This window comes from Lycium barbarum, chromosome 11 (assembly GCF_019175385.1).
Source record: "Lycium barbarum isolate Lr01 chromosome 11, ASM1917538v2, whole genome shotgun sequence".
Taxonomy (NCBI): domain Eukaryota; kingdom Viridiplantae; phylum Streptophyta; class Magnoliopsida; order Solanales; family Solanaceae; genus Lycium; species Lycium barbarum.
This window is the reverse complement of record NC_083347.1, coordinates 21,478,199-21,550,287: the sequence shown is the minus strand read 5'-3', so window position 1 is coordinate 21,550,287 and position 72,089 is coordinate 21,478,199. Positions and strand designations below refer to the sequence as shown.

Genomic DNA, 72,089 nt, shown 5'->3' with positions numbered 1-72,089 from the left:
CATGTTCACATCCCAACAGAGAAAAAATGAGAGTATGTGATGTGCGTAGAGAATGAAATGTCAGAGACAAACATGAACTTGAGAAGAAAGAAAGAGAGATGACCATGAGAATAAAATGGAGTGGATGACCGTGAGATAGAGCAAGAAAAACAAGAGAGTTTGAGAGAGGTCATTTCTTATTCAAACTCTAACATTCCTATTTTTCCTCTAGTTGTTTTAACACTCTTATAAGTACTCACAGGAAAGTCTACGTGCATTGAAGAGCCATCATTGGATGAACTTAATCTTAAGGCGGAAGTTCATTCTGATCATGATATTTGGAAATCAAATTCTATTATGATTTTGAAATAACAATTGAAACCCTCCCCGCCACCCTTACGTAGGGACCCAAAAGAAGGACTACCTAAAATTTACATATCTTTAACATAACAGGAAAGTTTAACTAATATTCACTGGACATGGACTAATGGAAAATTCAAACACGACACTCGAGAGACACTGCACAAACACACATGCATCATGAGCCCTGTAACACTTCGTGCATTCAGGCTAAGATTTGACTCATAAGACGGGGTATAATGAACCCAATTTGAGTAGTGTATAAATGGTGTTTGAAACCCAATCAAGACATGAGAAGAGTCCTTGAGCAAAGGAAATTCGGAAGCTACCCTACGGAGCGTGTTTTCAAGTGAGTTTGCACCATGTCTCAATTAAAATGAGTATACGGAAAAATCTGTAAGGAATTTGGGAAAATTTCCTTCTTGAAAGTTGTAGATATTTGAAATACCTTTCCAATTGTATATTACGGAGGTCAAACAGACATCTATACAAAAAGTTATGTCCATTTTACTAAAACAGTGTTCTGTCAATTTACGATGGAATATACGGGCCGTGAAAATTATACGGGCCGTATATTTAGGCCGTAAAATTGGTCCAGAAAGCCCAAATCACTGTAATTGATTTACGGTGGGATATACGGTCAGTAAAACTTTTATGGGCCGTAAAATAGGGAGTAAAATGGGTCTAACAACAATTTTAAAACTTCGTTTTAAGGCTTTTTCACTTCATTCTTCACACCCCCAAGCCCTAGAACGACCTTCTATTCTCTCCCATCATCAAGAACACTAAGGTAAGCCTATTCTAATCATTCCAAGTCAATTCTATTATATATCCTTGTAATCTAAACAAGAATCATCATTCCTAACCTAGGGTTTTCAAGAAAACCCATCTCAAGGTTCAAGATTCAAGATTTTGGAAATCTTTTTCAAAGTTAAAGTCTTTAATTCAATTTTGGAGCATTACCAGGTATGTAGAGTTACTATCTACGTGTGGGAACATCATTGTTCTTCCCCACGCCTACTAATCCTTAAAGTATGAAACTTTACAAAAAAACTAGGGTTTCTATTCTATACTATGCTCATGATAACCCCAGGTCCATGTCTATGACTATATTATGTTTGAATTGCTATTATCCTGTCATTGTGTTCTTGATGCTCATTATGATTATTGAGAATCTGTCTGTAATCCATGAAAACCCATATTTTGTATTCCATGGGTTCTTGCATGCATGTTTTTGATTAAGAATGATTATTTCATGAATATCCTATATGTCTACAAGTTTTCATGCAATTAAATCATATAATTACTTTCATGCCATGATACAAGAAATATACATGCTAAATATAAGTTATTTCATGAAACCATGCTACAAGTTATCTCATGAAACCATGATACAAGCTATGTTATAAGTTACTTCGTGAAATCATGATTACAAGTTATTTCACGAAAATCATGGGCTTCTTAGCCAACTATATTATGTTCATGTTTTTGGGAGTTGCACGAATTACCGAGAAGGCTCAGATTGCCTGAAACTACGTAGCCACCGTAGGACAAGGATCGCTCCGCCCAGTTAGGACGATACTTTAATTTTACACTGAATGGATCCATCAGGCACGTTACCACCTTATACCCTGGCAAGGTATGAGGGCTCTGCTGGTCCGGCAAGGTACCAGACTCCACGTACCCACGTGGTGATATCACATGTCGGTTTATGAAATGCTCTCCCTACTTATCATGTTTTGCTTATGTACCCATGCTCATGTTCATGTCCAGGTTTTCAGTTTCAGTTCTTATCATGTTATTTCATGTCCCATGTTATTTCTTTCAGTTGCTTTACATACCAGTACATTCAATGTGCTGACATCCCCTTTTATTGCCCGGGGGCCTGCATTTCACGATGCAGGTACAGATTTACAGGATGACGTCTCTGCTCATTAGGATCTGCACGTACCAGCTTATTGGTGAGCCCCATCTCATTCGGGGTTTAGGCATTATCTTTCTTTATCTAGTTTTGCATCTAAAGGTATGCTGGGGGCCTTGTCCTAGCAAGTATGTTATGTGTTTTTCAGACCCATGTTAGAGGTTTCATAGACAAGACAAGTGTCATGTTAGACTTCCAGAGTTGGTTAGCCGGTTTGGCTCACTTATGATATTGTCCGCATTCATGACTTAATCAAGTATTTATGTTTAATATTATGACTTACTATATTTTATAAAAGCTCATCATGCACTTCACGTTATATTTCCGCTCATGTATGCCTCATGATGGTTCAGCAAGCCATGTGGTTCGCTCGGTCACATGCAGTCAGGCACCGAGTGCCGTGTTACGCCCAGGCCATGGTTCAGGGTGTGACAAGCCCGTTTGGATTAGTTAAAAAAAACGGCTTTTAAGCATAAGTCCTGAAAGTTATTTTATAAATAAGCAGTTACATGTTGAATAAAAGTGCTTAAAGGGTTTTTAGAAGTAAGGATAGTATTGAAATAAACAGAAAATATAAGGGATAAAAGGGTAAAGTTATTAGTCAAACCATAATGGCTTTTAAGCAACAAAAAAAAAAAAAAATAGGGTTGAACAGCTTCTTGATTTTGGCTTATTTTAAGCACTTTTTAACTTAATTTAAGCTATTTTCTATTTTTGTCAAATGCCCAAATAAGTTAAAAATGACTTGTAAGCTGATTTGACCAACTTATAAGTCAATCCAAACGGCTCCATGTCTTCGAAGTTTTGACTCATGATTTTCATGTATGTCCTTACTCTTTGAAGTAAAATAGAGATAACTGCCTCATGAATCAAATACTTTAATTTCATCCAGACCTTACCCTAAATAAAGAAAGAAAAAGTTAGGAACTTTTGGTTATTTTCGTATCAAAGTTCCTTTTGGTTTTCTGTGATATTCTATTAAGATGAATTATAACCATCAGTTTAGCTTATTTTCCACTAATATATGTATATTTCATGACTAATAGATCTACAGACGCTTATCGCCCTAAATTCATTTAATTGGGTAGAATCATGAAGGCACATGCAAAATAAATAAGTATTTTAAGAGACCGTATAGCATGAATCTGGCACAACAAAAAGACAAACTTTAATATCTACAAAATCACTAATATTAGCTGGATAAGCGAATCTTAGAAATTTTAGTCGTTTTCATGTTAAATCTTCTTTTGTGTTCTTTATCACTTATTGAGATTCATCTATTTAATTCTCAAGACTTCTAGTGCCTATTTATGTTTTTAAATGGTAAGCTATTGGAAAACTTTAAAGTGGTCGTGATATGCAACTATTCTTTTTCCCATTTTTCACCATGCATCAATTCTTGCTATTTGGGTTGTAATGGGGAAAAAGTCATGTACATGTCCAGTGGCGGAGCCACACTATGCCGAGGGTGTTCATCCGAACCCCTTCGACGGAAAAAATAACTATTTTTACAAGGTTAAAATTATTTTTTATGTATATATAATAGATGTTGAACCCCCTTAGGCTTCTTCGTATGTTTATCTTTTTATATTTTGAACCACCTCGGCGAAAATCCTGGCTCCGCCACTGTACATGTCAATCTAGTGAACCTTTTATAACCTTTTGAGAAAATACATAAAATTCCCTTAAACTTGTCCCCAAAACTCATTTTAGCAATTTAATTTTATGAGCTTTTAAATACTCCCTTATTCTAGTATAAAGTGAAATTAATCCCCCTAACAGGTGACGTGGCAAAAATAATATTACTCATTTTTGGGAAGCGAGTGAGAAGGAGGAAAACACCAAACATGATCCAAAGTCCAAACTATACACATGTCATCTTATAATTGGATAATTAGCTATAATTAACTATGTTTTCTTATTTTTTTTATTTTCATTTTAGGTTTGCTTTTCCTTTTTCCTTTTTCCCCTTTCTCTTTCTTATTCTTTTCTATCCTCTCTCTTTCTTCATTTCTAGATCTGTCAATATGTTATTTAGATGGCGCGTTGCCATTCTCTTTTTTTTTTTCTCCTTGAAAAATAAATTTGCTTGATGAGTTTAATATTACACCTAATAAAGTTGACCAAGTATATGTTCCCTCAGATCTTTCCCCTTTCTAAATCGAACTCCTCGATCCTTTGTAAAAGCCAAGGAGAGAAAGATTAACTTTGATTATTTTTTTTCTCAAATTTGTTCTGCTTCAACAAACATTGGCCGGAAAAAAACTTCGGAGCAAAATCTCCATTTTTCCAATAGACAATTTTATTCTTTTTTTATGGTGAGGAAGTAATTTTAACGTTCTTCTTTCCGATCTAAGTTTGTTCATTCCTCCATTTTTTCCGATCGGCAATTTTTTTAAGAGTTAATTAGTGAAAACAAGGTGTGAAGAAAAAAAACGAGTGGAAATTTAAATTTTTAATGAGCTGTTGACATGGAGTTGACGTGGCGCGGCAGTATAATACACCTCAACCTCATGAATCTGGTTTTATACTCTCAGGAAGGTACTAACTTCACTTCATACTAGAATAGGTTGGATTTAACCGCCCCGTAAAGTTAAATTGCTAAAGTGAATTTTGAAGACAAATTTAGGAGGGATTTTATGTATTTTTTCTAACCTTTTAAGCAAAAGTTGAAAGTAAGTAAACACAAACCATAATTAATTAGGAAAAAAGATCAAATATACCCCTAAACTTTTCTAAAATGTCTAAATATACCCTCTGTTACAAGTTTGGCACATCTGTGCTACTACCTTTCAACTTTTGACACATATATACCCCTAAGGACGTTAGTTGCATTGCTAGAATTTTAGGGGCCATTTAATTATTATTTTTTAACATCAGAAATTGCCACGTGGCATTTAAATTGCCACATGTACTCCTCCCATCTAATCCGCTCCTCCAATAGCCCGACGCGGGAAATAATCTGAATCACCCACCCTTTTAAACCATCTAATCATTTACCTTCCCTCTTCCAACACCCACCTCCATGGATCTATCTCCATCTGCAATGGTCAAAAACCATCTTCATTCAAAGAAGCACCATTAGTTACAAACAGGGGCGGAGCTACAGGGGTGCGAGGGGTGGCAACCGAACCCCCTTCGTCGGAAAATTGCACTATATATATACTGTGAATTTTTTTATTCATGTACAAATATTAATTTTGCATCCCCTTAACAAATGGAGATTGTGGATCAGTGGACAAGGCGCCTGTGATTGAGCCCGCGGTCGTGGGTTCGATTCTCGGCAATGACACATTTTTTTACTTTTTTCATTCAGTTGGCCAGTCCCTTAAAAAAAAAAACGACGTCACTTTATTTATTATTATTATTATTATTAAAAAAAACGTGGGCCATTTGGCTGGGATATAGAATCCCTAATTTCAAAAGTGTTAACGTTGTTCATTTGTTCTACTGACTACTGCGCCTCGTACTCTGTCATTTCTTCTTGCCCATAGCTTCCAATTCCAAGGTATTTCTTTTTTTTTTTCCCTCTTTTTTTTTTTAATCATACTCAAAATCACAATAAATCCATTATTGTTTCTTGTTAGTTGTTAATCAACCAATTTTGTGAAATGGGTAGCTGACCCATTTTCCATCCATGAACCCCAAGCCTTGATTGTTTAAATTTTTAAATATTGTTTGTTTGCAAAATTGGTCTTCTAGATATTTATTTTTAGCTAATAAAAGAATCAAAGTGTAGATTTTTATTTAGTAATCAATTCCCTTTTATGTGTGTTGGATTGTGGTTAAGTTGTTCTCTTGCTTATTGAGACATTTGGTAGAGTTTTTGAAATGGGATATGCTTAAGGAGTTAAGGTTACTAATTGTTTTTTGCTGTATTGCTATATACAAGATTGAGTTTTTATTCTCACAGTTAGATGTTCTTAAATAGGCTTTATTTTATTGGCTTTTAAGATTGACACTGTGTCTTTAATTCTAACTAATTTTTTTATTATAATTCAGTCTCAAAAGTCTGTGAAGAATTATTTTACCAAAGTTCCAAAATCAAGTTTGGACTCTCATGATCAACCTAATCTAGAAGAAAATGTCAACCACTCAGAAGTACCATTGCTTTCTTCTCAGGAATTTGATTTGAATTCTTTAAAGCATGATCCGGGTGAAAGAACTCAAATCTTGGACTTTCATCCAAATCATCGTGATGTCATTCGAAGAGAATACCTTAGGAGAGGTCCTTGTCAACCTCGGCTTAAAGAGTATCCTAAAACAAAAGTTTCTAGAGACATGCGTCGTTTTAATCCTCAATGGTTTAGTGAGTATTCTAATTGGTTAGAGTATAGTGAAAGTAAAGATGCAGTCTTTTGTTTGAATTGTTATCTATTTGCAAACGATAATATTCATCAAGGAGGGGGTGATGTATTTTCGGCCATAGGGTTTAGGAGTTGGCAAAAAAAAGAAGAGTCTTAAAAAACATGTTGGTGGCGGAAATAGCATTCATAATCAGGCAAGAAAGAATTGTGAAGATCTAGTGCGACAAGAACAATCTATTCAATCTGCACTTGTGAGGCAAGATTCTCAATTTAAGCATGAGTATTGGCTCCGCTTAACTGCTTCAGTTGATGTTGTAAGGCTTCTTTTGAATCAAGGATTGGCATTTCAGTACCGCGTGTTTATTTTTTAATTTTCTTGAACCCCCTTATCAAATATTCTGGTTCCGCCCCTGGTTACAAAATAAGAATACTATACCAATTACGATAATCAATTAAAAATTAGAAGATGAACGGACTTTGGTGGAATTTATGGCCACCCCATTATCAATAGCAGTTTCATGGAAGTGGCCAAAATCCATATTTAACAGCATCGATTAACACTCCAAGAAGACCATACACCTCTTTTTCCTTTCACTAATAATTTTCATATATCCATTCTTGACTTTCTTTTATTAATTTACTGAACATATTGATAACACCCTAGAAAAGAAAACAGAAAATAAGAAGAAAACAAACACACCAAGATTTTTTTTTCCCCCTTCATGTACCAAAGAGCAAAGAATTACAGAGAAAGGCCAAGAAAGTGCAAGTATCGAAGCCCTAGATTTTTTACACTTTTATAGGTTTGAGACCCGGATTCATCTTCTTCTTTTTTATGTAAATTGATATAAAATATTGAAAAGTTTCAATTTTTCAGCTAAAACTATAAGTAAGAAATCTTCTATTAGTAGTGGCAGTCCAAAGGTTCAAATTGATACTTCAATGAATACCCATTTTTTAAAAGAAAATTTAGTGTTGTTGATGATGAGAGAATATGATGTATTAATGGTCTCTTTTGCTAGATGGAGGTGGTCTTGCAATTTTTTTTTGGGTTGGGGGGTGGGGATGGAAGGTGGGCGGGGGGGGGGGGGGTGTTGGCAGTGGTGGCTCTGTTGGGTGTGGAATTGGCCAAACAAGTCAATTCTTTTGTTCACATAGTTGTGATGTAAGCGCTTACCTCATAATAGTCGTGATGTAAGCGCTTACCTCATCATAGACACCAAGATCATTTGCTATACACATCCCAAAGAGAGAAAAATCTAAGAGAAATACTCTTAGTGAAAGGCATAAGTAAGAGAAGGTCTTTGAGAGAATTTTCTGTGGTAAAATTCTTGAGTGTAATTGGGATTGGGGTTGTGAGGTTGAGTGTTGTAAACACTTGTAATATTTCTTCTTTAATAAGATCTGCAGCAGCAATGTGGACGTAGCTCTCACATTGAGGGTGAACCACTATAAATCTGTGTGTGCTATTTATTCTTCGCTTACATCACGACGTAAGTAGGTTCTGTCTAAGGAGGTTGGTATTTAAGTGGTCCAGCTGTGACCCTCCAATCTTTCCTGGGAACTTGCTTACAAAGGTCGGATTTGGGATTCAAATCCTAACAACTGGTATCAGAGCAACAGGTTGTGTTGTGATTTAGAAACGATGGGAGGCGAAGATGGTACGACGCATGGCATCGATAAATTCGATGGTACAGACTTTGCGTTCTGGAGAATGCAAATTGAAGATTATTTATATGGCAGAAAGCTTCATGAACCTCTGAGTCCGAAACCAGAGGAGATGAAGCAAGCAGATTGGGATCTCCTCGACAGACAAGTTCTGGGAGTCATTCGGCTAACGTTGTCGAAGAACGTTGCTCACAACGTGGCAAAGGAGAAGACCACCGCAGATATGATGAAGGTATTGTCTGATATGTATGAGAAACCTTCGGCAAATAATAAGGTATTTCTCATGAAGAAACTATTTCATCTAAAGATGATAGAAAATGCTCATGTTGCTGCACACATAAATGAAATCAATACCATTGTAAATCAATTGTCATCGGTAAAAATTGATTTCGATGATGAAGTACAAGCTCTAATTTTGTTGGCATCCCTACCAAATAGCTGGGAGCCAATGAGAGCAGGGGTTAGTAATTCTGTCGGCAGTAACAAACTAAAGTTCAACGATGTTAGGGATCGTATCCTTGCTGAGGAGGTGCGCAGGACAGATTCTGGAGAGGCATCGACGAGTTCTGCTTTTAATGTTGAAAACAGAAGCAGAAATTTTGACAGAAACTACAACCGAAATAGGGGCAGATCGAAGTCAAGGAATGGCAGGGGTCAATCCAGACCAGGACGAACACATGAGTGTTGAACTGTGGAAAACCAGGTCACTTCAAGAAGAACTGCAGGGCGCCAAAGAAGGAGGAAAACAAGGGGGATGGAATCAACGCTGCTACGGAAGACATTGGCGATGCGTTGTTGCTATCGGTTGACAGCCCGATAGACTCTTGGGTGCTTGACTCAGGAGCGCCCTTTCATACCACCCCACATCATGATATAATGACAAACTACGTGGCTGGGAATCTCTGCAAAGTTTATTTAGCCGATGGAGAGCCGCTAGACGTTGTTGGCACGGGAGACATTAATTTGAAGATGTCAAATGGATCCTCGTGGAAGATTACAAAAGTTAGACATGTTCCAAAGCTGATGCGAAACCTGATCTCAGTCGGTCAGCTTGATGATGAGGGATATGATCTCAATTTTGGTAATGGGTCTTGGAAGGTGGCGAAAGGTGCTATGGTAGTTGGCCAAGGAAAGAAGATTGGCACTCTCTACATGACGACTAGCTGTCGTGATACTGTTGATGTGGTTGACAACACAAAGAAGACAAATTTGTGGCATTGTCGGCTGGGACATATCAGCCAGAAGGGGATGAAGCTGTTGGTGACAAATGGCTTAATTCCGGAGCTGAAGACGGTGGACCTTCATACGTGTGAGAGCTGCATTCTCGGAAAACAAAAGCGAGTAAGCTTCTCAAATGCAGGCAGGGAGTTGAAGGTCGAGAAGCTGGAATTGGTGCACACAGACGTGTGGGGACCTACCACTGTCCCCTCTCTTGGAGGATCACACTACTACGTGACCTTCATTGATGATTCAACTAGGAAGGTGTGGGTTTACTTTATGAAAAATAAATCCGATGTGTTTAGTGTATTCAAAAGATGGAAAGCCATGGTTGAGAATGAAACAAACCTCAAGTTGAAGTGTTTGAGGTCCGACAACGACGGAGAATACACTGATGGTGATTTCAAACGGTACTGTGCCGATAATGGGATCAAGATGATGAAGACTATTCCTGGAACGCCGCAACAAAATGGAATAGCTGAAAGAATGAACCGAACGTTGAACGAGCGTGCTCGGAGTATGAGAATACACTCTGGACTGCCCAAGACATTCTGGGCAGATGCAGTCAATACCGCGACCTTCTTAATTAACCGAGGACCATCAGTTCCCTTGGATTTCAAAATTCCAGAAGAAGCCTGGAGTGGCTAGAAGGTAAATCTTTCATTTCTGAAAGTGCTCGGCTGCTTATCATATGTTCATAATGATGATACGGCTAGAAGCAAGCTTGATCCAAAATCAAAGAAGTGTTACTTTATTGGCTATGGTGACACCGAGCTTGGTTACCGATTTTGGGATGAACAAAATCGGAAGATCATCCGAAGCAGGAATGTTGTCTTCAACGAAGAGGTACTGTACAAAGACAAGTTTCAAAAAAATTCAGAATGTCAGGACAAGGAATCGGAAATAGTCGATTTGAGAGACTTCCCGACACTTGAGCCGCAGCCAGGTACAGCCGAGGAAGAGGAACAAACAATCCGAGAAGGTGCTGATGAAAGTGTCGATTCTGAAACAAATAAGCAGACGTCAATCACAGAACTGCGTAGATCATCCAGGATCAGGAAGCCGATTCACAGGTACTCTCCATCTATCAACTACATTCTACTCACTGATAGAGGGGAGCCGGAATGTTATGAAGAAGCAATGCAAGTCGATGAATCGACCAAGTGGGAGCTGGCAATGAAAGATGAGATGGATTCACTATCGGCAAATCATACATGGGAGTTAGCCGAGTTGCCAAAGGATAAGAAGGCATTGCAAAACAAATGGGTTTATCGGATAAAGGAAGAACCCAATGGAAGCAAGTGTTATAAAGCAAGGCTGGTTGCAAAGGGATTTCAACATAAAGAAGGCATCGACTATACGGAGATCTTCTCTCCCGTAGTCAAGATGGTGACTATCAGAACTGTTCTTGGACTGGTAGCAAAGGAAAATCTACATCTGCAACAGATGGACGTGAAAACTGCATTTCTTCACGGTGATCTAGACGAGGAAATCTACATGCGACAGCCGGAGGGATTCAAAGTCAAAGGAAAGGAGAATCTGGTGTGCAAACTTCAAAAGAATCTGTACGGACTAAAACAGGCTCCAAGACAGTGGTATTTAAAGTTTGACAGCTTTATGAAGAAAACTGATTTTTCAAGGTGCGAGGTAGATCACTGCTGTTACTTCAAAAAATTTGAAGACTCGTACATGATACTGCTACTCTATGTCGACGACATGCTAATCGTAGGAGCAAACCTACAGGAGATTGATCGGTTGAAAAAAGGGTTATCGGAAGAGTTTGCAATGAAGGATTTGGGAGCTGCAAAGTAAATCCTTGGGATGAGAAACAACCGAAGCAAGGAGGGCATCAAACTCTCACAAGAAGAATATGTGAGGAAAGTTATCAAAAGGTTCAACATGCATGATGCCAAGCCAGTCAACACTCCCTTGTCTGGACACTTTCGGTTGTCAAAGGATCAGTCGCCGACAACCGAGGTTGAGAAGAATCAGATGGACAAGATACCTTATGCATCTGCAATCGGTAGTCTTATGTATGCAATGATATGTACAAGGCCAGACATTTCACATGCAGTGGGAGTTGTCAGCCGATTTATGAGCAATCCGGGAAAGCAACACTGGGAGGCTGTGAAGTGGATATTCAGATATCTGAAAGGCAGCTCGAGTTCAGCTCTGTATTTCCGAAAATCAAAAACAGGATTGCAAGGGTATGTTGATGCTGACAACGGTGGTGATATTGATAGCAGAAAGAGCACATCCGGTATGTTTACACCTTCGGAGGTACTGCAATCTCTTGGGTTTCCAAGTTGCAAAAGATAGTAGCTCTCTCTAGTTGTGAGGCTGAGTACGTTGCTGTGACGGAGGCCACAAAGGAAATGATGTGGCTACAATCTTTTCTGCGGGAATTGGATCAGGACCACGAGGGAAGTGTGTTATATTGTGATAACCAAAGTGTCATTCATTTGTCAAAGAACCCGGTCTACCATGCTCGAACGAAGCACATTCAACTCCGGTACCATTTCATTAGATCAGCTTTGGAAGATGGAGCGCTAGTGCTTGAGAAGATCGCAGGGAGTCAGAATCCAGCAGACATGCTGACAAAAGCAGTGACGATAGACAAACTGAAGCTATGCTCAGCTTCAGTTGGCCTGCACGAAGTATGAAACTAGGAAAGAGCTGCCGCATCGATCAAAGTGTGAAGACAAATTAAAATTAGTCTTCAAGTGGGAGATTTGTTGGGTGTGGAATTGGCCAAACAAGTCAATTCTTTTGTTCACATAGTCGTGATGTAAGCACTTACCTCATAATAGTCGTGATGTAGGCGCTTACCTCATCATAGGAAATTCATTCCTATAAATAGGTAGCTTATGGTTCATTTGTTAGACACCAAGATCATTTGCTATACACATCCCAAAGAGAGAAAAATCTAAGAGAAATACTCTTAGTGAAAGGCCTAAGTAAGAGAAGGTCTTTGAGAGAATTTTCTGTGGTAAAATTCTTGAGTGTAATTGGGATTGGGGTTGTGAGGTTGAGTGTTGTAAACACTTATAATATTTCTTCTTTAATAAGATCTACAGCAGCAATGTGGACGTAGCTCTCACATTGAGGGTGAACCACTATAAATCTGTGTGTGCTATTTATTCTTCGCTTACATCACGGCGTAAGTAGGTTCTGTCTAAGGAGGTTGGTATTTAAGTGGTCCAGCTGTGACCCTCCAATATTTCCTGGGAACTTTCTTACAAAGGTCGGATTTGGGATTCAAATCCTAACAGGCTCAAGGTTAGGTGGAGGTGGGATGGAGAAGAAAGACGAAAAAAGAAGAATGAAAAAATGAGAAAGGAATTGAGATTTTGTGGGTCGGGTATTGGATGGGGTGAGTTATAATGGGAGGATCTTTTAAATTTAAATGCCATGTGGAAATATCAGTTTTTTTTTTGTTTTTTTGAAGGATTAGAAAAATCCAACAATGCAACTAACAACTTTAGGGTATAAATGTGCCAAAAGTTGGACAGCATGCAGGGGCACATAGCCAAACTTATAACGGGGGGTATATCTAGACATGTTCGAAAAGTTCAGGGGTATACTTGACCCTTTCCCCTAGTTAATTCAATCATCATTTTCTCCTTAAATGGTAGCAGTTAATTTCATTTCACCCAATAAATAGTATTGTTTGACTTTGGAATACTATTCTTACGTGCTAGGTTTTTATGAAATGTTATTCGAACGGTTGGTTGGAAAATTCTAAAAGTGAAAATGGAGCACAAATAATGTTTGGTGGAGGAATAAAATGAAAGTATTAGTTAGAAGTGACTCAGATTATTGCCTTCTACTGTCTGCCTCTTGGTGGTCATTGCTATAAAGCTCCCTTTACTTCTGTTTGGATGGTTGTTTCCCGTGATTCATTAGAGTCGTTTGGTTACTGTTGGACTAAAATAACCCAACATAATTTTAATATATGGTGATGTTGTCCGCTTTGAGTCAACTTAGCACCGTTTTTGTTTAAAAGACCTCACACCATTAAGAGTATTCAACATAAGTAGTGTTTTTTCCAGCTATCAATGTCAGAGTTTGTTTGCACACCTAACAATTTTCCTTTGAACTAAGTTTCACGTGGCCCATTACCATGATCAATGGGTCTTCCTGTTACACCTCGCACTTTCAGAGCATGGGCATGCCACGTACTTCACCGTATCAATGGAGTATCAGAGACGTCCCATGAAGTTTTGGATGGTACAAGCCATGCGAAGTACGTAACAATGAAGTAAAGGATGAATTACGATCTCGTAAGTCGTAACGGGAAAAGACAACCTTGAAACCAAAGAAGTATGATTAATGATAAAGATCATGTATGGAGAGTTTCGGAAGATTCCGAGACAAAGCAAATCGAAGAAAATAAGTTTGTCGAAAATTTGGAAAAAACGTTGGCAGAATTTTGGGTCAAATCTGGAGGGGTATATCTCCTAGTATATTAGGAGTTTTAAGGTGTTTAAAAAGCCTAAAATGAAGTTTGTCGAGTCTAGTTTTCAATGCAACAAACCTCTCATCAATACAACATCGGAGTAGAGAATTATGGACGTTACAAGTTAGGCTGACAAAGCAGAAACGCGCACTACAGTAATCGAAGACTCTAGGTCGGTCCAAACCGACTCTAGAGCTCTAGAAAAAGGGTTTTACCCTTATTTTTTTCATCCAACACCTCTAAAACATTCCCCAACCCTCTAGAATATTTTCCCAACTTCCACCCACGAAATTTCAGCCCAAATCAAGTGGAAACAACCAAATCTTCCATCAAGAAGGTTGGAAACTACAAGAGTAGCAAGCCTATGGTATTGTATCATTATTGAGGGTGACGTGAATTGATTCAGCCGTGGTTCTTGGGTTGTATGAACTACTTAAGTTAAACACCCCTTTGGTCGTGTGTTAGCTTAATTTAATGTTGGTAAAGTTGTTTGAGGCCAAATACCGCAAGACTACATCAAAATAAGTTAAGTTAAGCCATTGTTTTGTAGGGCTGTTTTGAATGTTTAAATATGAATTCTAATGGTTTTAAATGGTGGATTATAACCTGAATATATTGTCACTACGGTTATTAGGATTATTCATGCGTTAGTTGGAAAAATGGAAAATAAAATATATGAAATCTATAAATAGAAAGTAAAGGATGAGGCGTAGGAGTATGGATTGCTTTGGAATACATTTAAGGATATTTTGAACTAAAATATGATATGGTAAATATATGCATATTGTTATGAAGGGTGTGGACTGAATTATGAAAGGAGAGTTGGGTTTGAATGATGTTTGTTATTCGTTAAACGAGCTTGCCGCTCGATATGATTCTTAAAGTAATCAAAGAGGGTTATATTGGATTATATTGTAGTTGTTGCTATTGTTGATTGTTGTTGTTGTTGTTGTTGGGCTGTTTGATGACCCTTAGTAATCTTTGGGATGTAGTATAAACAGGGGAGATGCTGCCCGAATTTCTACAGATTCTAAAGGGGTTTAATTTGAAGGCTTAAGATAAGCATATGACGATAAGCCTAACAATAATATGAATTCTCTTGAATGTAGATTTACGAACTTGGGAGGATAAGCGTTAAATAGTTAAAGTTAAGGCGACCGAAAAGGTATGTTAAGGCTAGTCCCTTTCTTTCTAAAGGCATGATTCTTTTCTTACAAACTCATACATGTTTTCCGTAATATCCTTATTCCCAAAAAGCTAGAAGTTCATGATTCTCAAAGTTCTTATATTACTAAAGATAGATGTTTCCTATGATGATAATAAGGATGATGATGATCCCATTTGTAAAGATTCCTAAGTTTACAGTCTTGATTCTATTATGAGATTATTGAGCTTATTTCATGATTTTCTCGATTTTATTCATTGTTGTTAATCTCACCTTATGTTACTTGTTCCTTCAAGGTGAGATATAGCGATAATGATTGTTCCATAATATAAATAGGAGGTTACCGACCTTAAGTCACTCCGATAAAGTTGTAGCTTTTATTTGGGCTCTCATGCATGCTACTTATATTATATATATATATATATATATATATATATGGGGTATGGGGTATGGGTAAAGGTGAGGCATTATATACGCATAACCACCTGATCAGCTGGATATCATCCCGGACGCGGGATATATGGATAAATGGATAGGGTTGCACGTTCCGCAAATATATATATATATATATATATATATATATATATATATATATATATATATATATATATATATATATATATATATATATATATATATATATATATATATATATGGATTGGGCTGCATGTTCCGCAGCAATATAATATATTTATGGATCGGATTGCACGTTCCGCAACACTATTACGGTATATATGTATGAGAAAGCTTTTACGAAAAGCTAAGCATGCATAGTATCCGCCTTATGAGGCAATCAGATGTACAGGTTATCTTTATCTCATGTTATGTTCCATATTTCTGATTATGTCGTTATTAATGCCTTACATACTCAATACATTATTCGTACTGACGTCCTTTCTTGTGGACGATGCGTTCATGCCAGCAGGTAGATAGGTAGACGGATCTGACCCGTAGGTGCTTTATCAGCGGATTCTCAAGAGCACTCCACTTACTTCAGAGCTGCAGTCTATTTGATATTAGTCTTTATGGTCACATGTATTCTATATAGAGGCTCGTAGACATGTGTGTACAGTTAGACGTTTCATAACCCTACCGGTTCATATTATGTATAATATTTTAGTAGCCTTGTTGGCTATTAAAGCTGGGTGTAATTGTTGAAGATTATATAGAGATGTGCTGTAATATTGCGATATATGTCCTTACAGATTATGAAGTCCATGAGCTATCTTTATGGTCCACCCAGAAATGATTATGAGATGTATGTTTAGAGGTGCTCGGTGTGTTAGCTCTGAGTTCCCGTCATGGCCCTCTAGTTGGGTCGTGACACTTCCCCTCGAACTAAGTTCTATGTGGCTCATTACTATAACCCACAGATCAATATCTAAAATTTATTGTGTGTCATTCATAGAGTCTGAGTATTTATGGTAATTGAATCCCACTACTAGTTTCTTTTTTGGTATGTGTGTGTCTCTAAGCTCGTAAGAGGAAGTAAACTGAGCCCCTTGTCATCATACTCGTCCTAATGAATTTGGACTCTGATACCAGTTGTTGAGCTAAAACAACTAAAGATAGTTTTAACATAGCGTGATATTGTCCGCTTTGAATCAAGACCGCACAGTTTTCCTCAAAAGGTCTCACGTCATTAAGAGTATCCAACACCTTATAAGTAACTCTTTTTTTCATTTCAGCTACCAATATGAAACTTTATCTGAACAACCAACAAGTACGATATTTGGTTATTAAATTCAGCACACAGAAGAAGTTTTCAATAAAGTGAATCAAGAACATCTCTATAAGTTCTAAGACCAAAAAAGATATATCTGCATTACTTGTTTTTTATTCCCTTGTATAATTTCATCCTTAGGGAATTTAACGAGAAAACATTAATAAGAGATTTATAGTGACAGAGCTACAATTAATCCTAACAAGTTCAGAATCCACTTTAAAAGATTTTCTGATAGGGATAAAAAGGCCAAAAATACCCCTTAATTATACAATAGAATAACTATCCTCTTTGTTTGAATTTGATCCTACATATGTTCTTATCATTATGGAATGGCTTAAATTTTCCCCTCAACTTGGAATACAGAACAAATTTCCTCTGCGTTTGGATTTAATCCCAAATATCCATTATCGTTATGGAATGGCTTAAATTTGCCCCTCAACTTGCGAAATAGAACAAGTTTATCATGCGTTTGGATTTAATCCCAAATATGCCCTTATCATTGAAAAACTTACTCAAATTTACCTCTCAAATTGTCTTAACCCCAAATTCTCTTTGTGGGTAAGATGGTTCAACAAGGAACTATGACTTATAAGACATACTTGGATTCTGGACTTTTCATGGAGACTTGGAATATACATTGTGCATTGTAGTTATTCTTCCTACTTTCTTGATTTCTTTTCCTATAAATACCCTTCCAAGCCTCACTCTATTCCATCAAATATTAATCTAGCATTGACTTAAGTCATAGATCAACCCTCAAACTTGTCCATATTTTTCATTTGGACCTCTCAATTGAGCGGCGTACCATCTGATCCCTCCAAGAAGGCATTTACTTTGCCATATAGACACAAATCTGACAATTATATTGTGCATCTAAGTGCGTTGATGCTACTTGCTGTCACATGGAAACAAACCAATAAAAAAAATACACATCAGCAAAGTAAAAAAAGAAAAGAGTAATATTTTAAAAAGAAAAGGAAATGCTTAATTTTATACCCCATCCACGTCCACCCAACCCTCCCTATTTATCCTTTCTCCCTTCGATCCACCATTACTGTCCAGCTTCCACCATCTTTTCCTCTTCCCCAAAGCCACTATCCATTCTCTTCCCAGATCCTCCCCTCTTCCCTTTCTTCTTTCACCCTTCATAACCCCTTTTATTCTTTCTCCACCTGAGGTCGTTTTTTTCCGTTGAAAAGAGAGACTTGGATCCTTAAAAAAATTCCGGTCGTCTCCATTTTTTTCGCCAATATGATTCTTCGAGCAAATAAATATTTTTTCATATTACGGTATATTGAAAGCTAGTATATTGGAAGAAGAGAAAACAAAGCATGATCCAAGGCTGGAAAGAGAGAGACGGGGAAAATTCAAATCTGAATTCTTAAAATTTTCCGGCCATCTCCATTTTTTTCGGCGGTATATTTATTTGAGCACTAACTCTTTTCATATTAATTTATATTGAAAGCTACTACATTGGAAAATATACTCTCACTTGAGGTGAAGGAGAAATGGTGAGAGGTGGAGGAGAAATGTTGTTGTTGGTGCAGTAATCGGTGTTGGAGAAGATGAAGGGGAGGGAGAGAAAAAGTTGTTTATTTTTTGCCTTTTTCTGTTGACACTTGTAACTGGGATCCACATCAATAGCATTTGAAATGCTTCTCACGCTCCTTAAAAAAAGTTGGCAACACGCACAGTGACATGTGTTTATATGGCACAGTAAACGTCTTCTTGGAGGGTTCAGATGGTACACTGCTCAGTTGAGGGGTTCAAGTGAAAAATATGAACAAGTTTAAGAGTCTATCTATGACTTTAGCCTCTAGCATTCATCTCTTCAGAAACACATACTTTAACCAAGAAAGATGGAGAACTTCCTAATTATCAATTTGGAAAAGCTCAATGGCTCAGAAAGAGCTAACACCACGGACATGATTAAAGTTGCCAGTGAGAAATGGGGTTTCTTTCATGCAATTACAGTTTGCATGAATATATGACCCCCATTTTTACATTTTTTTTTTGCTTGTAGTCTATTTAAAAATGAATGGCGCTTTCTATATTTAGTAGGTAATTAATTCATTAATTCCAACTTTCTACATGTCAGACATGTTTAAGACCACAAAATCTAAAAGGCATTTTGGCATGTTATACACATTTTTAATTTAAAACTACGAGATTCAAACTGTTGTTTATGTCATTATTATTATAGGTGGTGAACCATGGAATTCCACATGAAGTAATGGACATTGTCGAGAAATTGACAAAGGGACATTACAAGCGGTGCATGGAACAGAGGTTCAAGGAATTGGTGGCCAGCAAAGGTCTTGAAGCAGTGCAAGCACAGGTTACTGATTTGGATTGGGAAAACACTTTCTTCATGAGCCATCTTCCTATTTCTAACATCTCCGAAGTACCCGATCTTGATGACGAATATAGGTAATGCATACTATACAGAGTAAGATACATACATACATATATATATATATATATATATATATATATATATATATATATATATATATGTATATACATGTATACATGTATATACATGTATACATAGGTAATGCATACTATACAGAGCAAGATACATACATACATATATATATATATATATATATATATATATATATGTAAGTCTTTTTTGGGTGAAATATATCATACGATAATTATAACTTATATATTGAGTAAAACTATGTTGTCTGATATAATCTTGTCTATAAACAGGTATAGCAGTTCTTGTTTTAGCAGAAAATGGTCTTCTCGTAAAATGTTGTCTGAAATATAGGTTTAAGAAGTAGGTTTAGGTCCAAAAATCTTCTTGCTGTGATACCAAAGTGATAGGGGGGTTATATTTTTTGTTTCAATAGAAATATAAATGTGGCTAGCAATATTTGTATGGTTTTTTGCTAATATTTTAAACAATCCTACTCGGTACTCCCTCACCCCTTGATTCCTCCTATCATGTAGGTGTATTTCTTATTTTCTGCCAATTTTTACAATTTTTACGTGTTTTTTTTTTCTGAATCTTATTACACTGTTCATCTCTTTCTCTTAATCTTGGTTCTTAATATCCCTCTTCTTTAACCACACCCTAGTTACCACGGCCAACATCGTCCCTTATCATTTGGACATTAAAACAGTCTTTCAAACACCTAGGAATTTACAGGTTAATTCATCGAGTATATTAAGAAATTAAGAGAATAACCTTATACTAAGTGTAATAGATTCATAATAATAAGTAAGTAATTACTCAAACATTAGCAACATAATATTTTAATTAAACATAGAATAATTTACATAGCAAGGAGATTAGTACAGAAAACATAGATAAAAACTTACATGACTTGAAGATGGAGAGAGGTTTCCCTTTCGGGGACCCCGAAAACTACTTCACACTAATAGAAAATTACTTGAAGGCTTAATACTATTTTACAGGGAAGTTATATTACAAAAGATTTTACCGGAAAAAGGAGTTGGGGCATTGTGAAAGGGAAGAGGAATATGGAATGGTTTTTTGAGAGAAGTGTCAGACGTTTTCTTTTTCTCGATGATTTGCTTCTCCACAAACACTGCTATTTATAGGAGTCTGGCGGACTTCAACTGCGGACTTCAAATTTGTGAAGAATCTTTTAAGTTCAGCCGGGTGCTCTTAGGGCCCCATCGTCACGTGAAACTTTTCAAAAGATACTTTATAATTTTGTCCGTTTGCTGAGCTGTCCCATTACTTTATAAAGCTACTACTTTATTAAAACTACTTTAATAAAGTTTGGTCTTCTTTTTCTGAGGTGTCCTTGTCAGATTTCCACCAAAAGTCTTCCTTTTCTAATGTCATTGTCTTCTTTCTGAAAGATGATACCAAAAGTCTTCCTTTTCTAATGTCAATGTCTTCTTTTTTCTTTCCGAAAAATGATGCCACTAAAGTCTTCTTCAAATGTAGTTGTCTTTGGCTTCTTTTCCTTTCATTTTCTGAAATGTCTTTCTATCTTTGTTCTCTGTATCACCTTTTTAATTTTTGTCTTCTTGCTAGACTTATTGTTTTCAACCAATGTCTTCAATCGTCTCTTTTTACTTAGGTTCTATTATTTTCTCCATTAACTGATCTAAGTGTCTAGATTGTGTAGAGCAATTGAATCAAAACTCATGCCTGAGACTACATCATTTGGATCTTGAGAGTCTTGAAATGCACTGTCTTGGAAATAAGAGGAATCAAGGGGTGAGGGAGTACCGAGTAGGATTGTTTAAAATATTAGCAAAAAACCACACAATATTGCTAGCCACATTTATATTTCTATTGAAATTATTTTTCTATTGAAACAAAAAATATAACCCCCCTATCACTTTGGTATCAGAGCAAGAAGATTTTTGGACCTAAACCTACTTCTTAAACCTATATTTTAGACAACATTTTACGAGAAGACCATTTTCTGCTAAAAACAAGAACTGCTATACCTGTTTATAGACAAGATTATATGAGACAACATAGTTTTACTCAATATATAAGTTATAATTATCGTATGATATATTTCACCCAAAAAAGACTTACAAATCTTAGACAAACAAGAAAGTTTTTAACTGAATACAGTAGATACATAGACATAGTCCATCGTCGAGACTTACATAGTAATATAACAATACTAAGTTTAAGAAATAATCTTAATTGGGAAATACTTTTCATCAACGACTTGATAATTAGAGCTGAAGATTGCATTAGACATCTAAAGCAAAAAGTAAAATTTATCCCCTTAGGGTAATGCCAGATAATTATTCAGAGGTAAAACAAGAGCTAGAAAAACTATATCAGGAATATATCAGACTAAGTAATACTAAAGAAAACCAGTTAAGACTACAAGAATTAATAGATATAATATCAGGATTAGAATATAAGTTACTAGGATATATAAAATCTAAAAAGACCTCAAAGAACCAAAAGCGATTTAGACCATATTAATTGTACGAGAACACTACCCTTTGTTAGACAAATAGCTATCAATCATTGGTATTTATATAGAGATATAGAGAAAAGATGAGAATATAGACAAGTAGAAAAAGCCTTAAGTGATTATTTAGAGATAATAAATTCAGAAACATTATCATCACTAATCAACAATAGACTCTTACAAAGTTAGATTAACGAAGAGACAATCTCTGCTATAACGTGGGAATTACAAGGTCTAAGAGAAGATATAGAAAGACTTACAACTAGTATAGAGTACCAGAAGAAAGTTTGTAAAATAAAAATTCCGTTAGGGTAATAAATAAGCCTAGAAAAATAGATACATTAAAAAATCTAGAATACTTAGACTTAAGAATATACCCAGAAAAGAAATATAGAGCATTAAAAGATCATAGTATTATAAAGTGTAATTTCAGTAACGGAGACCATATATTACATAGTGAAGACAAACAGTTGAACACATTAGTAGATTTAGTCATAAATTTTAGTGAAAAAATACAAGAAGATAATAGAGACATTACTAGAATATTAGAGGTGGTAGAAGCATCCCATACTAAGCAAAAGAAAAGTTTCGAAAAATTGGAACAAAATCTCGATTACTTAAAAACATAAGAATTAGAATTAGAAAAGAAAGTCCAGACTCTAGTTAACAAATTTAATCTAGAAAAATTACCTACAAAGACCGAAGTAGAAAAGTTAGTTAAAGTTATTACAGAAAAACCAAAAGAGATAGAACTAAAGACAACCCAAGTAGCCCCTAAAATAACGCAACAGGTAGAATTTTTAACTAGTGATACAAAAGAATTAAAAAAGACAGTAGAAGAACTAAAAGAAATCACTCTTTCATGAGTAGACCAACCTTAGCTCAAGAAGAAGTCTCAAAATTAATAGAAAAGTCTATACCTTTACCAGCAGACTATAAAGATTATATACCTAACGCTATAGAAATACTAGTACCAAGGTTAGAATTAATAAGTGAGCGCGTTCTGTTGTTAAGTGAACAACAAAAAGAGAAAAATATAGAAACCCCAAAGAATAAAGAAGTTGAGGAATTAATAGAACAATTCAAGAAGGTTGAAATAACACCACAGAAAGAAAAAGTTAAAGTAATTAGAAAACCACAAAAATGGACTTTTTTTCAACTAGACCAAGAAACGAAGGAGGACCAGAAAGGCAAGGATAAGAGAGACCCAGAGTAAGTTTTTCAGACAATAGAATAGGTAATAATCTTTTATCAAGAATTCTAAATAGGAGAAGACCAGGAGAAAACAATCAATAGCTAAGTGAGGCAATAGACGTAGATAGAGATATACAAATTTTCCAACAAAACCAATTAAAACTATTAAATCCAAAAAATTTATACAATATAGGACAGTTCTCAAGTACAGCACAATTATATAGACATTATAGAGAAGAACAATTATCAGCCATAGGAACTAAAGTTACTACAATAAGTTTAATAGACCCTGCGGCTGTAAGACAAATAAAAAATACTGGAAGAAGTTTAATGCATATGGGATTAATAGTAGCAGGATTAAAAGGATTAACTAGAAAGAACTTAGGAACTAAAGTTTTAATAGTAATTTATGACGATAGATGGTCAGACATGAAAGAATCAATAATAGGACTAACGGAAGTAGACATGACAAATAATGGAGGAATCTTTTATATTAGCCCTGATTTTATAATGAATTTAGCAGAATTTGGAAAGCACATAAAAATATGAATACAAACCAAGGGATATGAAGAAATGTGTGACGGTAATAATTTATTAATATGCGTAGGATTTCTAGGAAAAATGACTAATAATAGTAATACAAAATTTAAAATTGAGGTAGAAGATGTAGTAGAAGTAATGGGAAATAAAGGAATAAGACTAATAAAACCCATAAAAATAAATCCTGAAGAATATGCAGGGATGGAATGGAATCTAGAAGATTTTAATAGAAAAAAGATTCTACAACCAGAATCTCACCTAATGTACACTAATTCTAAGGGAGAGACATCTATACGTTTTACTAATTATAATTATACGCCACAAAAAGACATAGAAGAACAAAGCACTTTAGGCGAAAATGAAATTACAGAATCAAATTTTATGAATATAGAACTAATACAAGACGAGTTTGCGGTAGACATAGTTATAGAAGAAGCAAAAAGACTCCAAAAAGAAAACAAAAATATGCTTTTTAGATGTAAAGGGTGTAAGTTAGGAAAACTAACAATAGAAGAAACCATAAGACATTTTAAATTATGTGAAGCCCGAACTGATAATTGGGGATATGGAATAGAACATATATACCAAAAGAAATCAGACGAATTCGATAAAATATTAGAGGATATGCAATATAGTGATGACGAAATAGAGATAGACTCGATAATAAGTCAAAAAGAATTAATGGAATCCAGTGCGTCTAGTTCTAGTCCATTTCAAAGAACAACTGTTGGAGAACAATACACTGTAGATACTACTACAGGAAATATACCAAGAAGAAGAGTTTTTAGAACAGCAGGAGAACCCTTAGATAATGTCAAACCATCAGGGAAAAGAATGCCTATAGAAGAACCTATTATTCTTCAAGAAGAAGGTAATAAAGGTAAAATATTAAATATAGCAGCACATGATCCGCAAAGATGGAATTCAGTAATAGATTTTTGGAAAGGAATAGTAGTAGCAGACTATATAAAAACATATAATGATACAGACGCAGAAACAATGTATAAATATTTAGAAACGTTTTTAGGAGAATCAGCCAAAGCTTTATGGGAAGCTTATAAGGAAAATTTTCCAATGGAATTTTAACACTTAGTATCTATGGGAGCAAATTCATATAATTTTACTAATAAAATACATACTTTAATTACAAGGGAAGATCCAAATAGTGGATTATTAGTACTACAAAGAAATGCGGTAATAAAATTAGAACAATTAAGCAGAAGTAGTTGGTTTCATATTAAGAAATTTTTAAATGATTATTTTTACTACTGTACTATTAATGGAAATGCATTTGATCAAGAATTAGGTAAAAAATTATTTAATAAAATACCAGGAGCCTTAGGAAGAGAAATAGAAGATAGATGGAATAAGAGAGACGGAGTAGTGCAGAATCCTAATCTAAAATGGTCTATAGGACATAGAATACAACATATAATGGATATACTACAAGAAAAATGTACCCATATACAGATACAAAAACAGCTAAAACAAAATGAAATTATTTTTTGTAAAAGCGTGGTTTACACTTGTAACGACCCGTTTGGTCGTTTAGTACTTTTGGACTCTTTTTCGTTAAAATACCCTTTTCGTAGCTTTAAATGGTATCCTTAACTTGTGGGGATAGGGGCACGGTTATATAATTGATGTGTAATTTTTGGAATATATTTATTTAATGTGTGTGAATAGCTTATTCATATGAATTTTATTTGCAGTTATATAAGGTATAAGTTGAAGAATTAATTTGGTGGCTAGTGAGCCTAATTTACACTGTTACATATTAGTTGAGTGACTAAGTAATTTAGGTAATTTATAAGAGAGGGGGCTAGACCCATTTATTCCTAGCCCACATACTAGAATATGAGACATATTAGGGTGAAAGAATTATTGGCTTTTGGGGATTAATCAATTGCACGAAAAAAAAGGGTCTGCTCACCGTGAGAATAATAGGCAGTGGGGTTTTCCATCAATTCTAGCTTCAGGTACTTTTCAATTTTAGATTGGTTAGGCCTCGTGTAATTTCTTTTATATATTTGAACAACTAATTTACCACTAATGGAAGGGGAATGTTCGGATTTCGGGTGAGTAATATCATAGTATTCCACTAATAAGATACCATGTATGTATAATGTATATTCACTCCTATACTTATGATTAGGCTATTGATTGAGTCAGGTTATATTGGTATAATGATTGCAATATAATATGAGGGCTAATGATGATGCAAGCATGAGCTAATCTTTGAGAAATAATGATAGAATGGTTGTTGGATAATGGCCCCAGTACGTTTTCTTATTAAGTTGGAAGCACTGTGTCCGTATTTTATTTCATTTTCTTTTGGTTTTGAAATTCTTGTATGTTCATCACGTTAAAGTTTCAATTTTGATATGTTGAGTCTATATGATTGAGTATTAGCAGTATTGGGATATATGAATACCTTCAAATTCATTGTCTTTGAATTGTGGAAAGTTAGATTTTTGTCCGAAGTTAAGATTTTGGGTAATTAAAGGTTTCGAGTCATAGCTCTAAGAAATGAGAATTAATGATTTGAGAGTCCATTTATGGATGAAATAGATAATTTTTAAAATATATGACCCTTGGATTATGGGTGAAATTATTTTTCAATAAAATTCCATTTTTGCCCCTGTGGGCCCGAGGTCACTTTTCGAGTGCGTTTTTGGGTTTCGAATATAAATATAGCAATATGGGTGTCCTTAGATTCGTATTCTAACGTAGATCGCATATTTTATAGATTTTAATCGTTCAGAGGCTCCACGCAAAGGGAAGGCATTAGTTTGATTGTTCGTGGCACTCGCTCGGCATTGAGGTAGGTTACGGTCTACTTTAGTTAGACTTTGATTAGAGAATCGTATGTAGTTGTAGAAAGTGACGGGGATAGCATATAGGACTTCGGGCATGAAGTGGAGGTGGATTCCAATTAGATTGACTCTGTCAGCTGTTATGTGGGCTTGTCGCCATATGCGTTATTTTCTGTGATTATCACCTGTTTGTATCTCTGTCATATACTAGCTCCCTCATCATATGAAAAGGAATGATAACATTAATATGTCTTGTATTTGTTGATTGTACATTGGTGATGTTGTTGAGACTGATATTATGCATGACATGCCTTCCATATTATTCTTGTGATGATGGTAAGCTAAGTGATTGAGAGACTCCGAGGTCTTTGCCGGAGATTGAGAGTGACAGAGAGACTTCGAGGTCCTTGCCGGAGATTGAGAGTGATTGAAAGCCTCCGAGGTTTCTGCCGGAGAGCACGAGTGGTACATGGACTTCGCGGGTCCCCCATGGGTCATGACTTTGAGGCACTGCCCTTAGCATGTGTGTATGAGAGTGGAGTGAGAGAGGTGACTGTTGCATTGCATTGCATTCATTCACTCATACATTTGACTGATCATCTGGTGAACTAAATCTGTCTTGGTTGATTTCATGATTTCTTTACACTTTACTTGTATATTATATGTGACCATACCTGTTTGCTCTATGTGCTACTTGTTAGTTTCCACTTCTTCATGCGTTATCTAATCATTGTCGACCTATGATTCTTACCGGTACTAGTGTTGTACTGATACTACTCTTGCTGCACTTTTGTTGAGTGCAGAGTACGATCCAGGCTCCAGTTCTACACCCCGTGGCTGATACGCGAGGGTGACATCTTTCAGTCATTCAGGGTGAGCTACTTGGTCATCCGTGGCCCCTGAAGGACCTCCTCTATTATTTCTGTTTTTGTATTTGACAGACAATATGTAGCCTTCGGGTATTTTCAGACTTATATTCCGTACTATGTTAGCGCTCTTGTACCCCTTGACCAGATTTTGGGGTTGTTGCGATATTTCTAGTTATAATAAGTATTTAAGAATTGATAACTTATTCTTATTTAATTTTCCGCTTATTTAACTCGTTATTAGTAATGCGGTTCGCCTACTCGGAGGGATAGTGTAGGTACCACCACGACTCGCGAATTGGGTCGTGACAACACTACACAAAGTTATGATAAAGACAATTATAAAAAGAAAAAGCATAAAAAATACATAACACATTATAATAGAAATTATCCTCAATATAATAGAAAGAAATATTATCTTAGAAAATCAGCAGCTAGAAAACCTTATTTAGACAGAAATAGGCATGTAAGAAAATGTCGAACAGAAATGAATTATAGAAATAAACTAGAATGCTTTACTTGTGGAAGTGTAGAACACTTAGCAAATACATGTCCAAAAAGAATAAATAATAAGACAAGAAATTCTTAGCTAATTGAAGATTTTCAAGAAACATTAATAAATATAGACGAATATATGTCAGATAAAGAAAGTATATATTCTATAGTAAGTGTAGACACCGAAGGAAAAATCAAAACAAACTCATCAGACTTAGAAGCAGAAGAATTAATCAGTGAAATAGGATTAGAAAATATAGACTTAGAAGCAATAGATAATTTAGCAAATATAGCGGAAGACTGTAACCATGAGTTCGAACGAAATAAGGGATTGGATAGTAACGCATGTTTCTTTTGTAAATGGTATCCTAGTAGAGACAAAAGAGCTAAATGTAAAAATTGTTATATAGAAAGATGTACAATGTGTATAGAAAAAGAATTTAAAACAAAAATAAATAAAGAAGAAACTCATAAGAAAATTGAAGACCCTACTATTAATCTAAGAATGATAACATTAGAAACAAGAATAAATGAATTAGAAACTAGATTATGTAAACTAGAAAAAGAAAAACAAAAAGAAGTAGATAGAGAAGACGAAGAAGTAAGATTATCAAATATATAACCAATAATGATACCATTAAGAACAATACCAGAGAATTCTCAAGCAGAATTAATGAGTATAGAAGACCATGAAGCATTAGTTATGAATCTTAGTACACTGTTCATCTCTTTCTCTTAATCTTGGTTCTTAATATCCCTCTTCTTTAACCACCCACGGTTACCACGGCCAATATCCCTCTTCATGGTCTTCTATACTCATTAATTCTGCTTGAGAATTCTCTGGTATTGTTCTTAATTGTCTCATTATTGGTTGTATATTTGATAATATTACTTCTTCATCTTCACTATCTACTTCTTTTTGTTTTCCTTTTTCTAGTTTACATAATCTAGTTTCTAATTCATTTATTCTTATTTCTAGTGTTATCATTCTTAGATTAATAGTAGGGTCTTCAATTTTCTTATGAGTTTCTTCTTTATTTATTTTTGTTTTAAATTCTTTTTCTATACACATTGTACATCCTTCTGTATAATAATTTTTACATTTAGCTCTTTTGTCTCTACTAGGATACCATTTACAAAAGAAACATGCGTTACTATCCAATCCCTTATTTCGTTCGAACTCATGGTTACAGTCTTCCGCTATATTTGCTAAATTATCTATTGCTTCTAAGTCTCTATTTTCTAATCCTATTTTATTGATTAATTCTTCTGCTTCTGAGTCTGATGAGTCTGTTTTGATTTTTTTCTTCAGTGTCTACACTTACTATAGAATATATACTTTCTGTATCTGACATATATTCGTCTACATTTATTAATGTTTCTTGAAAATCTTCAATTAGCTGAGAATTTCTTGTCTTATTATTTATTCTTTTTGGACATGTATTTGCTAAGGGTTCTACAATTCCACAAGTAAAGCATTCTAGTTTATTCTATAATTACTTTCTATTTGATATTTCCTTACATGCCTGTTTCTGTCTAAATAAGGTTTTCTAGCTGCTGATTTTCTAAGATAATATTTCTTTCTATTATATTGAGGATAATTTCTATTATAATGTGTTCTGTATTTTTTATGCTTTTTCTTTTTATAATTGTCTTTATCATAACTTTGTGTAGTGTAAACCACACTTTTACAAAAAATCATTTCATTTTGTTTTAGCTGTTTTTGTATCTGTATATGGGTACATTTTTCTTGTAGTATATCCATTATATGTTGTATTCTATGTCCTATAGACCATTTTAGATTAGGATTCTGCACTACTCCGTCTCTCTTATTCCATCTATCTTTTATTTCTCTTCCTAAGGCTCCTGGTATTTTATTAAATAATTTTTTACCTAATTCTTGATCAAATGCATTTTCACTAATAATACAGTAGTAAAAATAATCGTTTAAAAATTTCTTAATATGAAACCAACTACTTATGCTTAATTGTTCTAATTTTATTACTGCATTTCCTTGTAGTACTAATAATCCACTATTTGAGTCTTCCCCTTTAATTAAAGTATGTATTTTATTAGTAAAATTATATGAATTTGCTCCCATAGATACTAAGTGTTGAAATTCCATTGGAAAATTTTCCTTATAAGCTTTGGCAGATTCTCCTAAAAAAGTTTCTAAATATTTATACATTGTTTCTGCGTCTGTATCATTATATGTTTTTATATAGTCTGCTACTACTATTCTTTTCCAAAGATCTATTACTGAATTCCATCTTTGCGGATCATGTGCTGCTATATTTAATATTTTACCTTTATTACCTCCTTCTTGAAGAATAATAGGTTCTTCTATAGGCATTCTTTTCCTTGATGGTTTGACATTGTCTAAGGGTTCTCCTGTTGTTCTAAAATCTCTTCTTCTTGGTACATTTCCTGTAGTAGTATCTACAGTGTATTGTTCTCCAACAGTTGTTCTTTGAAATGGACTAGAACTAGACGCACTGAATTCCATTAATTCTTTTTGACTTATGATCGAGTCTATCTCTATTTTGTCATCACTATATTGCATATCCTCTAATATTTTATCGAATTCGTCTGATTTCTTTTGGTATATATGTTCTATTCTATATCCCCAATTATCAGTTCGGACTTCACATAATTTAAAATGTCTTATGGTTTCTTCTAGTGTTAGTTCTCCTAACTTACACCCTTTACATCTAAAAAGCATATATATATTTGTTTTCTTTTTGGAGTCTTTTTGCTTCTTCTATAGCTATGTCTACCGCAAACTCGTCTTGTATTAGTTCTATATTCATAAAATTTGATTCTGTAATTTCATTTTCGTCTAAAGTGCTTTCTTCTTCTATGTCTTTTTGTGGCGTATAATTATAATTAGTAATACATATAGATGTCTCTCTCTTAGAATTAATGTACATTAGGTGAGATTCTGGCTGTAGAATCTTTTTTCTATTAAAATCTTCTAGATTCCATTCCATCCCTGCATATTCTTCAAGATTTATTTTTATGGGTTTTATTAGTCTTATTCCTCTATTTCCCATTACTTCTACTACATCTTCTATCTTAATTTTAAATTTTTTATTACTATTATTAGTCATTTTTCCTAGAAATCCTACGCATATTAATAAATTATTACCGTCACACATTTCGTCATATCCCTTGGTCTGTATTCCTATTTTTATGTGCTTTTCCAAATTCTGCTAAATTCATTATAAAATCAGGGCTAATACAAAAGATTCCTCCATTATTTTTCATGTCTACTTCCGTTAGTCCTATTATTGATTTTTTCATGTCTGACCATCTATCGTCATAAATTACTATTAAAACTTTAGTTCCTAAGTTCTTTCTACTTAATCCTTTTAATGCTACTACTATTAATCCCATATGCATTAAACTTCTTCCAGTATTTTTTATTTGTCTTACAGCTGCTGGGTCTATTAAACTTATTATAGAAACTTTAGTTCCTATGGCTGATAATTGTTCTTCTCTATAATGTCTATATAATTGTGCTGTACTTGAGAACTGTCCTATATTGTATAAAGTTTTTGGATTTAATAGTTTTAATTGGTTTTGTTGGAAAATTTGTATATCTCTATCTACGTCTATTACCTCACTTAGTTGTTGATTGTTTTCTTCTGGTCTTATCATATTTAGAATTCTTGATAAAAGATTATTACCTATTCTATTGTTTGAAAAACTTACTCTGGGTCTCTCTTGTCCTTGCCTTTCTGGTCCTCCTTCGTTTCTTGGTCTAGTTGAAAAAAAGTCCATTTTTGTGGTTTTCTAATTACTTTAACTTTTTCTTTTTGAGGTGTTATTTCAACCTTCTTCAATTTTTCTATTAATTCCTCAACATCTTTATTCTTTGGGGTTTCTATATTTTTCTCTTTTTGTTGTTCACTTAACAACCGAACGCGCTCACTTATTAATTCTAACCTTGATACTAGTATTTCTATTTTCTTTATTATTTCTAATGTTATTTGATCCGATTTAGCATTAGGTATATAATCTTTATAGTCTGCTGGTAAAGGTATAGATTTTTCTATTAATTTTGAGGCTTCTTATTGAGCTAAGGTTGGTCACTCATGAAAGAGTGATTTCTTTTAGTTCTTCTACTGTCTTTTTTAATTCTTTTATATCACTAGTTAAAACTTCTACCTGTTGCGTTATTTTAGAGACTACTCGAGTTGTCTTTAGTTCTATCTCTTTTGGTTTTTCTGTAATAACTTTAACTAACTTTTCTACTTCAGTCTTTGTAGGTAATTTTTCTAGATTAAATTTGTTAACTAGAGTCTGGACTTTCTTTTCTAATTCTAATTCTTGTGTTTTTAAGTAATCGAGATTCTGTTCCAATTTTTCGAAACTTTTCTTTTGCTTAGTCTGGGATGCTTCTACCACCTCTAATATTCTAGTAATGTCTCTATTATCTTCTTGTATTTTTTCACTAAAATTTATGACTAAATCTACTAATGTGTTCAAGTGTTTGTCTTCACTATGTAATATATGGTCTCCGTTACTGAAATTACACTTTATAATACTATGATCTTTTAATGCTCTATATTTCTTTTCTGGGTATATTCTTAAGTCTAAGTATTCTAGATTTTTTAATGTATCTATTTTTCTAGGCTTATTTATTACCCTAACGGAATTTTTATTTTACAAACTTTCTTCTGGTGCTCTATACTAGTTGTAAGTCTTTTTATATCTTCTCTTAGACCTTGTAATTCCCACGTTATAGCAAAGATTGTCTCTTCGTTAATCTGACTTTGTAAGAGTCTATTGTTTATTAGTGATTATAATGTTTCTGAATTTATTATCTCTAAATAAGCACTTAAGGCTTTTTCTACTTGTCTATATTCTCATCTTTTCTCTATATCTCTATATAAATACCAATGATTGATAGCTATTTGTCTAACAAAGGGTAGTGTTCTCATACAATTAATATGGTCTAAATCGCTTTTGATTCTTTGAGGTCTTTCTAGATTTTATATATCCTAGTAACTTATATTCTAATCCTGATATTATATCTATTAATTCTTGTAGTCTTAACTGGTTTTCTTTAGTATTACTTAGTCTGATATATTCCTGATATAGTTTTTCTAGCTCTTGTTTTACCTCTGAATAATTATCTGGCATTACCCTAAGGGGATAAATTTTACTTTTTGCTCTAGATGTCTAATGCGATCTTCAGCTCTAATTGTCAAGTCGTTGATGAAAAGTATTTCTCAATTAAGATTATTTCTTAAACTTAGTATTGTTATATTATTGTGTAAGTTTCGACGATGGACTATGTCTATGTATCTACTGTATTCAGTTAAAAACTTTCTTGTTTGTCTAAGATTTGTAGGTCTTTTTTGGGTGAAATATATCATACGACAATTATAACTTATATTGAGTAAAACTATGTTGTCTCATATAATCTTGTCTATAAACAGGTATAGAAGTTCTTCTTTTTAGCAGAAAATGGTCTTCTCGTAAAATGTTGTCTAAACTATAGGTTTAAGAAGTAGGTTTAGGTCAAAAAATCTTTTTGCTCTGATACCAAAGTGATGGGGGGGTTATATTTTTTGTTGATACCAATTGTAAAGAGTGTCAAGAAAATAATACATGTTGTAAAGATAAGCTAGAAATAAAAAATTTAACTCTAGAAGAAGAAGAAATTCTAGGAGAAGAGGATTCGTTAGAAAAAAACTATACTTTAATAGATATAGAAACAGAGTTATATAATTTTAAAACAGGAATAGAAAGAATAGGGGTAATAAAGAATCAAAAAGACCTAGATAATATAATAAAAATACTAGATGAAATAGAAATTATAGGAGAAAACCCATTAAAACATGGGAAAAATAATAGGATTGTATGTAAATTAGATATAACTAGTATACGTACCCGCGCGATGCGCGGATTGTTTCGGAAGAAAAAAAAGCGGAGAGATAATACAAACAGATGTATATTGTAGACTAAAAGTATTGAATGTGGGCAGACCACCAACAACAAAGTTCCATATTGTACGCCAACCGGTTTCAACCTGTAAATACAGTCAAGAGCTAAATTTAGCGTCTACATTCAAAAGAATTAAACCAAAAAACAAATAGATGTATTTCATCGGGCTGTCTCTATAATATTGTTGTCAGGGACCATCAATCCCAAGTGACCTATTAAGAAAAGGGCTTGTGCATGATATATTTATTCCTCTCTTTTTTTATTGGTAAAACATTTGTTCCTCTTTCCAATTTTTGCCACAAAAGGATTTTAAAATATTGAGCCACTCGAGCTTGTGCTGTTAAATTCAACATCTAACACTAAAACCACTAATCAGGTATGACATGTTGTAAAATCAGGTATCACTAAAGGCAAACAACTATCTTACCCAGCTATATGGCAACAAAAAGTTCCCTATATTTATCAGCAAAAGACCCAACAGTCTATTAAATTTACTTGAACTTGAAAAAACCAAGGCAAAGACATTAAAAGGAACTTCCATCTTATGCACTCAGTCAAGGTCAAGGAAAAAACTTGTCTCAAATTCAAAAGAAAACCTATATAAATAATCAAGAAAAGAGCATTTTTACATTCCCCATAAAGGGTCTCAATCCAAAAACATAGCAAGAACTCAACCTTACTATAACCTTTAGTTGCCGCACAGTAATTGGTATTACTGTTGCCTCCCAGTTCCATTTGACTGCCGCCTCACAACAATAGTGAAATGCATAACTTTAAGCCATATTAAGAACCAACATTTTCAGCCAATTATACTGCTTAGAACTTAGAAGTTCTAGTGCCATCTCTAGATGCTTCAGCAGATACATGGTCATCAGCTAAAATAGATGGGTTATTCCCTAGTTCATTAGATTACGGATGGAAACCACACGCAGATGGAACAAATATGCCGCTAAACACGATATGTAGAGGACTTAAAAGGGGCAACAATCATAAAGGACATCACATTTGATCCAAAATCTTATTTCATCTTTTTGTTGGCTAGTTTTTTTAAGTTGCCCTTTAAAAAAAATCATTCCAATTTTTTCATCTACCATTATATTGACACTATTTTGCAGTTGTTAGTTATGTACTTAAATGTTTTTGTTGTCAACGGTAAATATAACAATTTCTAAGATTTTGTTGAGTTTTGTTGTTTCGAAAGAGACTTCTATCGGTCCGTATCATATACAGATACACTGGACATTTGGATAGGTATTAAGGCAGTGGATAAAAGATAAGTTTTGTCCAAGGTCATGTTGGAAATAAAAGATCTATATTTCATTGACATGATGAGCAATGTGTAATATTTGCTTATACAGAAGATCTCAGACAATTAAATAAATAAGGAACCAGACTCATACAAGGAAATATTTATTAACCACAGAGCAGAACTTCCAAGACCTAAATGAAGGTAATATGCAAGAAAATTCCCTTCAAGGTAAGGAAAGTGAGATACCTCTATCACACAACTACAGCTAAGGGTCAGATATTGTCCAGTATCAACAAATTTGCTATTCACTGCTATGGAGCACCTCCCAAGATTATTCAGATAGAAGGATCCATCCGATTCCATCTTAATGCTTGCCTAAGTAAGAAAACATGGAGAAATGACCAGAAAAGGTCTTCCATCTAATGCAAAACTATATCATAACATATAACTGTATTTCCAATAAAACTTATAAGCTGACAAAGAAGGCATTCTTATCGAAAGGAACTTTGAAACATCTAACTCCACCAATATTTATTGCTTAGAACTGACTGTTTCATAATATGTCTAAGAAACTATGCCACAGAGGGTTAATTTCATCACCGTGTCTTCTGACCACCAAGTGCTATTATTACACGATAATCCCAACAAAATAAGTACACATCAAGGTCAACTTCAAGATAAACAGATTCAGCACAAATACACCAATCATAAAAGCTAACAGGTATAAAATATAGAGAAGGAATGCACCTCGTCATGGCCAGCCAGTGTAACCTTCTCCTTCTTAAAGACGGACCTCTCAAAATCGATAGTAACAGTTCAATTCAATTCATTCACCCAAGCAAGTCAAAAAATACACAAAACATACAAATAAAACGAATCATCAAAGCGATAGTAGAAAGAAGAAGACAAAAAACAGATCACATACATTAAACTGTTGGTGATGAGTTTTCCCAACATCTTTCTTCAAAATGCCTAAATAAAAAACACAAACGCTCAACCTATTAGCATAAATTTAAAAAATACCACATAAAGATTGAATCTTGAACAAACTGTAAGAAAAAACTAACTTGCTGAACTCGAAATGACAGAAACCCAGAAGCTAAAAAAAAAAAAAAAAACTTGGAAGCTTCAAAATTCCTAAAAATACAACAGAAACGCTCAACCCATTAGCAAAAATCCAGAAAAATACCAAATAAAAGTTGAATCTTGAACAAACTTTAAAAAAGAAAACTAACTTGCTGAACCCAAAATGTCTCATACCCATAAGCTAAATTACCAAAATCAATTTTAAGGGATTTCAAGAAGTGCAATAAAATTTCTAAAACGTGAAAGGAGAGGAAGAGGAAAGGATTTCAATTTGAATTGCTTTTACTCTACACAATAAAAGACAGTAACCGCTGGATGTAACTTCTGGATGTCTTCCATAAATTCACTAACCGCTGATCGTGGTTCTATTTTATTTTGATTGAAAAATTAGAATTTACACTTTTCAAAAATGGGGAGTAGGGTAGGGGACGTGCGCACTTGTGGTGAGTGTGTGCAGATGTGAAAATGCGGAACGTGCACAACAATGTTTATTTAGGGCGATCATGGGTGGTTTGGGTAGTTTATTTTAGGAAAACTTTTTTTTTTTGTCTTAAAAGTTGATAAGCTTTGTCCAAAAATATAACACTTGCCTTCTATTTGAGATGCCACTTGGATTTTTCAAAATTTAGTTATTAGAGTTGGTTTTATCTGTCCTAAATCTGTGATGTGGCTAAATATGATGATGACACTTGTCATAATCCTAGACAAAACTATTTAATAATAGATAGATAAATCCAGACTATATAATTAAAACAGCTTCGATTGAAGCAACGAATCAAGATGTAGAAGATTTTAAAGTACAAATAAAAGAACTATTGGATTTAGGAGTAATACGGAGATCTGGTATCAGAGCAAGAAGATTTTTATATAGTAGTTTCTTCGACGGTGTTTGGCTATGCTTATCAGCTAATCAAACTGGCTTATAAGCACTTTTTAATTTATTTATGCGTTGGGTAAATGCCAAATTAATGCTTATAATAAACCTAGCCAAAAGCCACAAGCTGGACGTTCATAACTTATGATTTTTCAGCCTATAAACACTTTGGTTTGACCAAGTATTTAATTATTTTATCCTTGAAAATTGTTCTAATTCTCGAAATATCTTTCCTAAAATAAAACTCCTAACTTGCTCTTCACTCTAAACCCCCTTTTTTTTTTTTACTTGTATACTTTTAATTTATGATTTTTTGCACAACTTTTATGGATACTTTAGCCATCCCTACAAAAGAACAACTTACTAGCATTTTTTGACTAATATATCAACAGCTTATTAACAGTTTTAGCACTTCTATCCAAACACATAAGTACTTATTTATAGAATCAGTTTATCAACTATTTACAATTAGCTAATTCAAACGGGCTCTTACTTCTTAGCTTTAAGTTTACAGTAAATTCATGTCCCAAATGATGCAGAGAGGTCATGAGAGACTTTGCTAAAAGATTGGAAAAGTTGACCGAGTTAATGGACTTGTTCTGTGAAAATCTTAGCTTGAAAAGGTTTACTTGAAAAAGGCCTTTAATGAATCAAAAGGTCCCAATTTGGGTCTAAGGTTAGCAATTATCCACCATGCCCCAAGCCAGATATGATAAAGGGACTGCGGGCCCACACAGATGCTGGTGGCATAATACTACTATTCCAAAATGACAGAGTGAGTGGCCTTCAGATCCTCAAAGATGACCAATGGATTGATGTTCCTCCCATGCGCCACTCTGTTGTGGTTAATCTTAGCGACCAACTTGAGGTTTAAAAATAAAAAATAAAAAAAATATTTTTCGCTCATCGATCAAATACTTTTAATTTTATTTCCTAAAAAATGTATTATAAAAAAAAATTCCATGAAAATGGATTCCGCCATGCTAAATGGTTATATGTATGTTTTTTGGCATGATATGTAAACAGGCAGTCAAACTTGGCCTCAGCTGATAAGTAAGCACTCCAACTTTGGGAGTGCAGATATAGACACCTCAACTTATCCCCACTGTGTCTCATGGACACCCGATGCTGACGCACTGACGCGGCACATAAATCTTTGAGGTCTCGATCATTTTGTAAGTTGGAGTGTTCATGTAGGAAATCAATTCCTTGATTAATTATGATATTGTGTCATCAATATATACAAAAGACTTACCTTATTCTAGGAGATATTCTAGATGTACATAACATTCTAAGAAATATTCTAGCTGTACATAATAATGACTAATTACAACGGTTATCACACCCCCGCAGTCGAAGCGGGAGGTGGACGAACACTTAGACTGTCCCGAAAGTCATCAAACAGTACGCGCAGATGCCCTTTTGTAAAAATGTCTGCAATCTGATATCGGGATGGAACATGAAGGACACGAACCTCGCCACGGGCAACTTTTTCGCGAACAAAGTGTATGTCCATTTCAATGTGTTTAGTGCGTTGATGTTGTACCGGGTTACCTGATAAGTATATCGCACTCACATTGTCACAATAAACAAGTGTCGCCTTTTGGACCGGGCAATGTAGCTCAAGGAGTAAATTCCTGATCCAGCAAGATTCGGAGACAACATTAGCAACTCCCTTGTATTCGGCCTCGGCACTAGAACGAGAGAGTGTAGGTTGACGTTTTGAGGACCAGGAAATCAAGTTGTCACCGAGAAAGACACAATAGCCAGAGGTGGAGCGTCTGGTATCCGGGCAGCCACCCCAATCTGCATCTGTATAGGAGACTAAGCTGTTGACAGTAGACTTGTAGAGATGCAAACCAAAATCGATAGACCCCTGAATGTAGCGCAGAATACGCTTAAGAGTAGCCATGTGTTCATTACAAGGGTCATGCATGTGGAGACACAAATGTTGGACGGCATAGGAGATGTCTGGTCTAGTGAATGTAAGGTACTGCAAAGCCCTAGCAAGCTGACGATACTTAGTCGGATCATCAAATGGTGCATCGTTGGAGGCACTTAGCTTCGGCTTCATGTCAACAGGTGTAGGAGACGGGCTACAGTGTGACATACCTACCCGTTCCAAGATTTCTTCGTCATACTGCTTCTGTGATAAAAATAAGCCATCTGTATTACAAGTAACAGCAACACCCAAGAAATAGCTCAGTGGACCAAGGTCTTTCATGGCAAACTCGGCACTCAAGAGTGCCATAATAGACTTACGGAGATCGTCTGAAGAGGCCGTAAGAATGATGTCATCGACATAAAGCAGTATATATGCAATATCAGAACCCCTGCGATAAATGAATAATGAGTGATCAGACTTGCTGTGTGAGAAGCCAATGGTGGCGACAAAATCAGCAAACCGCTGGTACCAAGCCCGAGGGGCTTGTTTCAGGCCGTACAGAGACTTCTTCAATAGGCAGACATGATCAGGAAAATTGGGGTCCCGAAAACCCAATGGTTGATGCATATACACAGTGTTAGAGAGATTGCCATAAAGAAAAGCATTCTTGACATCGAGCTGGTGGATGGGCCAAGAATAAGATAATGCAATACTTAGCACAGTGCGAATGGATGCCGGCTTGACCACCGGGCTGAAGGTCTCCTCACAGTCAACACCCTTCTGCTGAGACCTGCCATCACCTACAAGACGGGCTTTATGCCTCTCAAAAGAACCATTAGATTTCTTTTTATGACGGAAAATCCACATTGACCGAATCATGTAAGGAGAAAGACGTGTTACGAGGATGTCTCGGAATCTGTAAGACTTCGACTTGCTCCAGATCATGTAATGAAGGTCACGCGAAGAGATGGATGCAATTATATCGGCATTAATGCACTGGATTTCGCCGAAGTTTCAAGGTTAAGCGTGCTAGGGCGAGAGAAATTTTGGGATGGGTGACCCCCTGGGAAGTGTACTAAAAGTTCTATAAATGTAGATATAAGAGACAAATAGGAAGAACATGTGGGAGTACGAAGGACAAGGATAATGAGTTGGCGCAGTCGATTAGAAAACCCAGGACATGGAATGAGGATTCATGTGAAGACCGAGGAGTTCGAGTATAAAGAAAATAGGGTAAAAGATAAGGAATGGACATGAAGGAAAGGGCAACTATATGGAGACCTCCCCAAAGTATTACAATACTCCATGAGGCCAGTTCAACATTCGAGGACGAATGTTCTAAAGGGGGGGGGGGGGGGGGGGAGGATGTTATATCCCGTATTTTGTGTATTCGGATAATTCAAGATAATTACGGGAAGTTAAGGACAAGGCTATATGTTTTACCTTGTTTAGCACACAAGTTGTTCACGAAAGTTTTGATGTGGAAATATTAAGAAAGGCTAGGGGAAAAAAAGGGAAATTCGCAAGATGGCTCCTAGAAAATATGGAGGAAGGCTAAGGGCAAATTTGGAATTTGGAAAATAAATTTTCATGAATTACAAAAAAAAAAAAAGATGGGCTTGCACTAAATGGGCCAAGGTGGTGGGCTTTAGCCCACATGGATTAATTTACATGTGCATAAAAGATGACTTAAAGGTCACATTTCTCATCTTTATCCATAGAGGGTTCAAGAAACTTGGAGAGGAAAGAAAGGAGAATGCCATTTCAGCCATGGCTTACCAAACAAGCTTTGGAAAAATCTTGATCAAAAAATATTTTCTTCTAGCTTTTCTACTAATTGGAAGGTCCTCTTTAACATGGAGAAATTGTTGGAGTAAGCAAAATATTCGTTGTGCGAGTTGTGGACTCTAGCCGAGAAAGAAGATGAGTGGGAAAAAGGTATGTGTTCTATCTCCTTTTACATGTATTATGGATGATTATGTGTGTTGTAGTACGTAAAAGTGGATGAAAATCATGAAATATGGATGTTATGTTGGTGGCCGAATAGAGGTGTGTTGGTAAGAAGTGATGAATTGATTTTATTTAGTATATTGATTGTTGTTGTTGTGGATTCCATGATGAAAATAAAGTTTTGACGACTTGAAATGAAGTTGTAGTTGTTTGTGGGTTGTTGTAGAAGTTAATGCAATTTTAATATGGTTTCTTGTAATTATGAGAAGGAAGTTGTTAATGTGTAGATTGTCGGTGTAGTTCATGAATTTGGACAAAAAGAAAATATGTTGTCATTGTTCTTGTTGACTTTGGAAGGTTTCGGGTGAAGTGGTATGTTGGTCGAATTGTTTGAAGTGTTCTTGAATCATGTTAGAATGATTTCGGATTAATACTTGAATGTGAAATCATTGATGTTAGCTTGACTATGTGTGGTTGAATTGAATATAAAAGGAATGCCGTCGAATTGTGTAAAAGGATTGCTAGTGTTAGAATGCATTTGAATTAATTGTTGAAGTTGGAGATATGATTGTTGGTATTGTTGTTGATAATTTGGCCGAGTTGAATTCTCGGATTTGTTGTTGATAAATTGGCCGAGTTAGATTCTCGGGGATGGTGTATTTACAGGGGAAATGCTGCCGAAATTTCGGCAGATTATGAATGAATTTATTTGGAAGACTAAGGCAAGTGTGTGACAATGTGTTTAATGATTGTGTAATCTTCTTGAATGTATACTAGCGATAGCGAGCTGGACAAATAAGCGTAGCTAATAGGACGTGGAACAGGTATGTAAAGCTTACCTTTTTTTTTTCTTTTGGCATGTCCTAGAGCTAAGTAAGCAGTGATACTTATCTTGGGGTAACTCTATTCTTGATTCCGAGCTTGTTAATGATTCTTATTCACTTCTTGGTGTGAGTATACTTAGTATAGCCGAGCTTATTGTATGATTGAATAGCAAGAAAAGTCTAAAGAGTTCTGTAAGTAGTAATGTCCCTAACTTTCGTAGACGGTCTCGGATTGCTTGAGAATGGTTGTAGAAGTTCCTGTAATGAATAACGTTCATAGCTTTCATGTGTTAACTTGGATTGTTTTGGAAATGCTCGTAGAGGTTTCTCTAACGAATAATGTTCATAAATTTCATAAGCGAACTCGGATTGTTTTAGAAACGTTCATGGGGGGTTTCTATAATGAATGATGTCCATAACGATATTTGAAAGGTACTTGGTATGATTGTTGCTTTAATTTTCCAAAAATAGCTTCTGAAACGTTCGTAGAAGGTTATGTACTTCAAACACTCATAACTTTCTTATACTAAGTCGGATTGACCCGAAACTTGTTTCTGAGTCTCCAAGCGTCGGTAAGTATACTTATACATCGAATCTTAAAAGTTGATTTATGCGCATTTAGTTCCCCACTACTCTGTTCGTGCATATGGTTGTTAATTTCCTTATACTAACTCGGATTTACTTGAGACGTGTTTGTGGTTTACTAATGATTTCAAGAAAATTAGCTTTGTACTAAAGGAAACATAAAGCCGATTTTCAAAACCACTCCGAAGGGGGTGCGAGATTTTATTATTTAGATTTTCAAAACCACTCCGAAGGGGGTGCGAGATTTTACTATTTTGATTTTCAAAACCACTCCGAAGGGGGTGTGAGGTTGTACTATTTCATTCCATATGCGACTCATGTTTACATTCCATGGCATCATTATTATTATGTCGGGACCGGCATGCCCGAAGAGGACATCATTATTATTATGTCGGGACCGGCATGCTCGAAGGGGCCAGGGTAGTATTATGTCGGAACCGGCATAACCGAAGGGGCCATCATTATTATTATATCGGGACCGGCATGCCCGAAGGGGCCAGGGTAGTATTATGTCGGAACCGGCATGCCCGGAGGGGCCATCATTATTGTTAATGTTGCAAGCGGCATGCCCGAAGGGGCCAGGACTAGTACTATTATGCCGGAAGCAGCATGCCCGAAGGGGCCATCATTTTTATTAAGTCGGAAGCGGCCGTCCGATAGGACTACTGTGATACTATATTTAGACTGTGTATTCTAGAATCTGGAGGGTGCTATATTTATACTGTGTATGCTGGAATTCGAGTAAGGCACTACGTGGCACGGTTCAAAATATTGTTCCTGGTAGCTCCCGGGTTGTCTCTAAACTGGTTACTGTTACTGTTGCACCTTATTTTTAACCGAGGCTAAACAAAGCACAACTTATGGAGCTCTGAAATAGTTAATTATGTACAGAGTCGCCACCTAGCATTTAAGGTATACTAGGGTACCTACAAATTATTAATATATGCAGCTTAACATGATCTACGAAAATAAGTGAAATTCTAGGTAAGGGTTCAAATTATTCTGAAGGGAAGGTGTTAGACATCCTTCAGAATCCACAAATGTGGTTCCCGGCTTGACCAATTTAACTATACGAGGGATGTGTAAAAAGGCTTGATTATTATTTACAAAAATTAGTAGAATTTAGACTAAAGAATAACTAATATAACTATTCACATAAATAATCGTGCAATACGTATTTTATACATATGTGATATAATAATAATTTTTTTAAAAAAAGTTATGTGCAACTTAGAAGCTTGGGTATGTGAAAAGGGTATAAGGAATGAACATTAAATTATTTTGCACTCAAGGTGAGTTAACTAATTTAACTAGCTAAGTATGTACGCCTAATCAATTAATTATGAGAGTACATTCTAAAGCTTAAATATTGAGGCAAATCACCCTATTTATTTACTTAAGTGTGCTAAGCTATTGAATTAAAACTCTAGCGAAACATGATAACTATAAGAATATTAGCTACGAAAATAATAACTGCCTAATATTGATTTGTCTAAAACACATAAAGTGTCACTTAAAGTGTGAATGAGAGGTACCAAAAGAATCTATAGTTTACCACGAAGTCAGTCCTCTCCATCATATTGATTGTTACTTGTTTCTTTCCTATGCACATTCTAACTGTGTTGGTACCAACCAAGTCAAAAATATGAATCTAAAAAATATTTTTGTATTTTTTGAATAGGGGTACCGAACCGAAAAAGGGTTGCCTACGTATCTCATCTTTGATGAGAATCAGGTGCACGTAGTTCGTTCAGATAGGATAGAAAGAAATAAAATATTTTTGTGATTTTTCAAAATAAAGGATTTTTTTTTCTGATTTTTTGAATAATGAATACCGAACCCAAAAGGGTTGCCTACGTATCTCATCAAATAAGAGAATCAGGTGTGCGTAGTTCTTGTAGATAAGGTATAAAATGCATGATTGAAGAAAAAACATTTTACAAAATGCAGGGTTCAACACAAGTCAACTAAAAATAGTTAGATAAAGTGCTAAGGTAGTGCAAAGCAAATAACAACAATATTTATTTAAAAACAAAAACATGTAACAACTAAAGAGTATGTGAAAAATGAAAAGAATGTTCGAAATAAAGGATAAAATTCAACCTAGCTAAAAACAACTGCTAAATGGAATGTACAGTAACCTAGGAATTCTAAGAGTTGGTTTTATCTAAACACAAGGTTCTCCCAAGCGGACAACTTGGGAGTGGAAAGTCCGTGGCTGTCGACTGCACTGCCGATCGACTAAATCCACAAGATCGATCCAACTAAAGGGTGATTTAGTAGTGCGCGGCCGCGAACCGCGAAACCGCTTTAAGTGTGTGATTTTGTGTGAATTTTCCAGGATTTGGAAGAAGTGTGAACGGATTGACAATTTATATAAACCGATAACACATATGAATATTAATATAAAACCACAAAAATATAGCAATTAAAGAGAAACAGTGAAAGCAAGATGCATAATTTGCAATAAAGTAAAAAAAATGAGTATGGTAAATAAAACTTGTTAGTAAAAAAAAAAAGGACAATAATACAGTGTATGAAAAAAAACAGATATGTACGTAAACAAATAAGGGAACAAGGGGAAGGATATACATGACGAATAAATACAGGCAAGTAAAATAATAAACAAAAACTCAAACAAAGATAACATACCTCGAATAACAAATTGAGTCCATATGGTTAGAACCTAAGTGTCCCCAGCAGAGTCGTCATGTTGTTGCACCTTATTTTTAATCGAGGCTAAACAAAGCACAACTTATGGAGCTCTGAAATAGTTAATTATGTACAGAGTCGCCACCTAGCATTTAAGGTATACTAGGGTACCTACAAATTATTAATATATGCAGCTTAACATGATCTACGAAAATAAGTGAGATTCTAGGTAAGGGTTCAAATTATTCCGAAGGGAAGGTGTTAGGCATCCTTTAGAATCCACAAATGTGGTTCCCGGCTGGACCAATTTAACTATACGAGGGATGTGTAAAAAGGCTTGATTATTATTTACAAAAATTAGTAGAATTTAGACTAAAGAATAACTAATATAACTATTCACATAAATAATCGTGCAATACGTATTTTATACATATGTGATATAATAATTATTTTTAAAAAAAAAGTTATGTGCAACTTAGAAGCTTGGGTATGTGAAAAGGGTATAAGGAATGGACATTAAATTATTTTGCACTCAAGGTGAGTTAACTAATTTAACTAGCTAAGTATGTACGCCTAATCAATTAATTATGAGAGTACATTCTAAAGCCTAAATATTGAGGCAAATCACCCTATTTATTTACTTAAGTGTGCTAAGCTATTGAATTAAAACTCTAGCGAAACATGATAACTATAAGAATATTAGCTACGAAAATAATAACTGCCTAATATTGATTTGTCTAAAACACATAAAATTTAAATCACCTAAGCAGATCATAAATAAATACCATCAACCTGCACAATAAAAAAGTAAAGTTTCACTATATTTTATGCTTGTATAATTTAATAATGTAAAATATATATATATATATATATATATATATATATATATATATATATATATATATATATATATATAAACAGAGAATTTAAGAAGCTATTTGAACTTCTTTTGAGTGTCATCTTCAAAAAGTAACTCCGGATACCTGCATGAGACTTAATAAAAATGTTAGTAAGAAAATAAATAACTATCGGATAAATTAAAGAAATAATGAATAAACTTAAAATAAAAACCCGTCTTTGTACATGGAAGGCCTTGGAAATCGACGGAAATTTCTTCATCGGCCATGTGGGCTACGAACATTGGAAAGGCGACAAATCATCATATATCTTGATTTGCAATTGAATTGCTCAAACAATCTATAATCAGAATAGTTGTGCTCAAATTTTTGTGCCAATACTTGATGGAATTTCTAGCTTAATCCTCAAAAAGCCTTGTGATATTGCAGATTCCAAAGAACCCCACCAATAAAAACTTGTTTTTTTTTTTTTTTTGTAATTAAACTTCAAACGATCAAAATTCTGAAATTGGCAGAGAAAAGAAAAAAAACGGAGCAGATTTATATGAAAGCTGATGCATTTATCATTTGATCCACCAAAATATTGAAAACCCAAAAGCCAAATAAGGCTCAAACATAAGAGATGAAGAAAAAATAGAATATACAGTGATCAAACTAGATCTCAAAAAGTAACAGAATTATTTATTAATCAGCCCAGAAATAACAATGTCATCACTGCCTTTTTGGAAAAAATGGAATCTTTATAGCAATATCATCACTGCTCCTTAGAAAGACAACATCTTTTTTGCATAGCCATTTAGTGGCCACTTGAAATGGAACAGGGGGATTATTACAACTGTTATTGTTGCTATCAATATTACATCAATGGCAACAACTTTTATTTATTTATTATTATTTTTTGGGGGGATATTTCAGAAGTACTACCAAAAGGAGGCTGGTCGGTGGGAGATGGAAAATGGAAGATGTGGGGTGTGTGAATTGGTGGAGATGGGCGGCTGTTGGGTTGGAGATGGGCGGCTGTTTGAGAGAGAGGGAGACGAAGTGGGGAGAGAAGTGGCGGGGAAGAGGGCTGTTTTTTGGTGCGTCGCCGAAGGAGGTATGGAGGTGATTTTGGTGCATCGCCGGAGCTCGGAGCTCCGACGGAGGCGGCGGCGGCTGGAAAGAGAGAGGGGGGAGAAAAATGTTTAGGGTTTAGGGGAGAGAAAAAGAAGACCTGATATGTGCTTGTGTGTGTGTTGTGCAAATATGTGTTGGATCGCAATAAAATTAAACCCCTCCCCTTCTTTTATAACATAAAGTCCAAAAAAAAAATATAGAGAGCCATACCCCTTTGTCCCCTTATTTCTTTTAACTAATCAAAACCTAACCCATCACCTCAAAATGTCCACTTTTAAAAAAAGTGACGAGACCTTGATTTGATTGAATTTTGCTCTGCATTTAAAAAAAATTAGTTGTTCCGCTTTTCTCTGCATTGTCGGGATGTACTAAAATATAGTTAATTAATACATGTATAAATAATAATGTAAGTATAAAATATAAATATTAACGTGTAAGATATGAAAAGGTATCGCTATAAAGTTAAGAAACAATTATTAATTGCACAAAAAATGGTAGTATTACGCTGTACATGTGCAAAATAATGATTCTTGAAAAATGACAATAAATTGAGAAAATTCCTAAAATAAGGATAATCATCAATAAATTGTTGAAAAAATGTAAAAATGTGTAAAAAATGTATTTCGTGCTCTTTAACGAATCAGGGCCCCCCAAAACGTTAATTTTAAGCACGTCGAGCCAAAATTAGGTGTCAACAACTTGTCCCTCTTCGACCGGAGACGATGAAAGAGTTTTCGGACGAAGACGTTGACATGTAGCCTATTTTGGCTTGACAAAGAATTGCTAAAAGGATATGTATGGAGAAAGAGGCCAGACGTTGGTAGAGCTTTGACAATACTCTCAGTCCATCGGCAGGGTTGCGATAAAAAGAAAAATGATAAAAAGGGAAGGATAGGGCCGAAAAAAAATGTTCGCATACCCACGTCGTCGCTTCCAAAATTGCCCCAGTATCAAGCTACGAGATGCTGGGAGGGTGCAAGATTGTATACTTGCTGGGGAAAGAATGATTCTCGTCCCGATGTGACCGAACTCTGCATAGAGCTTCCTACATATCTCGTCAATCACGAGAATCAGTTCAGTGTAGTTCGAAAGGTGATAACTAATGGATGTTGTGGCAAATTTTGATCGTCCAATCAAAATTTTGCCCCAGTGTTGTTAGAATGGTCCTAGCAAGTGTAGGATGAAGAACGGTCGTGCTCAAATTTGAGCTACCTATGTATCCCTGAGATGGGAGTCAGACCGATTGTAGTTCGGGATGTCATGCTATGTAACGCCTTTGCTTCGGTGAAGAATGCAGGTGCAGAAGATGATGCCTTTGCTTTGGCGTGAATGCAGGTGCAAAAGATAATGCCTTTGCTTCGGCGTGAGTGCAGGTGCCAAAGATAACGCCTTTGCTTCGGCGAGAATGCAAGTGCAGAAGATAACACCTTTGCTTCGGCGTAAACGCAGTGCTGGTGCGAAAGGTAACACCCTTTTTAAGCCGGCATGATGCAATGCGTTTGAAGGGTATCTGAAAGTGATAATGCAATAGATGTGTAGTGCGTTTGCGAGCATTCGCAAGGCATTTGAAAGTGATAATGCAATGCATGTGCAGTGCGTTTGCGAGCATTCGCAAAGTAATGATGCAATGTATGTGCAGTGCATTTGCGAGCATTCGCAAAGTAATGATGCAATGCATGCGCGATGCACTTGCGAGCATTCGCAAGGCATTTGAAAATGATGCAATGCAGGTGCGGTGCAATGCGTCTGCAAGCATACGCAGGGCATTTAAAACAAAGCAATGCAGGTGCGGTGCAATGCGTCTGCGAGCATACGCAGGACATTTAAAATAAAGCAATGCGTCTGCGAGCATATGCAGGACATTTGAAAATAAAGCAATGCAGGTGCGGTGCAATGCGTCTGCGAGCATACGCAGGGCATTTAAAATGAAGCAATGTAGGTGCGGTGCAATGCTTCTGCGAGCATACGCAGGACATTTGAAAATAAAGCAATACAGGTGCGGTGCAATGCGTCTGCGAGCATACGCAGGGCATTTAAAATAAAGCAATGCAGGTGCGGTGCAATGCGTCTGCGATCATACGCAGGGCATTTGAAAATAACAAAGCAATGCAGGTGCGGTGCAATGCGTCTGCGAGCATACGCAGGGCATTTGAAAACAATAAAGCAATGCAGGTGCGGTGCAATACGTCTGCGAGCATACGCAGGGCATTTGAAAACAATAAAGCAATGCAGGTGCGGTGCAATGCGTCTGCGAGCATACGCAGGGCATTTGAAAATAATAAAGCAATGCATGTGCGGTGAAATGCGTCTGCGAGCATACGCAGGGCATTTGAAAACAATAAAGCAATGCAGGTGCGGTGCAATGCGTCTGCGAGCATACGCAGGGCATTTGAAAACAATAAAGCAATGCATGTGCGATGCAATGCGTCTGCGAGCATACGCAGAGCATTTGAAAATAATAAAGTAATCCAAATGCGATGCGGTGTGTCTGCGAGCATACGCAGAGCATCTGAAAATAATAAAGTAATGCAAATGCGATGCGGTGCGTCTGCGAGCATACGCAGAGCATCTGAAAATAATAATGCAATGCAGGTGTGGAAGATAACGCCTTTGCTTCGGCGCGAATGAAGTGCAGAAGGTAAGGTCCTTGGGCCATGAAATGGTGCCTTTAGGCGATGAGAATGATGCCTTTAGACTATGACGCCCTCGGTGTCCTGTTGTGGGGCTGGACGAGCCAATGCAGTGTCCTACTGTGGGGCTGGCCGAGCCCGTGTCTTTTCTCTCGAAATGCCCCATTGGTGGAATTTTTGAGGGCCCCCTAAAAAATTCTGTCCCAGTTTAGAAAACAAACAAAAATTCGCATACTTCCCGCGAAATGTGATGTGCAATTGCGGTTTTTTTTTTTTTTTTGAAGCTACTCAAAAATGTTGTCCCAATTTCATGCTTCAACGGAGAAATACGAGGATCTTTCATGGTAAGACCAGATGTCGATACCTCGTAGAGTTAGTAACAACACAACAACCTTGAACTATATTTACTGTGCAATAATAAAAAACAAAATTAAGAAAAATAGCAAAATCATGAGAGCAAAATCAAGCAAAAATGATTTTTTTTTAATAACAATGATTGATATAACATGCCTCAACTTCAATTGGTACGAACAATTAGATTGTGCATAAGAATTCACCATTATTTATCGTCCAACAAACTAAGATCGACTTATTGGTAATTCCTACAGCTTCAAGTGGTACCTCAGACATACCTAAGGATCGACAAGATTGGTTTTGTTTCAAACAAAGACTTTGAACTATACCTATCCTCATGTTTCAAGCGCCCTCACCAGAAAGAAAGTCCCTTTTCACACGTATTCAGTATTTTGAACTTTGGGACGTCTAGAGAAGTACACTCAAACTGAGAAAGATGTTCAATGCTTGCAATTGTGATACCATAAGCTTGGCCGTCATGTAAGTATCCACTAATGAGAGAAACCTTAGCATAGGATCACGTAGGGCTTGTTATGGGGTTGTAATGTAGGCTTGGGAAAGGGTAGGATATTATTTGGATAAAGAGTGACTAATCCTTCCCTAAGCGTTGCACTATGTCTGTGCTTGGTATTTGTGCGCTCTGACGCTGATCTACTTTGTTTTATTGTCCCTTTCTTTTGTACTTGTGCGACCTCTTTTGCAAGTTAAAGCCTTTTTTTTCCTTTTTTTTTTAGGGTTGCATGCCCGAGACTCTGTGGGGATTAAGAGAATTGACTTGGGTTGTATGCCTGAGGTCTTGATACTAATTCCGGGTTGTATGCTTGAGTGTGAAAATAAAAAGAAATAACGGGTTGTATGTCCGAGATCCCGAATGACTGAGTTTTTTTTTTTTTTTTTTTTTTGTGTGGGGGGGCTCCTTCTTGCTTTGGAGGTCGTTCTTAGCCTTTGTTTTTCTGGGACGGTCGAATCTCTTTTTTTGGAAGCTTCAGCTCAGATCTCTATCCGCGGTTGCACGTTTTTAGTGCGCTCAGGGAGGTTGGGCCAAGAGAGAGGTAGTGCATGTAAGCACTCAGAAATGGTATAGGCTTATGATGTGGTGGTAAAAAAAAAGGCTTTAGAAGGGGGAATGATAGGGATAATATCATTTGGTAGGCTAGAAAGGCTCAAACGGGTCAAAGAAGGCCTACGATCCTTTTCTATGCTGAGTGTTACTCATAATTTCGCCTCAACAGACATTCAGGCCAAGTTCTAGATCACAATGCAATGCAATTGAACGCTATCTAAAGCTCACCACACAATGCACATGAAACAATGAGGTTGGTTTTGTTCTTGTCTTGCAAGCATGCAAGAGAATTTTTCAAATGTCACTTAAAGTGTGAATGAGAGGTACCAAAAGAATCTATAGTTTACCACGAAGTCAGTCCTCTCCATCATATTGATTGTTACTTGTTTCTTTCCTATGCACATTCTAACTGTGTTGGTACCAACCAAGTCAAAAATATGAATCTAAAAAATATTTTTGTATTTTTTGAATAGGGGTACCGAACCGAAAAAGGGTTGCCTACGTATCTCATCTTTGATGAGAATCAGGTGCGCGTAGTTCGTTCAGATAGGATAGAAAGAAATAAAATATTTTTGTGATTTTTCAAAATAAAGGATTTTTTTTTCTGATTTTTTGAATAATGAATACCGAACCCAAAAGGGCTGCCTACGTATCTCATCAAATAAGAGAATCAGGTGTGCGTAGTTCTTGTAGATAAGGTATAAAATGCATGATTGAAGAAAAAACATTTTACAAAATGCAGGGTTCAACACAAGTCAACTAAAAATAGTTAGATAAAGTGCTAAGGTAGTGCAAAGCAAATAACAACAATATTTATTTAAAAACAAAAACATGTAACAACTAAAGAGTATGTGAAAAATGAAAAGAATGTTCGAAATAAAGGATAAAATTCAACCTAGCTAAAAACAACTGCTAAATGGAATGTACAGTAACCTAGGAATTCTAAGAGTTGGTTTTATCTAAACACAAGGTTCTCCCAAGCGGACAACTTGGGAGTGGAAAGTCCGTGGCTGTCGACTGCACTGCCGATCGACTAAATCCACAAGATCGATCCAACTAAAGGGTGATTTAGTAGTGCGCGGCCGCGAACCGCGAAACCGCTTTAAGTGTGTGATTTTGTGTGAATTTTCCAGGATTTGGAAGAAGTGTGAACGGATTGACAATTTATATAAACCGATAACACATATGAATATTAATATAAAACCACAAAAATATAGCAATTAAAGAGAAACAGTGAAAGCAAGATGCATAATTTGCAATAAAGTAAAAAAAATGAGTATGGTAAATAAAACTTGTTAGTAAAAAAAAAAGGACAATAATACAGTGTATGAAAAAAAACAGATATGTACGTAAACAAATAAGGGAACAAGGGGAAGGATATACATGACGAATAAATACAGGCAAGTAAAATAATAAACAAAAACTCAAATAAAGATAACATACCTCGAATAACAAATTGAGTCCATATGGTTAGAACCTAAGTGTCCCCAGCAGAGTCGTCATGTTGTTGCACCTTATTTTTAATCGAGGCTAAACAAAGCACAACTTATGGAGCTCTGAAATAGTTAATTATGTACAGAGTCGCCACCTAGCATTTAAGGTATACTAGGGTACCTACAAATTATTAATATATGCAGCTTAACATGATCTACGAAAATAAGTGAGATTCTAGTTAAGGGTTCAAATTATTCCGAAGGGAAGGTGTTAGGCATCCTTCAGAATCCACAAATGTGGTTCCCGGCTGGACCAATTTAACTATACGAGGGATGTGTAAAAAGGCTTGATTATTATTTACAAAAATTAGTAGAATTTAGACTAAAGAATAACTAATATAACTATTCACATAAATAATCGTGCAATACGTATTTTATACATATGTGATATAATAATTATTTTAAAAAAAAAGTTATGTGCAACTTAGAAGCTTGGGTATGTGAAAAGGGTATAAGGAATGGACATTAAATTATTTTGCACTCAAGGTGAGTTAACTAATTTAACTAGCTAAGTATGTACGCCTAATCAATTAATTATGAGAGTACATTCTAAAGCCTAAATATTGAGGCAAATCACCCTATTTATTTACTTAAGTGTGCTAAGCTATTGAATTAAAACTCTAGCGAAACATGATAACTATAAGAATATTAGCTACGAAAATAATAACTGCCTAATATTGATTTGTCTAAAACACATAAAATTTAAATCACCTAAGCAGATCATAAATAAATACCATCAACCTGCACAATAAAAAAGTAAAGTTTCACTATATTTTATGCTTGTATAATTTAATAATGTAAAATATATATATATATATATATATATATATATATATATATATATAAACAGAGAATTTAAGAAGCTATTTGAACTTCTTTTGAGTGTCATCTTCAAAAAGTAACTCCGGATACCTGCATGAGACTTAATAAAAATGTTAGTAAGAAAATAAATAACTATCGGATAAATTAAAGAAATAATGAATAAACTTAAAATAAAAACCCGTCTTTGTACATGGAAGGCCTTGGAAATCGACGGAAATTTCTTCATCGGCCATGTGGGCTACGAACATTGGAAAGGCGACAAATCATCATATATCTTGATTTGCAATTGAATTGCTCAAACAATCTATAATCAGAATAGTTGTGCTCAAATTTTTGTGCCAATACTTGATGGAATTTCTAGCTTAATCCTCAAAAAGCCTTGTGATATTGCAGATTCCAAAGAACCCCACCAATAAAAACTTGTTTTTTTTTTTTTTTTTTGTAATTAAACTTCAAACGATCAAAATTCTGAAATTGGCAGAGAAAAGAAAAAAACGGAGCAGATTTATATGAAAGCTGATGCATTTATCATTTGATCCACCAAAATATTGAAAACCCAAAAGCCAAATAAGGCTCAAACATAAGAGATGAAGAAAAAATAGAATATACAGTGATCAAACTAGATCTCAAAAAGTAACAGAATTATTTATTAATCAGCCCAGAAATAACAATGTCATCACTGCCTTTTTGGAAAAAAATGGAATCTTTATAGCAATATCATCACTGCTCCTTAGAAAGACAACATCTTTTTTGCATAGCCATTTAGTGGCCACTTGAAATGGAACAGGGGGATTATTACAACTGTTATTGTTGCTATCAATATTACATCAATGGCAACAACTTTTATTTATTTATTATTATTTTTTGGGGGGGATATTTCAGAAGTACTACCAAAAGGAGGCTGGTCGGTGGGAGATGGAAAATGGAAGATGTGGGGTGTGTGAATTGGTGGATATGGGCAGCTGTTGGGTTGGAGATGGGCGGCTGTTTGAGAGAGAGGGAGACGAAGTGGGGAGAGAAGTGGCGGGGAAGAGGGCTGTTTTTGGGTGCGTCGCCGAAGGAGGTATGGAGGTGATTTTGGTGCATCGCCGGAGCTCGGAGCTCCGGCGGAGGCGGCGACGGCTGGAAAGAGAGAGGGGGGAGAAAAATGTTTAGGGTTTAGGGGAGAGAAAAAGAAGACCTGATATGTGCTTGTGTGTGTGTTGTGCAAATATGTGTTGGATCCCAATAAAATTAAACCCCTCCCCTTCTTTTATAACATAAAGTCCAAATATATATATATATATAGAGAGAGAGAGAGAGTCATACCCCTTTGTCCCCTTATTTCTTTTAACTAATCAAAACCTAACCCATCACCTCAAAATGTCCACTTTTAAAAAAAGTGACGAGACCTTGATTTGATTGAATTTTGCTCTGCATTTAAAAAAAATTAGTTGTTCCGCTTTTCTCTGCACTGTCGGGCTGTACTAAAATATAGTTAATTAATACATGTATAAATAATAATGTAAGTATAAAATATAAATATTAACGTGTAAGATATGAAAAGGTATCGCTATAAAGTTAAGAAACAATTATTAATTGCACAAAAAATGGTAGTATTACGCTGTACATGTGCAAAATAATGATTCTTGAAAAATGACAATAAATTGAGAAAATTCCTAAAATAAGGATAATCATCAATAAATTGTTGAAAAAATGTAAAAATGTGTAAAAAATATATTTCGTGCTCTTTAACGAATCAGGGCCCCCCAAAACGTTAATTTTAAGCACGTCGAGCCAAAATTAGGTGTCAACAGTTACGCTTTCCCGTGTTTATGATTCAGTGATGCTTTACATATTCAGTACATATTCCGTACTGACCCCCTTTCTTCGGGGGCAGCGTTTCATGCCACGCAGGTGTATACAGATGAGTGGAAGGCATTGGCTATAGGATGTTCCCAGGCTACCAGCTGAATTGGCGAGCACCATCTCAGTTCGGAGTATTGCCGAGTCAAGTACTTTTGTTATGGCATTTTGTATATGTTAGAGACTTTGCAGACAGTGTCCTGTGGATAGGGCATCGGGAAGCGCGAATCATTTGTAGATGTTGAAAGAGTGTGTATTTTCAGATGATTTCAGTTAGTAAAAAAAAAAACGTAATTGATGGAAAGTTTTCATAATCTATATAAAGATAATGACCTCTATTTGGGAAAGTTTCATGTTTTTAAAAGTTTTTGAAATGACAGGATTTGGTAAAGCGAATGTTTAAGGGTTCGCTCAACTCTGAAGAGAGTCGGGTGCCCATCATGCCCTATCAAGATGAGGGTGTGACAAAGTGGTATCAGAGCAGGTCGTCCCAGGGGTTGTCTGCAAAGTCGTGTCTAGTAGAGTCTTGTTTATCGGTGTGTTGTGCACCACATCTATAAACAGGAGGCTACGAGACATTAATAGGGTGTCATTCTTTCTTTCATATCTAAGATCGTGCGATAGAGCCCAGTCGTAGGAAATGAAGTCCTTGGTACTAACCTTTGATTTCAGCTAAAGGACGACATCGACGGAAGAAAGCGACCGATGACATTCGCAGTTACAGAGTACAGCGGTAAGTAACGGTGTGGAAGAGGTATGTTGGATAAGGTAAGAGTATTGAAATATGATTGAAATGTAAAGTTAGGGGAATAAAAGTGAAGGTAAAGATTAGGGATTCTTTTCGAAAAGGCTAAATTAGTAATTGTTAAGGAGAAAGACGTGTTACGAGGATGTCTCGGAATCTGTAAGACTTCGACTTGCTCCAGATCATGTAATGAAGGTCACGCGAAGAGGTGGATGCAATTATATCGGCATTAATGCACTGGATTTCGCCGAAGTTTCAAGGTTAAGCGTGCTAGGGCGAGAGAAATTTTGGGATGGGTGACCCCCTGGGAAGTGTACTAAAAGTTCTATAAATGTAGATATAAGAGACAAATAGGAAGAACATGTGGGAGTACGAAGGACAAGGATAATGAGTTGGCGCAGTCGATTGGAAAACCCAGGACATGGAATGAGGATTCATGTGAAGACCGAGGAGTTCGAGTATAAAGAAAATAGGGTAAAAGATAAGGAATGAACATGAAGGAAAGGGCAACTATATGGAGACCTCCCCGAAGTATTACAATACTCCATGAGGCCAGTTCAACATTCGAGGACGAATGTTCTAAAGGGGGGGGGGGAAGATGTTATATCCCGTATTTTGCGTATTCGGATAATTCAAGATAATTACGGGAAGTTAAGGACAAGGCTATATGTTTTACCTTGTTTAGCACACAAGTTGTTCACGAAAGTTTTGATGTGGAAATATTAAGAAAGGCTAGGGGAAAAAAAGGGAAATTCGCAAGATGGCTCCTAGAAAATATGGAGGAAGGCTAAGGGCAAATTTGGAATTTGGAAAATAAATTTTCATGAATTACAAAAAAAAAAAAAAAAAGAGATGGGCTTGCACTAAATGGGCCAAGGTGGTGGGCTTTAGCCCACATGGATTAATTTACATGTGCATAAAAGATGACTTAAAGGTCACATTTCTCATCTTTATCCATAGAGGGTTCAAGAAACTTGGAGAGGAAAGAAAGGAGAAGGCCATTTCAGCCATGGCTTACCAAACAAGCTTTGGAAAAATCTTGATCAATAATTATTTTCTTCTAGCTTTTCTACTAATTGGAAGGTCCTCTTTAACATGGAGAAATTGTTGGAGTAAGCAAAATATTCGTTGTGCGAGTTGTGGACTCTAGCCGAGAAAGAAGATGAGTGGGAAAAAGGTATGTGTTCTATCTCCTTTTACATGTATTATGGATGATTATGTGTGTTGTAGTACGTAAAAGTGGATGAAAATCATGAAATATGGATGTTATGTTGGTGGCCGAATAGAGGTGTGTTGGTAAGAAGTGATGAATTGATTTTATTTAGTATATTGATTGTTGTTGTTGTGGATTCCATGATGAAAATAAAGGTTTGACGACTTGAAATGAAGTTGTAGTTGTTTGTGGGTTGTTGTAGAAGTTAATGCAATTTTAATATGGTTTCTTGTAATTATGAGAAGGAAGTTGTTAATGTGTAGATTGTCGGTGTAGTTCATGAATTTGGACAAAAAGAAAATATGTTGTCATTGTTCTTGTTGACTTTGGAAGGTTTCGGGTGAAGTGGTATGTTGGTCGAATTGTTTGAAGTGTTCTTGAATCATGTTAGAATGATTTCGGATTAATACTTGAATGTGAAATCATTGATGTTAGCTTGACTATGTGTGGTTGAATTGAATATAAAAGGAATGCCGTCGAATTGTGTAAAAGGATTGCTAGTGTTAGAATGCATTTGAATTAATTGTTGAAGTTGGAGATATGATTGTTGGTATTGTTGTTGATAATTTGGCCGAGTTGAATTCTCGGATTTGTTGTTGATAAATTGGCCGAGTTAGATTCTCGGGGATGGTGTATTTACAGGGGAAATGCTGCCGAAATTTCGGCAGATTATGAATGAATTTATTTGGAAGACTAAGGCAAGTGTGTGACAATGTGTTTAATGATTGTGTAATCTTCTTGAATGTATACTAGCGATAGCGAGCTGGACAAATAAGCGTAGCTAATAGGACGTGGAACAGGTATGTAAAGCTTACCTTTTTTTTTTCTTTTGGCATGTCCTAGAGCTAAGTAAGCGGTGATACTTATCTTGGGGTAACTCTATTCTTGATTCCGAGCTTGTTAATGATTCTTATTCACTTCTTGGTGTGAGTATACTTAGTATAGCCGAGCTTATTGTATGATTGAATAGCAAGAAAAGTCTAAAGAGTTCTGTAAGTAGTAATGTCCCTAACTTTCGTAGACGGTCTCGGATTGCTTGAGAATGGTTGTAGAAGTTCCTGTAATGAATAACGTTCATAGCTTTCATGTGTTAACTTGGATTGTTTTGGAAATGCTCGTAGAGGTTTCTCTAACGAATAATGTTCATAAATTTCATAAGCGAACTCGGATTGTTTTAGAAACGTTCATGGGGGGTTTCTATAATGAATGATGTCTATAACGATATTTGAAAGGTACTTGGTATGATTGTTGCTTTAATTTTCCAAAAATAGCTTCTGAAACGTTCGTAGAAGGTTCTGTACTTCAAACGCTCATAACTTTCTTATACTAAGTCGGATTGACCCGAAACTTGTTTCTGAGTCTCCAAGCGTCGGTAAGTATACTTATACATCGAATCTTAAAAGTTGATTTATGCGCATTTAGTTCCCCACTACTCTGTTCGTGCATATGGTTGTTAACTTCCTTATACTAACTCGGATTTACTTGAGACGTGTTTGTGGTTTACTAATGATTTCAAGAAAATTAGCTTTGTACTAAAGGAAACATAAAGCCGATTTTTAAAACCACTCCGAAGGGGGTGCGAGATTTTACTATTTAGATTTTCAAAACCACTCTGAAGAGGGTGCGAGGTTGTACTATTTCATTCCATATACGACTCATGTTTACATTCCATGGCATCATTATTATTATGTCGGGACCGGCATGCCCGAAGGGGCAAGGGTTGTATTATGTCGGAACCGGCATGCCCGAAGGGGCCATCATTATTATTATGTCGGAACCGGCATGCCCGAAGGGGCCAGGGTAGTATTATGTCGGAACCGACATGCCCGAAGGGGACATCATTATTATTATGTCGGGACCGGCATGCCCGAAGGGGCCAGTGTAGTATTATGTCGGAACCGGCATGCCCGAAGGTGCCAGGGTAGTATTATGTCGGAACCGGCATGCCTGGAGGGGCCATCATTATTGTTAATGTTTCAAGCGGTATGCCCGAAGGGGCCAGGACTAGTACTATTATGCCGGAAGCAGCATGCCCGAAGGGGCCAGGACTAGTACTATTATGCCGGAAGCAGCATGCCCGAAGGGGCCATCAGTTTTATTAAGCCGGAAGCAGCCGTCCGATGGGACTACTGTGATACTATATTTAGACTGTGTATTCTAGAATCTGGAGTGTGCTGTACATATACTGTGTATGCTGGAATTCGAGTAAGGCACTACGTGGCACGGTTCAAAATATTGTTCCCGGTAGCTCCCGGGTTGTCTCTAAACTGGTTACTGTTACGTTTTCCCGTGTTTATGATTCAGTGATGCTTTAAATATTCAGTACATATTCCGTACTGACCCCTTTTATTCGGGGGCTGCGTTTCATGCCACGCAGGTGTATACAGATGAGTGGAAGGCATTGGCTATAGGATGTTCCCAGGCTACCAGCTGAATTGGCGAGCACCATCTCAGTTCGGAGTATTGCCGAGTCAAGTACTTTTGTTATGGCATTTTGTATATGTTAGAGACTTTGCAAACAGTGTCCTGTGGATAGGGCGTCGGGAAGCGCGAATCATTTGTAGATGTTGAAAGAGTATGTATTTTCAGATGATTTCAGTTAGTAAAAAAAAAAAGTACGTAATTGATGGAAAGTTTTCATAATCTATATAAAGATAATGACCTCTATTTGGAAAAGTTTCATGTTTTTAAAAGTTTTTGAAATGACAGGTTTTGGTAAAGCGAATGTTTAAGGGTTCACTCGACTCTGACGAGAGTCGGGTGCCCATCATGCCCTATCAAGATGAGGGTGTGACAGCATCGCCGGTCGGGGCTGCTGCCATGGAGCAGTCAGGTAGGGGCATGGTGGAGCAGCCCACTGTGTCGGCCACTGCCCATATGGAGGGTACGGGAGGAGAACGTGGCGCGGCTGCCACTGACTGGTGCCGCCAGTTGGCCACTGGTTGGTGCCGCGGCCACCGTTCTAGCCACCCCCACCGCGGCCATTATTGCGGTTTTGCCCATTGTTCTTTCCATTAATATTTTTCTTCTTGTTCTTGTTGTTATTATTCCTGCCATGATTAGAACTTGAAGAAAAATTATTCCTAGAGTTGGAGTTAACATGTTCCATGTTACCTGGTTGGGCACCGCCAGTAGAGGCAATAAAAGCAGCATTCCCGCCGGCTTCCTTGGAGAGACGATTTTTTAGAGTACGTTCCGCCAGTTTTATTCGGGATCAAACGCTTTCAAAAGGTGGTAATGGGTCTTGATTTTGGACAAAATCCACCGTGCCAGAGTAGGCCTCTGGAAGACCACCAATGAGCCTCAAGACAAGGTGACTATTTGCCACCGGAGCATCCACATCAGCCAGCCTATCCGCCAAGGTTTTCACGTGGTTGCAATACGCATCCGCACTTGAAATATTTTTGAAAGAGACAGCAGCAAGTTCTTCCTCGAGATGGGTTGCCCTGGAACCCTTGTTGTCTTGAAAGATGGCCTCCAACCTCTGCCAGGCTTTCGCCGCGGTGTCATCCTTCACCAATATGGCTTGAAGTAATTCAGGAGAGATCGTACCATATATCCACTGTAAGACTGCCGCATCAAAACGATCATAGAGTTCAGGATCAGCTGCCCATAAGGCATCAAATTTGGCCTTAGCCGTGGCTTCTGTAGGGGGGATAATGTGATGCATCAGGTTATGCACTCGGGCTTGCACCTTAAATAACGCCACCCATGAATGATATGGACCATTTTCAATGTCCAATGTGAAAGGAACGAGGGATTTGACATTGGTTATGGAGAGGGCGGAGTGAAACTTTGCTCCTGTGTCAGTCATGGTGGCTTTGAAGACGAAGGGAGGAAGAATAATTGAGGAAGAAGAGGAACGAAGGGGAGAGGGGAGGTGCGGCCGGCTAGGTTAGGGTGGCGGCTAGGTTAGGGTTTTGTGGAGAAGGTAAACCTAGTCTGATACCATGTAGAAAATCAATTCCTTGATTAATTATGATGTTGTGTCATTAATATATACAAAAGACTTACCTTATTCTAAGAGATATTCTAGCTATACAAAATATTCTAGGAAATATTCTAGTTGTACATAATAATGACTAGTTACAACGATTATCAGTTCAATAGACACAGTGGGAACTAGTTAAGGTGTCTAGATGTGCATTCTCAAAGTTCGAGTGTTTAGTTGCCAAATGAGACCAAGTTTGAGTGTCTGTTATGTATTATGCATGCCATGTTCTTTCCATCAAAACTTAGAATTACTCACTAGAAGGGTGTTTAACTATTTATCATAACTTGGTAGTACTAATAGGGTATTTATGAAATGTAAAAACAGGTGATCACTAATGGAAAATACAAGAGTGTGCTGCATAGAGTGATTGCACAGACAAACAGGAATCGAATGTCACTAGCCTCATTTTATAATCCAAGAAATGATGCAGTGATTTATCCAGCACCATCTCTAGTTGAGAAAAATATTGTTGATGAACACATTTATCCTATGTTCATGTTTGATGATTACATGAAATTATATGCTGGACTCGAGTTTCAGGAAAAAGAGCCAAGGTTTGAAACCATGAAGGCCGTGGAATCTGATGTGAAAGTTAATCCAGTTGCAAGTAGAGGTGTTCATGGTTCGGTTTGGGTTGGTTATTGATTAAAACCATAACCAAACCAATTTAGTCGGTTTTTAAATGTCTAAAACCATAACCAAACCAAATAAGATAATAACCACCGGTTTGGTTATTGATGGTTTGGTTCGGTTTTTCGGTTTATAACTAGCAACCATGAGACTTATTAGTAAAACATTAAAAAGTTGAAAAAGACATGTTTTTTTTTTGTTCAAACGATAACTTTTATTTATAGTTTAAGGTGGAACATACATCATAGAAACATTTTCGATATTAGTGATAGTGTAGTACTCAAGTTACCCAAAGTTGCTGAACTATTACATAGAGAGCTAAAAACTAACTTAGTAGTGGCTGCACCATTTTTGTCATCTTAGTACACATACTTGGAAATAAAGTAGAGCATAGGAGCTTTTAGTTGTTTTTACAAACATACATATTAATTAAACATAAAGACTACCTAAAATTAAAATGAAAATAAATGAAATAAAAAAACTTTGTGTAATGATCCCAAACTTTGGGGCAGTACTTGCATTTTGCCCTCAATTCTCCCATTTTATTAAAAAAACTTTGTGTAATGATCCCAAACTTCAGATGTTTTTCTATCATTATCCCCAATGCTAGGGTCTCAACTACAAGGAGTTGTTCTTTTCTGCTTATTAGGAGGATTACCCACGGAAGAAGTATTAGGGCATTACCACGTGCTTGAGTTGCAGCAAATGCTGATGTTACTGAAGTATCTTCTATAGGAACCTCCAAAGCTACAACCTCTGTCCTTTTCATATGAAAAATATTAGAAGTTTAGGACCCATTCAAACAAGAAAAAAGAAAGGTATAAATTCAAAAAAAAAAAAAAAAACCTAAAATCAAATGGCTGACAAAGAAAGGCTAAATATTTAAGTTAAAAGACATTAGACTCTAACGTGAGCTTCTATTAGTAGGTTTACACTTAACACTTAAAGAGTTAAAAGACTTAAAGACAAGGGCTTGAACATATTCTTAAAAACATGAGTCTTAAACAATCATGTGAAGTAAGTAGACCAAAAATCAAATTAATGATTAAAAGGTATAAAATATTTATAATTATTTATGAAAAACTAATATTATACATATAAATAATTATAAAATTTATGTATATAATTTATCGGATTGGTTCGGTTGTTTTTTAATAGAACCATAACCAAACCAAATATTATCGGTTTTTAAAATTTAAAACCAAATCAAACCAAACCAAATGTCAGTTTTTTTATTCGGTTTGGTTTTGATTTTAACCAAAACCGTGAACAGCCTAGTTGCAAGTGCTTAAATTCCTATCCAATTGGAAAGATGGAGTTTGAAAAGAAAATGATATGTTTTAGAAGTTTTACAAATTAATAAAACCTAGCTACATATATGTATATCTAGCTGCATATATGTACATTATTTGCTCGTCTTTTGTGTAGTGGAATCAAGTTGTGGTTTGCTTTATATGTAGTAAAGAGTCCTAGTGTTTGTATTTCAAAATATAAGCTGCCTCTTAGGCAGATTATATACAAATAATAACTTGCAGTGTTCCGTTCTTTGTCATAGAATTTCACTTCAACTCACTTTCCTATATATTCACTTCTTTAACATATATAGTGATATTGTTACCAGTCCCACGTCGGTAGGTTAAAGGGTACATGAGCTCCTTATATGGACTTGGGCAATCCTTCTTTTATGAGCTAGTTTTGAGGTTTAGTTAGGCGCAAGATCCATTTCAGGCCCGCCTAATTTTTTATTTCCGGAGGATCGCTCGGACCGGAGCTGAGCAGGGGCACCGTTTGGTCCGGTTTCTTTCATCATCGGGTCGGTCGGGGCCGTTAGTCCGAATATCCGTGGCTATTGGTCCGGTAGAGCCGTTGCGCGTGAGCCACGCGTCGGTAGCGTCCTGTCATGGTCAACCACCAACCATGCGTGTGTCAGACCGTACGGTCAACCTAACCTACTCAGAGTTGTCCTTCCTCTTATTTTTTAATGATTTGTATTGTATGAGGCTCATAGAGGCAACACTATAAATAGAGCTCATCCCTCTCCTTTGTGGGGGTTGGCTTACACACATCAAGAACACTTTGTACTAGCAATATATATATATACAAGATCTCTCTCTCAAGTACTCGATTTCGGTCACATTTGTTGTGTTTGTTTCTTGCATTTCTTCAATCGAATAACACTCATACATTAGTAAGCATACGAGTATATAGCAAACCACAGATTATCACTGCTCTCGTCATATCATATCTATATTTATATCTTTCTTTCATCAAGTAGATTGAGACTTAACCACATATTTTATATCCACTCACAAATTTAATTGATTATCCAAATTCGGGGTAAACAGTTTGGCGCCCACCGTGGGGCTAGGATAATAGTGGCCTTTTGTCTTGATCTCTACCTTACCCATCTAAATCAAAAACACCTTGTGTTCGTATTTGAAAAAACGGACTAAATGGTTGACAGTGGGCAATCCGGTCACGTTAACAACAACGAAATCGTGGCCGAAAACGAAGGAAGCGGTCCACGAGGACCACCAAACCCATCTGATCCTAACCTCGTTAATTCAAGGGAGGGCCTCAACCAACGAAACACCGTAGACCAGGAGAATGCCACTTTACCGGCCACTGATCCTCTAAATACCCACAATTCTGTTACTCTGTCCCGGGCACAGGATCGGAAGGAACTGGGTACACCCAATGATAATATTGACCTACGTTTAATTTTTGAAATGTTGCAGGAGCAAAGAGCGGCGATTGCCGAGCAGGGAATCGCAATAGCCCGGTTGCAGAACGGAGGGGATACAATGACCCCAGAAAAAACGAGCGGTGTTGCCGAACCCAGAAAGGAGGAGGAACGTGTCATTGAGAGCAATGGATCCGGAGCTGGATCCTCGACCGAGGTTCTAAAAATGCTCAAAACTTTGGCAAAACGGGTAGACACGACCGAGAAGAGGGTCGAAACGTACAACTCTCGGGTGGATCAAATCCCGAGGGCTCCGCCTTTACTGAAAGGGCCGGATTCGAAGAGGTACATCCAAAGCCTTTTCCTCCGAGTGCGGCCCCGAAATTAATCCCGATGAGGTTTAAAATGCCGGATATCCAGAAATATGACGGCACAACGGACCCGCACGAGCACGTGACCTCATACACATGCGCCATAAAGGGTAATGATATGGAGGAGGACGAAATTGAATCGGTACTTCTGAAGAAGTTTAGGGAAACTCTATCAAAAGGAGCATTGACGTGGTACAACCATCTACCCGAGCATTCGATCACCTCCTTCGAAATGCTCGTCGATGCCTTCATCAAGGTCCACGCCGGTGCCAAAAAGGTACGGGCCCGCAAAGCCGATATTTTCCGTATAACCCAAAGAGACGATGAGTTACTGCATGAGTTCATCAATCGGTTCCAAAGGAACGGATGGAACTCCCCCCAGTTCCAGAGGAATAGGCCGCGCAAGCTTTCACAAAGGGGCTCAATGTTCTAAGTTCAACAGCTTCGTTCAAATTAAAAGAAGCTTACTAGAATACGAGGCTGTGACATGGGCTGATGTCCATAATCGGTACGAGTCGAAGATTCGGGTTGAGGATGATCAATTCGATCTCCCCCCGGGGCCGATAAATGTGGATAGAAGTTTTGAGAAACCAAGGAAGGGTTACGAAACAAAGGTCGAATCATCGAAGGAAAGGTATCAGCCATACTCCCATTCGGAGAGGCAAAGTTTTAGGTCGGAAAAGTCAAGGGTGAGCCCAAGACGTTTCTCAGGTCGGGGTAGTAAGCGGGTCGAACGCCCGTCAAACAGCCGGGGTCTCTCATTCAGGAGCGATGCCGGAAGTTCTGCCGGTTACAAGGGTTTGCCAAAGATATCGGAGTACAACTTCAACGTTAGTACTTCGGGCCTCGTCTCGGCCATCGGTCGCGTCCCGGATGTAAGATGGCCGAAACCTCTAAGGTCGGATCCGGGCCATTGGGACCCGATCATGGTGTGTGAATATCAAGGAACCCATGGTCACAGAACTGAGAATTGTCGCCAGTTGAGAGAAGAGGTAGCCCGGTTACTAAAGAACGGTCATCTCCGAGATCTGCTGAGTGAACGAGCCAAAAGTCATTACAAGGAAAGGGAAGCTCATCGAAGGGTCGAGCCGGTAGAACCCCAGCATACAATCAACATGATAGTTGGGGGTATCGATGCCCCTCGAAGGCCGGTAATAAAACGAGCCAAGGTTTCTGTTGTTCGTGAAAAACGCATCCGAGATCACTTAACCGGGGGCTCTATCTCCTTCGACGACGAGGACACAGAGGGCATCATTCAACCGCACAATGATGCATTGGTAATTTCCGTACTTATCTTTAAAACTAAGGTTAAACGCATTTTGATTGACCCAGGTAGCTCGGCCAACATCATCCGATGGAGAGTGGTCGAACAGCTAGGGCTGCTCGATCAGATCATACCGGTGGCCCGGGTACTCAGCGGGTTCAACATGGCGAGCGAAACCACGAAGGGGGAGATCTCATTTCCTGTAAACGTCGATGGCACCATTCAACAAACGGTGTTCTACGTGATCGAGGGGGACATGAAGTATAATGCATTACTGGGCAGACCCTGGATACATAGCATGAGAGCCGTGCCCTCAACACTGCATCAGTTGCTGAAATTCCCCACCCCGGAAAGGGTAAAAACCATCTGAGGTGAACAGCCCGCTGCAAGGGAAATGTTCGCAGTAGAGGAAGCAACGCCTCGGACCAAAGAGGCGGTTCAGAAGGAAAAGGGTGTGACCGGAGGAGAGGACGCCAAATAGCAATCAAAGCACACCGGGTCGGATCCAGGCCATGAAGAGGATGATTTCGAGGTACCCATATCGTTCGTCATGCCAGATAACTCGGATGCAACCAAGTCGACTGTAGAGGAGCTAGAGCAGATCATCCTATTCAAGTACCTATCAGACAAAAAGGTATACCTGGGCACGGGGCTTACCCCGGAGCTCAGGAACAAGTTAATAGAATTTCTTCGAGCTAACGCAGATTGCTTCGCATGGTCGCATATAGATATGACAGGTATATCACCAGAAGTAGCAACTCACAAACTCAGCTTGGACGGAACGTTTTCCCCGGTGAAGCAGAAAAGAAGGCCCATGGAGGAAGAAAAACACGCCTTCGTAAAAGACGAGGTAACAAAGATTTTAAAAAAAGGTTCTATCCGGGAGGTAAAGTACCCGGATTGGCTTGCTAATGTGGTAGTGGTGCCCAAAAAAGGTAATAAATTTTAAATGTGTGTCGATTACAAGGATTTCAACAAAGCATGCCCGAAGGACTTATTTCTGTTGCCTCACATCGATAGAATGATCGATGTGACGGCCGGACATGAGATGTTAAGTTTTCTCGATGCTTACTCCCGGTATAACCAAATTCGGATGCACCCGGGGGATCAAGAGAAAACGTCCTTCATCACCCGGTATGGGACTTACTGTTATAATGTGATGCCTTTTGGCCTAAAAAATGTCAATGCAACTTACCAATGCCTAGTTAATGAGATGTTCGAAGAACAAATAGGAAAAATAATAGAAGTTTACATTGACGATATGGTTGTTAAGTCCCTGGAAACAGAGGACCATTTGAAGCATTTGCAAGAAACCTTCGACGTGCTCCGCAAGTATAACATGAAGCTTAACCCGGAAAAATACACCTTCGGTGTCCGATCCGGTAAATTTTTGGGTTTCATGGTGTCAAACCGGGGTATTGAAATCAACCCGGACAAAATCAAGGCCATCGAGGATATCGAGGTAGTCAATACCGTCAAAGGAGTACAGAGGCTCACCGGAAGGATAGCGGCGTTGAGTCGCTTCATATCGAGGTCTTCAGACAAGAGTCATCATTTCTTATCCTTACTGAGGAAGAAGAACGACTTCGTTTGGACACCGGAGTGCTAAGAAGCTCTACAAGAATTGAAGAGGTACTTGTCTAGCCCCCCATTGCTGCACACACCGAAGGCGGACGAGCCACTTTTTCTCTACCTTGCTGTCTCCGAGATAGCGGTAAGTGGCGTTTTGGTCCGAGAAGAATCAGGTACACAATTCTCTATCTATTGCGTGAGTAAAACTTTGGGGGATGCGGAGACCCGTTATCCCCATTTGGAAAAATTGGCATTGGCATTGGTAAGCGTTTCTAGAAAGCTCAAGCCCTATTTTCAATGCCATCCAATATGTGTAGTAACTACTTACCCTCTGAAAAACATCATGCATAAGCCGGAATTATCAGGTAGGTTAACCAAATGGGCTGTAGAAATTAGCAGTTATGATATCAAGTACAAACCTCGAACGGCCATCAAATCTCAGATCCTGGCCGAATTCGTGGCAGAATTTACCCCGGCTATGGTCCCCGAGGTCGAGAGAGAGCTTCTGCTGACCTCGGGAAAGGCCTCGGGCATTTGGTATCTACATACGAACGGAGCCTCGAACCTCAAAGGTTCCGTGCTAGGGATCGTCCTTAGGACCCCGGCCGGGGATGCCATTCGACAGTCCATTAGAACTGCTAAATTGACTAACAATGAAGCCGAGTATGAGGCTATGATTGCAGGTTTGGAATTGGCTCGAAGTATGAGGGCCGAAATAATCGAAGTAAAGTGCGATTCGCTTTTGGTCGTGAACCAGGTGAACGGCGTGTTCGAGGTCAAGGACGAACGGATGCAGAGGTATCTTGAAAAAACCCAAGTGCTACTTCATCGATTTAAAGAATGGACCATGCAGCACGTACCGAGGGAGCAGAACAGCGAGGCCGATGCATTGGCAAATTTGGGATCCTCGGTCGAAGGGGAGGAAATCAACCCGGGGCGACGGTGCACTTGTCAAACACAGCCATAGAAAACGGACACGCCGAAATAAACACTATGGGTTTAACTTGGGATTGGCGCAACAAATACATCGACTACTTGCGTGATGGTAAGCTCCCAAACGACCCAAAGGAATCACGGTCACTAAGGACCAAGGTTACTCGTTTTTGCTTGGTAAACGGCTAATTATATCGGCGGTCTTTCTTCGGACCACTGGCCAAGTGTTTGGGCCCCGGGGAGACGGAGTACGTGATGAGAGAGGTGCACGAAGGGACATGCGGCAATCACTCCGGTGCCGATGCTCTGGTCTGAAAGATTATCAGGGCCGGTTACTATTAGAACCGAATGGACGAAGACTCAAACAATTTTGTCCGTAAATGCGATGGGTGTCAAAGGCATGCTCCGATGATTCATCAGCCCGGAGAGCTGTTACATTCGGTGGTGTCACCCTGGCCTTTCATGAAGTGGGGAATGGACATCGTCGGCCCGTTACCATGGGCACCAGGTAAAGCCCGTTTCATTTCGTTTATGACTGATTATTTCTCCAAATGGGTTGAAGCGCAGGCCTTTGAAAAAATCAGAGAAAAGGAGGTCATCGAGTTCATATGGGATCACATCATTTGTCGTTTTGGCATCCCCGCCGAGATAACTTGTGACAACGGGCCCCAATTCGTAGGCGGCAAAGTCAATAAATTTCTCGAAGGGTTGAAGATCAAGAAAATTGTATCAACTCCGTATCACCCATGTGCAAACGGACAAGCGGAATCCACGAATAAGACAATAATCCAAAATCTGAGGAAAAGACTCGAAGCATCAAAGCATCATTGGAGAGAAATATTATCGGAGATATTATGGGCTTACAGAACTACATTGAAATCGAGCACGGGGGAGACTCCCTTCTCGTTGGTTTACGGGGCTGAAGCTCTTATTCTCGTAGAAGTTGGTGAACCGACCCTCCGGTTCCGATATGCACCCGAGGAATCAAACGAGGAGGCCATGGCCGTAAGACTCGACCTCACGGACGAGCTTCGCGAAAACGCGTTGGTCCGTATTGCCGCTCAAAAGCAAAGGGTGGAGAGGTACTACAATCGGAAAGCCAATTTCCGTCATTTCCAAGTTGGGGACTTGGTGCTCCGAAAAGTTACCTTGAACACCAAGAATCCCAACGAAGGAAAACTGGGCCCGAACTGGGAAGGACCCTATAAGATAACCGAGATAACGGGCAAAGGATCATACCAACTGGAGTCCATGGATGGGCAGCGGTTGCGCAATAACTGGAATGTGGCTCATCTAAAGAGATACTACTGCTAAGGTAAGAATACCCCATGTTTTCTCTATTTTGTGACCTTTTCTTTTTTGCAGAAAGCCAAGTACCAGGCAGAGCAGAGAACCCAAATCTGAAAACACGTGTTGCACTCTTTTCCTTAGTACGGTTTTGTCCCAAAATGGGTTTTCCGACAAGGTTTTTAATGAGGCAACAAGTACAACGTGTTACTTGACAAAAATAAAGGACGAACGTCCGGACCATCGAGGTCACGCCCTACGAGTGGGGACTTAATAGCACTCACCCGACCTTGCAGCTCGGATGAGTGCTAGGGGAATATTATGCTCGCATCGAAGATTACCCCGGTCAAAGAAGACGGAGAAACTCAACACTTGCTACGGCAAAATTATCCCGGCCACCGGCCATAGCCTTCGATGTAAGGACCAAATGATCATAAGGAATCGTGTCCCATTTAGCATTCGATCTAAGGACCAAACGATCATAATGAATCGTGTCCCATTTAGTATTTGCTACGGCAAAGGCAAAAGGAATGAAAATTCTCATGTGAACAAACATTTTGCAAGCACAAAACTATCGAAAGTTCGGATAATAATATCTCGGGTGTCTTTCTGATAAATGGACTTTACCCCGGTGATAACCGCTGTATTTCGACACTGCTTCATTCACACGCCCTATACCGGGCACAATGGTCGAGATTCGACAAAGGCAACGAGGTCATAGCGAACCGAGCCAAAATCGTTAAAAAATTCGACTAAGGCAACGAGGTCACAATGATCCGAGCCAAAATTTGATAAACTTCCCCAAACGGGGACTGTTACGTCAAAATTTAGCCAAGGCCGAACAAATACCGGCCCTAAAATATTGCCGAAAAAATACCGGCCCTAAGGAAATGCCTATCGTGTTTCGGGGTCATCTGAATTCACAACGCATCGGATAAGTCCTACGGGCACAGTGAATTGATGACTACGAGTCTATTTGTTCTAAAAAAGCATCGGGTAAGTCCTACGGGAACGGTGAACTAACGACCACGAACCAGCTCACCCTCAAAACGGACCAACACTTCTGGAAAAAGTAATAGCAAACATTCAAACAAGGAAACTAGAAAGATGCATTTTTCATTTATACAAAGGGATGTTTTTTACATCGGAAAACCAAAGTCCTGCAGAGGCGAAAAATAAAATAAAGATAAAAGCCAAGTACATGCCCTAATCTACTCGGAATGGCTGGAACCGGAGCGCTCAGACTCTGTTCGCTCAGAGTCATCGGAGTCGGAACCAAGAGCATCCTTAGCCTCTCCTTCGACCCTTTTAGCCTCGGCAATAAGGGCCAGAAGATCGGTAAAGCCATGCTCGGCTTGCTCGAGAGTAATCCTCCAGGACTTCCACTTCTCGTACTCAACAACAATAATAGCCTGAGCCTCGGCGGCCTCGACGCTCTTCAGAGCCTCGTCCAAATCAGCCTCGGCCTGGGCTAACTTCGCTGCTAGGGCATCCCGAGCCTCCCCAAGAACATTCTGCATCTGGATGGCCGATTGAAGCTCGGCCTGGAGGGTGTCATTTGCATCGATCGTTTCCTTAAGTTCGTTCTTCAGATCATCGCACATCGGGTCCTGCTCTCTGCTTTCTCTTCGAACACCCTAGCACGCTCTTGATACCGGGCACTCTCAGATTCGAGCAGCCGGTTCCTCTCGGCCAAGCTCGCAGCATCCGACTTCACCAAATCTAGCTCCTCCCGGAGTTGGGAGAAAGTGGTCTCAAGCTCACCGAGCCTCGAGAAAATTTGAGCGTTATCCCGGCTAAGGCCGATCTTCTCAGATTCAAGGCTCCGATTGTATTCGGTCATGGCGACCAGTTCACTCCTCAGCTGACGGTTCTCGGCCTTCGCTGCGTCAAGCTCGGTTTGAAGATTGGAAAGAGCGACTGCTCGGCTCAACTCCTCCTCCTTCTCCCGAAGAAGGTGCAGATACTTCTCCGTTTCCTGGCCTTGGGCATCCAATTGTCCCTTAAGATCATCCATCTCTTGCTGGGCACGGACGAAGGCCTCGTTGACAAGCACCACACTCTGCTAAAAAAAAAAAGGCAAGTTAAAAACTTGAACGGGACAGGGTTAAAATCCTCAGTAAAGGTGTGCAAAAATGGCTTAAAATCCTACCTGGTTGCCCGCATGCATACCCTCGTTGATGAGGAATTGCCAGGTGACCCCGGTCATCTTCCGCTTGTCCGAATCCGAGACAAGAGGCCTCAGATAGCTCGCTACGCCCACCGGGCCAGAAATGAAGCTGCAATCCTCGGGGACGGTGACCATGACCGATTTTGTTCTCCTCGGTTCCACGCTTGGCGCCGGGAAAATACGCACCAAGCTGTCCCTGGCCCCAGATTAGGAGGATCGGCTGGCCGACCTCGTGGCCCGAGGGATAGGGAGATGCCCGAATCCTGCAGCCTCGCCGATAGTGGGAGGGGTGCCCGAGAACATATCATCAAACTCGTCAGGCCTCGGAGTCGGAGTGGAGGA

The 72,089-nt window shown here is 37.4% G+C and overlaps 3 long non-coding RNA genes and 1 pseudogene across 5 annotated transcripts; 3 read left to right on the top strand and 1 right to left on the bottom strand.

The window, feature by feature from the left end:
* Nucleotides 1–4,099: 4,099 nt before the first annotated feature.
* LOC132617723 (uncharacterized) lies at nt 4,100–6,919 on the top strand. Its single transcript, XR_009573814.1, has 2 exons — nt 4,100–4,801; nt 6,263–6,919. It is a non-coding gene; the product is annotated as an uncharacterized LOC132617723 (long non-coding RNA).
* A 9,971-nt stretch (nt 6,920–16,890) lies between these two features.
* Nucleotides 16,891–69,694, top strand: LOC132619550 (1-aminocyclopropane-1-carboxylate oxidase 3-like; annotated as a pseudogene).
* On the top strand, nt 26,118–27,352 carry LOC132618408 (uncharacterized). The gene is made up of 2 exons (XR_009574091.1): nt 26,118–26,292; nt 27,088–27,352. It is a non-coding gene; the product is annotated as an uncharacterized LOC132618408 (long non-coding RNA).
* On the bottom strand, nt 33,496–36,427 carry LOC132618407 (uncharacterized). Of its 3 annotated transcripts, none has more exons than XR_009574088.1 (2): nt 34,276–36,427; nt 33,496–33,685 (listed from the first exon to the last, which is right to left on the bottom strand). It is a non-coding gene; the product is annotated as an uncharacterized LOC132618407 (long non-coding RNA). The 3 variants fall into 3 exon arrangements; XR_009574090.1 differs by having other exon boundaries at nt 35,096–36,427; XR_009574089.1 differs by having other exon boundaries at nt 35,597–36,427.
* Nucleotides 69,695–72,089: the final 2,395 nt, after the last annotated feature.